The sequence below is a fragment of the Phoca vitulina genome, unplaced genomic scaffold (assembly GCF_004348235.1).
Source record: "Phoca vitulina isolate PV1807 unplaced genomic scaffold, GSC_HSeal_1.0 scaffold16, whole genome shotgun sequence".
NCBI classification, from domain to species: domain Eukaryota; kingdom Metazoa; phylum Chordata; class Mammalia; order Carnivora; family Phocidae; genus Phoca; species Phoca vitulina.
The window spans coordinates 30,990,875-31,051,822 of record NW_022589719.1 but is presented as its reverse complement, the minus strand read 5'-3'; the positions used below and the strand labels follow the sequence as shown (position 1 = coordinate 31,051,822).

Sequence of the window (60,948 nt, the reverse complement as noted above, 5' to 3'; positions counted from 1 at the left end):
TTGGCAGGGAGCCTGCTTCTCCCTCTCCCTCTGCCTGCCGCTCCCTCTGCTTGTGCTCGCTCTCTCTGACAAAATCTTAAAGGGGGGGGAGGAAAAGCTCACTGTGTCCCCAAAGTCTGTGCTAAAGACTCAGGTTTGAGAACCCCACACTGAAGGTCCAACGAGGTCACTCCAGCCCAGGGCCTTGAAGGCTTGGGACAGCCCTCAATTTCCAGGGGTCACCCAAGAGGTAGAGCGTGCTTGTTCAAGCTGTTAGAGAAAGAAAACACAACTTCTGAGTTCTTACGGAATGTGGGTGAGAGGCGCTGCTGGCCTGTGCTGCCCCAGGAAACCTCAGCACGGGGGTGCTGCCCCAGGAAATGGCTGCCCATCTGAGGCTTGAAGGAGGGGCCCTCAGCAGGTGTCTGCCCCCCTGCTGCTTCAGAGCTCCTGTCCTTGGTCTGTGTTTTATAGTTGGGGGGGGGTCTTCTAGGTTCAGATGTGGCCACCCTCCTGAGGGCCAGCCCCCCATCCCTTCCTCCTCCCTGCCTCCCTAGCTGGCCAGAATCCTGGGCAAAAGGCCCCTCTTCAGAGACTAGTCTGGGGCACAGGGGGCTGTTTGCACCCGGCCCCCAGAGCTCCTGGAATGAGGTGCGTTGGGGGCCATCTTCCCGTGTAGCATCTCAGAGTCCAGCACCCAGGGGGCACTGGGGCCCACCCCCTGTGTAGGCCCCAGTCGACAGCTCTGTTTTAAGATTTTATTTTTTTTGAGAGAGAGAGTGCGCATGAGCAGGGGGAGGGGCAGAGGGAGAGGGAGAAGCAGACTCTCCGCTGACCAAGGAGCCCAACGAGGGGCTCGATCCCAGGACCCCAGGATCATGACTCGAGCCAAGGGCAGACCCTTAACCGGCTGAGTCACCCAGGTGCCCTGGCAGCTCTGTTTTACCCATTGACATCCCACGTGAGAACACATCAGAATGAACATTCCTTCTACTTCTTAGTAAACAAAAAAGTAAACCATTGAATCCAACCCGGTGTCCTGTTCTTATCTCAGACGGGCTGGTTACAGGACTTGCCCAAAGCCACCACTCCTGCCCCTCTGCATTCAGAACACCCCAGCCGAGAAAGTACACAGAAGGCAGGCCTCGGGCCAGGCAGGGGCAGTTAGAATCCCAGCTCGGCCTCTTGTTAGGACTTAGCCTCTCCCTTCCCGAGGCTGTTTCTTCAGGTGCCAAATGCAGGGACCCCAGCTTCACAGAGGGAAGGCCCCTGGGGTGCCCAGCTCCGGAGGCGCACCGTGGTTGGTCAGAGGGGCGGTAAGGATTGGTGCAGGGAGCCCAGCACCGCACCCAACTCCCAGAACAAAGCAGGCAGGACCCACCCTTCCCTGAAGCAGCTCGCAGACCGGGTGGCGCCCATGGGCCAGAGGGGTGGTGGCCAAGGGGGCTCAGGGCCTGGCTTCCTGTGCACCCAGAGGGATTGGTAATTATAAAACCACGTGGGGCTGCAGCCGCTGTGTGGAGCGTGGGAGCCCCTATAGTGTGCTGGAGCAGCACAGAGAAGGGTTTTGGAAGAAAAACCAGGATGATGAAATCACCATATGTCCACCCATTTGGAGCTTTGGACTTTTCAAAGGACACACCCCTGGTGTGTTGGGGAGGGCGGGGGAGCGGGCATGTGGGGCTGCCAAGACTAGCTTGGGGAGTGGGGGCCCTCAACCCCACCATCTCTATCAGTCCTTCCCCGAAAAGCCACCCCAGTAGACAGACAGGGAGATAAAACCCGAGTGCCTGAGCAGCAGGACACAGGGAACCCCCCCGACTTACCATCCCCCCCAACCGCACACTCTAACTAGACAAACAAGCTCCAGCAACCGTTGGTGGCCATCCTGCGGACCATTTGCCTCTCACGCCTGAGCTGGGCAGTTCTCCCTTGTGCACAGAGACAGCGGCCCAGAGAGAGAGGAAGTGACTTGCCCAAGGCCAATGCCTGGTCCACAGTAGGCAGGGCAGGATGAGGCCGCAGCCAGCCTCTCGGTTTTCCCTGGCTCTCTGGGGCAGGAGTGGGTCACTGCTTCTGCTGTGGCCAAGGGCAAGGGCAGTCTGGCACCCTAGTTAGCCCTGCAGGACCATCTGCTGAGAGTGGCTTCCCGAGCAGGGCTGGGAGGGGCTCAGCCTCAGCCACTGGGGCTGCATCTTGCTCGACCTTGGGGGAAAGGGGAGCCACAGACCAGGCTGGGGAGGCTTAAGACGTGGCCGTGGATGCAAGAGACCCTGGAGCCTGGCTTGTTTCTGATCCCCTCGCAGACCCAGAGGGCTATGGTCTGGGGGCGGGAGAAGCTGAGTGCCCTGTCACTCACTTGGGGCCCCCTTATCTGGGCTGGCCTCTCTCCCCTGCTAGGCCTGGGTCTCGCCATCTGAGGACCTTGGCAGAAGTCTATGTCAAGTCCACTGTGGACTATGTCCTCGAGGACTATGTCCTCGCCCCTGTCCCCAGCAGCTGGGCACGACACGCTGCCCTCCTGCTGCCAGGTACTGGTGGACCCCTGCAGCCTGGGTCAGGAGGCAAGCTGGCACCGCCCACCTCCCACCTCCCCAGCCTCAAGGTATTACTCTATTAAGAGAAGGAAGTAATAACCCCCTCCTCCTGAAGATAACAGATCTGCAGTCACTTTGAAATGCTCAGAAGCACAGTAGGAATGGAATGTAAGGTGTTATCCAGGTGATCTGCTCCCCACAGGGCTGGATGAGAGATGGTGCCGACACCTCAATACCAAAGGGACTCAGAGCGGGGAAGAGGTTATGAGGGGAGCAGGTGTCCCTGCAGCTGGGTGGGCCTCCCACAAGCAGTCACCAAGAGGGCAGTGGGGAAGAGGGAGGTGGTGGGGGTCTCCTGCTCAGACTCACCCGCTGAGCACCCACCGGCCTGGACCAGGATCCTCGTCCCACACAGGGCGCCCTGGGGCAAGGACCTGTGGCCCTAGAGGTCTGGCTCACACAAGCTCAGAGAACAGATCTACTGAGGCAAAGCAGCGCTGCGTGCAAGAACTTTCTGCCGTCAGGGCTGGAGGACCGGCGGCTTGTGGAGGCTGGAGCAGGAGTTCAGGCACTGACTGAGTCCTGAGGGGCTTCCTGACCTTGAGGCCGCACAGGAGTGGGCAGGGTGCCCAACCCCCTTTACAGACAAGGAAACTGAGGCTTGGAACAAGGATGTGACAAAAACGAATACAGGGGGCACCTGGGTGGCTCAGTCATTAAGCGTCTGCCTTCGGCTCGGGTCATGATCCCAGGGTCCTGGGATTGAGCCCCGCGTCGGGCTCCCTGCTCCGCGGGAAGCCTGCTTCTCCCTCTCCCACTCCCCCTGCTTGTGTTCCCTCTCCTGCTGTCTCTCTCTCTCTCTGTGTCAAATAAATAAACTAAAAATCTTTAATAAAAAAAAAAAACCCAAAACAAATACAGGACCAAATAGAATCAAGTACCAGATGGGCAGGGAGTGCCAAGCGCCAGTCCCTTCTGAGCCCAAGCAGACCTCAGCAGTACTCAGCTTTTGCTGCCTGTGACCCAGTTTCCTTTCTCCGTCCTATGTGGAGATGGCATCTTTTTTTTTTTTTAAGATTTTATTCATTTTTGTGAGAGAGAGAGAGAGAGAGAGAGAGGGCGAGAACACAAGAGGGGGAGGGAGGGGCAGAGGGAGAAGCAGACTCTCCACTGAGCAAGGAGCCTGATGTGGGACTCGATCCCAGGACCCTGAGATCACGACCTGAGCCGAAGGCAGACGCTTAACCAACTGAGCCACCCAAGCGCCCGGAATCTTTTTTTCTTTTTAAGATTTTTAATTTTCTTAAATAACCTCTATACCCTGGGGCTTGAACTTAAAACCCCAAGATCAAGAGACCCAGGCTCTATGGACTGATTCAGCCAGGGGCTTGTGTTGTGATGGTTTTTAGAGGGAGCCCCCAGTAAAAGGCAGGAATTGAGCCAGCCAGGCCCCCCTGTGGGGATGGAGTCTTCTCAGCAAGAGGATAGCCTTGTCTGAGAATGGCATTCAGAGAGGCTAGGGACTTGCCAGAGGTCGCACTTGGAGTGATCCAGGACCCAGAGGCCTCACTGGTTGGCCCGTGACTGCTGACCCCTGGGGGCTGTGGCGGGCTGGGGGGCAGGGAATCAGGGTGGCCAAGAGGGGCAGTGAGGAATGGCCCATCTTCCCACCCAGGACACCTTCCCTACCCTAGAGTTCCTTAGGAGATGGGCACTTGGACTTGGCCTGAGCACCTGGCCCTCCTCTGGTCTCTGGCGCCCCCCTGTGGCCTGTAGTGGGGGGAATCTTCCTGTGGGCCCCACCCCAGCCCTGCCCCATTAGGAGGACCCAGAATGCTTCAGGTGAGAGCGCACCAGAACTCCTGCCCCCACTCCCTGCCAGGAGTGAGTGAGACAGCCTGACTCCATTTCCCCACTTGGCTGACGGTGGGCACAGGGAAGCCACAGGGCAGGGCTCAGAGGACAGCACATTGGAGGCCTGACAGAAAGTCCCCTGCGTACTGCCAGGGAGGCTCAGCTCAGCTCCGCAGACATTCACAGAGCGCCTCCTCCGCCAACGCTGGCAATGACCCTGTCCGGACTCAGGGAGGTCCCCGTCTGAGGGGGCAGGCAAAACCCCAAAGAGATCTTTTAATGGAAGAATTTGTTGTCTAAAGCCACTAAAATGCCCCACCCTTTGTTCCCTCCTCTTGGACAGACCCACAGTCCCATGGCGTCCGGTCCAGCCCAGCTGTCTCCAGCTGGGCAGAAATCAGAAATGCCACTGGATAGAATCAGTCCCTCCCCTCGCCCACCTCCTCCAGCCCAGCTTCCACCTCTCCTTGGTTCTTATGTCCCAGGTCGGCTGCAGGCCTTGCTGCCGCCTAGGCTTGAAAAGCCTGTGGTGGAGTTGCCAGCCCAGCCCCACTCCAGGGTCTAGCTGCGGGGCCTCCTCACCCTCAGCCTCTCCATTCATCTTCGTCCTTCTCAAGCGTCAGTGTGTCCATCTGCCAAATGGGTGTAACCATCCCCGCCTCACCTACCTGTCTCCCAAGTCGACTGTAACGATACAAATAAAATGAAATCTGAAACTACCGAGGTTCTCCCCCCAGCCCTTGGGAGTGTGTGTGGGGGGGGGGGTGCCAAGCGCTGCGGGCATCCCGGGGAGAGAGGGGACTACAACTCCCATCCGGCTCCGGGGCCGCGGGCGTCTCCAGCCCCCTCTCCCTGACCTGAGGGAGAGGCAGTCGCTGTCCCAGGGCGGGCGAGGGAAGCCGAACTGCCCCGGGCATCCCCTACCTAGGTTAGGGGCCGGCGAAGGGCCGGGTACGGCTGGGTCTGGGGCTGCGCGGAAACCCAGGCAGCCTTCCCGGGCCCCTACGGGAAGACCCCCTTGTCCAGCCCAGCCAGGAGTTTACTGTTCGGGGCCCGCCCCCCCACTTCCTGGCCGAGGGTTGTCCCCGCCCCCGCGCGCCTCCGCCCTCCCACCTTCACCTCCAGTCGCGTCTCCCATTGGCCGGCGCTCACCTGCCCGTCCGTCGAGGGGCGGGGCAGAGGGCGGGGCGCGGCGCCCAGGTGTGGGCGCGCAGGCGGCAGCGGAGGAAGGTGACAGCGGGGAGGGCGGGAGGGGTGGGGGGAGGACTCGCGGACGACCCGCGGACCGACAGACGGACGGGCCGACGGGCGGGCATGCGGGAGGCCCGGCTCTAGCCCGGGCGCGGGGCTCCGGCCGCAGCCATGGAGCGGCGGCTGCGCGCGCTGGAGCGGCTGGCGCGGGGCGAGGCCGGCGGTGGCCCCGGGCTCGACGGCCTCCTGGATCTGCTGCTGGGGCTGCACCACGAGCTCAGCAGCGCCCCCCTCCGGCGGGAGCGCAACGTGGCGCAGTTCCTGAGCTGGGGTGAGTGACCCGGGCGGGACCGAGGTGGGGCCGAGGTGGGGCGGCCCGAGGGACACCGCGCCGGGACCCTCTCCCCCCCGCGCCCTGCGCCCACAGACCCTCCCGCAGGGAGCGGCACCCCCACGGGCTCCCCGCGCGGAGCCCGCACCGGCCCTGATTCGTGCCGCCCGACCCCTCGGGCCCTCTCAGCTGCACACCTTATCCTGCCTCAGACTCACGCACACACACTCCTTCCCGCGCACAGAAGCTGGCGCGTGTACACAACACACAGCTTCCACAGACACACAAGCTTGGTCCCAAGCATAGACTTCAGACTCAGGTACACAATACACGGGCTACAGAGTCACCTCAGGGATTCCTCACTCACACATCATACTTCATGACCCTGGAGAACAAACAGGCACACACGCAGACCCCTGTGTGTCTCCCACACTGACACACGCGCTTTCTGTCTCCCCCATACCACACGGACACGCTGAGATACTCACAGCTCAAGGAGAGATCCGGGGAGCCCCACACTTCACCCTGAACACCACCCCAACCGCACTGGCTCTTACACACTTGCCTACTTCCACGCACAGATCCACAGGGATCGCACACTTGCAGACATTCACACACAGACACTTCCATCTCTCGGCATACAAGGCCACCCCAAACTGGACACAGGAACCAACCTCAGCCCCTTTCCCTGTGCAGGTCGCTGGCCAGGCTTCCTGAGGTCTGTTCCCCAGGGCCGCAGAGGGGGGCTTGGCTGGAGGTGGGTCTGCACCCCTTCCTGGTTGACTCCTCTGAGTCACCGGAAGTGGCTGACCTGGGGCAACCCTCAACCCAGTGCGGACACCGGCCTGGCACCAGCCCCAGGCCTCCTGGTTAGGTCTGGCCAGGCCATAGGGGGAGGGCACAGGGGCCCGGCCCGGAGGGTGGGGCGAGGCCGGTGTTTGCCCAGTGGGTGACTAGCGTTCCTGGCACTCCTTAGCTCTGGGCCGGCACGAGGCCTGGCCTGGCCCGGTTGGGGGCCTGCAAGACATTCCAGTGAGCTAGCCCCCAGCCCAGCCCTGTCCTCCAGGGTGAGGGCAGCCAGGAAGCCCCAGCCTCCGGTGCCTGCCACTCTCCCTGGCACTTCTGCACCTTATTCATGTGTATCTGACCATGTTGTCATCACCCGCTGTGACGCCCACGCACACGTGTGTGTGTGTGTGTGTGTGTGTGTGTGTTTGCACACACATGTGCTCCTCCCTGCCAGCCTCTGGCGTCTCCGCCTGGGACCCCAGCATGGGGGCCTGTCTGTTGACATCTCCCGAGGTAACCGGCAGGGCAGTGACTCACTCAGCTCCTGCTCCAACTCGTCCCCGCTCCTGCCCAGAGCCCCCGTCCCCTGCGGCAAGGCCAGAGGACTGGGCAGCCTGTCCTGGGGACCGTGATCCTCCTGACTATGGCCCCTGGCTTTGGCTCCTGTCCGGCTGATGGGTAGCCACCTGGCCTCGGTTCCCCCTTGGAGGCCTTGGGCTGCTCCTCCCAGCCGCACACACAGGCCTGGGAAGGAGACAATTAATTTCTGTAATGAAGTTTCCACACCACCCTTGCTGCGGGGGTTCTGCCCGATAAACCTGTGGAGCAGCTCTCTGTCCCACCCACAGACCCGCCCAGCTGGCAGGGAGTTTACCTGCTGGCAGGGGGAAACTGAGGCAGGGAGCCAGACTGCAGCTGCCCCCAACCTCCCACCCGTCATTCTTGCCTCCCTGAGTTTCCAGGCTCCAATTCCCTCCCCAGGCCTGTGGCTTCTCCGGGCCTGGAAAAGGCCTGGGAGTGGCTGGAGATGCCCCTCAAGGGAGTATCAGGGACTGGGAGAAGAGGAGGCTCTTGCTCAGATAAAAGCCAAGTCCAGAGAGGGAGGCAGGGCCTAGAGTTGTAGGGCTGGTCAGGCCTGGAGAAGATCTTGAGTGTTTGCTCCCTCAGGTGCCAGCATCGGGCGCCAGGGAAAGGTTTTCTGGCTCCGTTTTTAAGTCTTGTGAGAATGTGGGCAGACCTATTTATGCCTGCAGACAGAGAAGGCCCCACATGGGGAGCACAAAGCCTGTCCTCCCGGAGCCCAGCGGAACCACTGTGTGACTTGTCCTCCGGGGCTGCCTCAGGCCTTACTCCCAGCCAGGTACCTCTGTGCCTGTAGGGTCCCAAGACCAGGGCTCACAGCTCCCAGTGGCAGGAAAGCCTCTCTGGGGACAAGGAATGTTGTCCGTCCAGTTTCCCAAGACAGGCCCAGGCCTGGTCCTGCTAGGCGCCAAGAACTGTGAGCTGAGGGTGGGAACGGTATCCCCTTCCTCCTCAGGGTGACCTGGTCAGCCAGGGTCAACCCCAGACTGGGAAGGACTACAAGTTCCATCAGCCCCTGGGACTGAGACCGCCTCGAGTCTGGGGACACGGGTCCAGGGAACCATGGATTTCAGAAGGTCTGGGGGTCAGGTGGTCAGCAAAGCCCAGACCCCACCTTCCGTGCTTCCTACTCTTAGCAACTTGACCAGAGGCCGCCCCTGGGGAGGCCATCCCTGCTCTGGCCTCCTGGGGGTTGCAGGTTCTACTTTCCTCAGGCAAGAGAGGGAGCCAGGGCCCTCCCTGTGGGTTCCCTGAGCCCTACTCTGTGCCCCTCAGCCAGCCCCTTCGTAGCGAAGGTGAAAGAGCTGAGGCTGCAGAGAGATGACTTCGAGATCTTGAAGGTGATCGGCCGAGGGGCCTTCGGGGAGGTGAGCAAAAGGCATGGGGTAGGTGGGAAGACGGGGTTCGCACCTGGGCAGAGCTGACCCCGGTGCTCCCTATGGCCTCAGGTCACCGTGGTGAGGCAGAGGGACAGTGGGCAGATTTTTGCCATGAAAATGCTGCACAAGTGGGAGATGCTCAAGAGGGCTGAGGTCAGTTTGGGGTCCGATGGGACTTGGGCACCCTACCAAGGGGCAGGGGGCGGGTGTGCTGCCACTGGGGCATACAGGGCATTCTGGGGAAGGGGCAGGAGAGGCTGCTGAGCCCGCAGAGGACCCACCCCAACAACTGCCAACCTCCCCCGTTGCTTCCCCATGATAAGCCTTTCTTAGAAGCTAGCGTAGTTCCCATTTTCCTTATGATAACACTGAGGCCCAGAGCCAGAGAGCACAGGCTCTGGCTTACACAGGCAACCTCAGTCCCAGCTCCTGGATTTACTTATTCTTCATCCCGTGAGCTGGGGAGGAGGGTTTTCTGGGCCCTGATCCCACCCTTCCCCCTCCTCCCCAAACCTGCTGCAGACTGCCTGTTTCCGGGAGGAGCGGGACGTTCTGGTGAAGGGGGACAGCCGCTGGGTGACTGCTCTGCATTATGCCTTCCAAGATGACGAGTACCTGGTGAGGAGACTCGGCAAGGTTGGAGGGTGTTGCCTGGGGACAAAGGAGATGCTGGGTCTGCGGAGAGAGAGACCCCTCCTATGGGAACCACGAGGCTTCCACTCCCCACCAGCTGCTGGGCCTGGAGCCCTTGCCTGAGCTCTGGCTGGAAGCTGGCCACCCTAGAGCTGCTGGGAGACACTCTCGCCTTCCCAGAACCCCTCAGAACCATGGGGAGGTGGGCAGGAGGCAGGGCCCTGGGACAGGTACCCCCCTACCTTCCCCGTCTGATTCTTGCCCACCCCCCCTTCCACCACCTTCCAGTACCTGGTGATGGACTACTATGCTGGTGGGGACCTCCTCACTCTGCTGAGCCGCTTTGAGGACCGCCTCCCACCCGAGCTGGCTCAGTTCTACCTGGCTGAGATGGTGCTGGCCATCCACTCTTTGCACCAGCTGGGCTACGTCCACAGGTAGGGCCCCCAGCCCACCTGCTGACTGCCCTGGGGACAGCTGACAGTTGCTGAGCACCCACCACATGCCAAGCCCTATGCTGGGTGCTTCGTACACACGATGCCTTTGAATCCTCACGCTAAAAACCTTATGTGATGGGGGCTGCCCTTGTCCCCACTTTACAGGTGAGAAAGTCAGGGCTTAGCCTAGGTAAGCACCTGGCTTGAGGTGACTCAGCTAGTGGTTTGCACCCGGGAAGTCTGACTCCTGCGTACCCCCCAGCATGCCCTGCTGCCTCCAAAGATCATCCTTACGGGTCACTTTTCCCAATTTAACCACCTTCTTCCTTCTTGAGAGCCAGGAGGCCTTGCCCCCCCACCGGCCCCCCGCCGTATGCATGCAATGCATGCACACACATTGTTCTTGTGTGCTCACGGGAATATGTGTGAGCAGATACATGCTGGTGTTTGCGTGTGCCCATGTACTCACATCCAGGCATGTGCCTGAACACACACCTACACACGCGGGTCAAGCCCCTCTTCCCCTGCGCTCCTCCAGGGATGTCAAGCCAGACAATGTCCTGCTGGACATGAACGGTCACATCCGCTTGGCTGACTTTGGCTCATGCCTCCGTCTCAACAACAGTGGTATGGTAAGGCCCCAGGGTGAGGGCAGGGGCACCCGGCCCGGAGAGCTCCCAGGGGAAGGAGGGACTGAGTCGAGGCCCCAGGTGGGGTCAGCAGGCCGGCTAAGCCTGAGGGAGGGGGGGTGTCAGGGCCAGACCGGGGGCTCTGGTGAGGGGCCATCAGGCCTAGCCAAGCCCAAGGCTGTCCTCATGGCATCCTCACCGCCCCCGCCCCCCCCAACCAGGTGGATTCGTCAGTGGCAGTAGGGACACCGGACTACATCTCCCCCGAGATCCTGCAGGCCATGGAGGAAGGCAAAGGCCACTACGGCCCACAGTGTGACTGGTGGTCCCTGGGCGTCTGTGCCTACGAGCTGCTCTTCGGGGAGACGCCCTTCTATGCTGAATCCCTGGTGGAAACCTACGGCAAGATCATGAACCATGAGGTCTGGCTGCCAGGCTCCGGGGCTCTGGGAGGGCAGCAGGAGTCCTGAGCCCCCTCGGCTGGGACACCCGCAGGTGGGGGTGGGGTCCTGGGTGCCCACCTGCACCTCTCCCTCCCCCTGGCCTGCAGGACCATCTGCAGTTCCCCTCAGACGTGCCTGACGTGCCGGCCACTGCCCGGGACCTGATCCGCCAGCTGCTGTGCCGCCAGGAGGGGCGGCTGGGTCGTGGGGGGCTGGACGACTTCCGGAACCACCCCTTCTTTGAAGGCGTGGACTGGGAGCGACTGGCAACCAGCACCGCCCCCTACATCCCTGAGCTTCGTGGGCCCATGGACACCTCCAACTTCGATGTGGACGACGACACCCTCAACCATCCGGTGAGTAGTGGGTCCCACTGCCTTGACCCTTGCTGGCTGTGGGAAGCCCCCAGAAGTTCTCCAGAGCAGCTGCTGGGTGGAGGATGAGGCCCTCGCACTCCAGAGGCTCACGGCGTTGTGGTTCACCTGAGCGGGCTCACCTATACCACAGTGGGTTGTAACGGGTGGAGGTCCTCGGACCTCAAGTATCATCCTGTTAACCAGAGGTCTTGTAAGGAAGAAGACCCTAGCAGCGCCTGGGAGGCCATGGCCATAAGGACTTGTGGGAGTCATGGTCTGTTTAGGTGGGGGCCACGTCACCCTCCTCGGTACCCTCTGAGCAGGAGGAGGTCGGCACTCCCAGTCCCAGGGGAGTCTCTTGGGTCTTGAGCCTCAGCCTGGAGCCAGGCCTGCCTGTTGAGAGTGACACTCCTTCCCCTCCTTCTGCAGGGGACCCTCCCACCACCCTCCCATGGAGCCTTCTCCGGCCACCACCTGCCATTCGTGGGCTTCACCTACACCTCGGGCAGGTGAGTCTCGTCCTCACATACCTAGAGGGAGGCCTGGCCTGGAGGACACTGGGCACGTGGCCTGCTGGGACCCCGGGAAAGAGGCTGAACGGCCTACCAGGTGCCTGCCTGTGACAGGTGGTCCGGGAGTGTGCTCGGAGCCCTCGGGAAGACACTTCCCGTGTCCTCAGATTCTGGTGGAGCCCTGTCTATGCCCCCTATGGGTCCTATCCCAGCATCTGGCCCTTAGAGGACCCTCCACGCAGGCTGAGAATGTCCTGGACTTAGAACCAGAGGCCTAGAGTTAGACAGGCCCCTCCAAGTCCCTGAGCTGCGCTTTATGCCTCTTTATGCCGATTTTACACTGGGTCGGGTGATCTAGTTCCTTCGAGGGGCTGGCCTGAGACTGCGCTGAGGAGGCACTCTGATGTGCAAGCAAAGGCGTCTGACCCGCACTCCGAGCACCACTGTGTGCTGGGCATGGGGCCAGATGGCCCAAATCTCCCCGTCCTCGTGCCAGTCCCTGGAAGAGGGCCTGTGAGGAAACTGAGGTGTTCCTCAGATATGTTAGGTGACTGTTCAAAAGTGCCAGGGCTGGGGCTTGAACCTGGGTCTGGGGGACCTTGGGGCGCAGCCCTGGGCTGGGGTCTGGTCCAGGCTGGTCTGTTTCTGCCGGCACGGAGCCCAGGGCTGGGTACAGAGCTGGCGGACAGAGGCTGTTTCTTGGGTGAATGGACGACTGGATGCGGGAAGATGGCGGGCTCTGCGGGGGAGGGTTTTCTGCCAGCATGGGTCGCCCTGCTGTCCCCAGTCCGGGCCCTGAGAGCAGCTCTGAGCAGCTGGCTGGCCTCGAGCAGCAGCTCCATTGTCTGGAGCAGGAGAAGATGGAGCTGAGCCGGAAGCTCCAAGGTACGGGCTCCCCAGCCGGGCCGGGGTGGGTCTGACCCGGGAGCTACTGCCGGACTAGCTACTCACCGACGGGTGCCCCCGCTCCGCAGAGGCCCTGCAGGTCTCCTCAGACCACCGGGAGCTGGAGCGCCTACGGAAGGAAGTGCAGACCCTGCAGGGCAGGCTGTCAGGTATCCCGCCCCCCCGACGCCCCCCATCTCTTTCCCCCACGCTCGCCCCAGAGGCTGAGCAGCTTTCCCCAGCACACCTGAGTCCAACCTGGATTCTAGTCCCGCCCCGACTCTGTATATGAGGTGTGATCTCAGGGAAGTATTTTAAACTTTCTGAGCCTACGTGTAGAAAAATGGGCCAAGGAGACCCACTTCCGGGGCTGTGGTGGCGGTTCTGTGAGCTGCTGCACGCGGCGTGTCTGGCTGAGGCCGTCAGTACGTGTGGGCCTCAGTGACGATTTCTGGCAGAGACGCCGAGGGACAGCAAGGCCCAGACGGAGGGTGGTAGCCTGGGCCAGGACTGCGACCTACGGCAGGAGCGAGACCGGCTCGTCCGGGTGAGGGCCTGGTGAGGTGGGGGGCGCGGCCCAGGGCTCCATGCTAAGGGGGTCCGTGCCCTGACTCCAGGCCTTGCCCTCCCCCCCTTCTCGGGCCGCCCAGGAGCTGGCCGAGGCTCAGGCAGGGCTGCGGGGGCAGGCACAGGAGCTCCGCAGAGCCCGGGAGCGGCAGGAGGACCTGCTCCAGAGGCTGCAGGAGGCCCAGGAGAGAGAGGCGGCCACAGCCAGCCAGACCCAGGCCCTGAGCTCCCAGCTGGAGGAAGCCCAGGACAGCAGCAGAAGGGTGAGTGATGGGGGCGGGTGGGGACAGCGGCAGAGCCCTGCCCCTGTGGCCCCCCAGGGTGGTTGGAGGAAGCCTAGGGAGCTCAGGCCTCGGGGCTGGCAACACCATGCGCCTCTGCGGCCCCACTGTGGCTGACCGAGGCCCGAGCCAGGGGATGCATTTTGGCGGGGGCGGGGGGGCGCGGCTGGAGGTTCACTGTCTGCATTCCTGCTGTGGCTAGCGGCCCCAGAGTCTGTGGCAAGGCGGGGGAGTGGCTCAGGGTGGACACGGTCAGCAGTGGCTGCCCCCACGCCTCGTCACAGTTGCAGGCCCAGGTGGCCACCCTCTGCCGGGAGGTGACACAGCTCCAGAGACAGAGGGAGCGAAGTCTCGAGAAGGAATCTTTCCAGGTCAAGGTAGTGAGGTCTTACCCTCTTCCAAGGGGCACTTCCCTTGGCCCGACCTACTCAGGGCCCTGAAGGCCCCACCTGGGTCCCTGGGGGGAGTGGGCCATAGCTCCTTAGGCCCCTGCCCTGACCCCTCTCTGTGTCCTCAAGACCATCCACACAGCCTCTGAGACCAATGGCACGGGGCTGCCTGAGGGCGGGCCTCAGGAAGCGCAGCTGAGGAAGGAGGTGGCTGCCCTGCGCGTGCAGCTGGAGCAGGCCTGGGGCCGCGGGTGAGTTGGGCTGCCGGGGTGGGGGACTGGAGGGGGGCCTGTGCTGGGAGTCATCGAGTCATCCTCTCTTCCCCAGGCTGAGTGGGAAGGAGGAGGCTCTGTGCCGGCTACAGGAAGAGAACCGGCGGCTGAGCCTGGAGCAGGAGCGGGTGAGCACGGCGGATGGAGGGCGGACAGACCGACAGGCAGTGGGGCAGGGGTGGGGAGCTGGCCGGGTGGATGGTCCGAGCTGCCAGGGTCCCAGAGCAGGCGGTCTCCCCAGCCCGGTAGCACCCACAGCTGGCAGGTGAGCTACGGTGGGTAAACTAGGGTGGACACAGATGGGGCTCCGGGGCGTGCAGGGGCCCCTGGGGACTGACCCCTCTTCCCGCCTGGCCCCCAGCTGGTGGAAGAGCTGGAGCGGGAGCAACAGAGCAAGCAGCAGCTGGAGGGCGAACGGCGGGAGACGGAGAGCAACTGGGAGGCCCAGATCGCAGACATCCTCAGCTGGTGGGGGCCGAGGGGCTAGTGGGGGAGGGGCTGGGCCCAGGCGGGGCCGAGGGTCCAGGCCAGGACCCTGAGCCCCCTTCCCAATCAGGGTGAATGATGAGAAGAGCTCAAGAGGCTACCTGCAGGCCCTGGCCACCAAGATGGCCGAGGAGCTGGAGTCCTTGCGGAACGTGGGCACCCAGACGCTCCCTCCCCGGCCGCTGGTGAGCCCCTGCAAACACCCTGGGGGGTGGGCGTGCTAGGAGCCTCACTCGGCAGGCGGGGACACCGAGCTCATGGAAGATCAGTGACTTGCGTGAGCTCACAGCAGGTCAGTGGCCAGTCTAGGGCTTTGAGTCTGGCCAGGTGGCATGGACGGCAGTGCGCTAGGGTGGAAGGGGCCTCTGAGGCAGCCCAGGTCCTGGGGGGCGTCTTACCTGGGCGCCCCCTGGCCCCCAGGACCACCAGTGGAAGGCCCGGCGGCTGCAGAAGATGGAGGCCTCTGCCAGGCTGGAGCTGCAGTCGGCCCTGGAGGCCGAGATCCGGGCGAAGCAGAGCCTGCAGGAGCGGTTGACACAGATGCAGGAGGCCCAGCTGCAGGCCGAGAGGTGAGAGCACGGGCAGGCCCTGCAAAGGGGGCTCCGGACCTCTGCGGGGGGCTCTGACGAGCTCTCCCTCCCCCAGCCGCCTGCAGGAGGCCGAGAAGCAGAACCAGGGCCTGCAGCAGGAACTGGCTGCGCTGCGGGAGGGACTGGCGGCCCGCGGCCCGGGGGGTAAGTGCTCGTCTGCCTGCCTGTCTGGGAGCGAGGCCCCCGCTCGAGCTTCATGGGGACCAAGGGGGGCCCACGACGGCCTTGCAGGACTGTGGAGACAAGAGCTTGTTCCAGACTCTGCTGCTTACCCCACTGTTACCCGGCACTTACGGAGCCCACCACAGCCTGCAGTCATTGCTCCATTTCACCAAGGTGGAAACTGAGGCTCCCGCTGGCCCCCAGTTCCTCAGGAACGAGTGTTAGGGCTGGGCCAGGGACCCACCCCCAGTGACCTGTGCTCTCTGTTTGCAGACACTAAGCCCTCGAACTCCCTGATTCCCTTCCTGTCCCTCCGGAGCTCAGAGGTAAGAACTGTGCGCGGGCTGGTTGGGAGGAGTCCTGAGGAGAAGCACAGGGGCCTTGACTCCCCCCACCCCGCCCCATCTCGCTCCCCAGAAGGATTCCGCCAAGGACCCTGGCCTCTCAGGGGAGGCCCTGAGGCCTGGTGTGGAGCCAGAGCTGAGGCCAGAGGGCCGCCGCAGCCTGCGCCTGGGGGTGAGGACAGGCGGGAGTCCCGCGTCTGGGGGGCTGGGCCCCACCGGCTGCCTGTGCCCTCCTCACCTGTTTGCTTGCCTACCCCCAGGCCGTGCTCCCCAAAGCACCTGCTGCTCCCGCCGCCCCTGCAGAAGGTCCTCCTGTAAAGGTTAGCACCTGGAGGGGTGGAGCAGGCTGGGGGCACCAAGCCATTCTGCCAGGCCTCCAAGGACCTGCTTGGGTCCCTCCACGGGCATGATGGCTGGCAGAGCCCACGGGGGATGGTGGCAGTGAGTTTGAGCGCTGTGACAGACTCACTGGGGTTGGGTTCACAACGCCACGGGCCCATTCCCCCATCCCACCTGACCCCTCAGGCTGGCCTCGGGGGTGGGATGCAGGGCGCTGGGAGGCCACGGTCAGGCGAAGGTAACGGGCGTGTCCCGCCTCCCCAGCCTGGCTCACACGCGCTGCGGCCCCGGAGCTTCCCATCCCCTACCAAGTGTCTCCGCTGCACCTCGCTGATGCTGGGCCTGGGCCGCCAGGGCCTAGGCTGTGACGGTGAGGCCCCCACCCCACCTTCATGCCCCCCTCCCGTCCCTGGGTGGAAGGAATGAGACAGCCCTGATCTTGACACACCTCGACTTTCTGCGGCTCGTTTCCCGCTGCTCCATTTTGCTCTCTTGTTTTGTTTCTTCTCACGTGATGGGGGAATTGGTGAGAGTTCAGAGTCCTGGTTCCGGGCTGTCCCCACCCAGCCTCACACCACCGGCTTCTCCTGCTTTCCCCACAGCCTGTGGCTACTTCTGTCACTCAGCATGTGCCCCCCAGGCCCCGCCCTGCCCTGTGCCCCCTGACCTCCTCCGCGCAGCCCTGGGAGTGCACCCCGAAACGGGCACGGGCACAGCCTACGAGGGCTTCCTGTCGGTGAGTGGTGGCTGGCCGGGGAGGAGGCGGGGGTGGCCAGCGCGGGCGGGGCCCAGAGCCCGGCGGGCCCTCCCATGCTTGCCTTACCCCCTGCCCCCCCGCAGGTGCCGCGGCCCTCGGGTGTCCGGCGCGGCTGGCAGCGCGTGTTCGCGGCCCTCAGCGACTCCCGCCTGCTCCTGTTTGACGCCCCTGACCCACGGCTCAGCCCGGCCAGCGGGGCCCTGCTGCAGGCCCTGGATCTGAGGTGGGTGCCCGGCAGGGGCGAAGGGCTGCAGCGGTGGGGGGAGGCGGCCAGGGGCCCTGTGACCTCTGACCAACTCCATGGACCTCTCCAGGGACCCCCAGTTCTCAGCCACCCCCGTCCTGGCCTCTGATGTTATCCACGCCCAGTCCAGGGACCTGCCCCGCATCTTCAGGGTGAGTGCCAGGCAGGCTGGGCCGGGCCACCTTCTGCCTCCACGCAGCCCTGCTCCAGCCACCCTTCTCTATGTCCTTCTCCGTGGCTGCCCTCTCCACGCCCCACCCCACCCCTGCGCCACCTCCACAAGGACAGCTATGGTAGCCTCCATCCCACAGTGCGGTTTGCTTTCCGTTTGTGAAGCTGGCCGTGTTCTGCTCGTTTAGAACCCTTCTGTGGCTTCCCATCACCCTCAGGGTGCTCCTGACCGTGGCCTTGAGGCTTCACATTTCTGACCCTGTGGGCCTCCCCGGCCTCCCTCTGGAGCCTCTCTCTGCTTGGAACACGGCTCGCTTTCTCCAGTTCCAAAAGTGCCCTGTAACCACGGACCCTTCCCATCCTGTTTGCTCTGCTCGGCTCAGGCCGCCCCCGAGCCTCTCCCCAGCCTGGACCATCATTCCTGGTTACTCCACTCACCCCCTGGGCTCCAGCAGAAATGTCTCTTCCCCGGGGAGGTCATCTTTCACTGTCAGCCTGGGGCTGTGTGTTTCCATGATGCCCCGTCCCTCCCCGACCACGGCACTGGCTCTGGGCTCTGGCCTTGTTGGTGTGACAGTCTGACCGTCCTGTCTGGCGAATCACCTGCTGTAAGACAGCTTCTGGCCCTGCACTTGGCCGCTCACCTGGTGCTAAGAGGCATCGACCGGGGTGGAGGGAGGGGATGGCCGACTGTCGGCCCACAGCCCTGCAGCCTGGGTCCCTGCCCACAGGTGACAGCCTCCCAGCTGACCGTGCCCCCCACCATGTGCACCGTGCTGCTGCTGGCCGAGAGTGAGGCCGAGCGGGAGCGCTGGCTGCAGGTGCTGGGCGAGCTGCAGCGGCTGCTGCTGGACACGCGGCCAAGGCCAAGGCCGGTGTACACACTGAAGGAAGCCTATGACAATGCGCTGCCACTGCTGCCCCACGCGCTCTGCGCCGCCATCATCGGTGAGCCGCACGCTGAGGAGCATTGCCCTGGGCGGGCTCTGGGGAGGAGTCTAGGCCTGTTGGGAGGGTCCCTGCCCAGTCCCTACAGCCACGAGCTGCGGACGCTCCGCATTACGGACGTCACCCTCCCCTGGGCATGGCTATGTGGGCAGCCTGAGCCGGGGGGCCGGGGGCTTGGCTCCTGCCACTCCATTTCTCTGTGCCTCAGTTTTTGCTCTTTCTCAAAGAATCTTAAGTGAGTGAAAAGAGCAAAGGCTTTTAGCAAGAGATGAACGAGGGCTCCCGTGCTGGCTTTCTTACTGGCAGCAGGGAGACCACAGGGGAGCCTCACACCACCTCCTGTGGGGCTGCTGTGGTCGTCCAGGAGCCTGGCGCTCAGCGGGACCTCCATGAGGAAGTGAGGGAGCAGTGCCTCCTGGCTTCCCCGGGCAGCTGGCCGCAGCCCTGAGCCAGCCCCTGCCCTGGAGAGCTGGGATCGCCATCCCCATGTCCTCAGGAGAAACTGAGGCTCAGCAAGGACAGGCAAGCTGCCTCGTCTCTGGCTGCCAGATGGGCTCCCTGACCCCTGATTCTCTTCCTCCCTCTACTAGACCAGGACCGGCTTGCTCTGGGCACCGAGGACGGGCTGTTTGTGATCCACCTGCATAGGAATGGTACATGCCAGGGTGGAGCTGGGTGGGGGCCAGCCCCAGGGGCCAGAGGAGGATGGGCATGGGGCTGTTCTTCACCTACCTGCTGGTGACACTCACCTTTGCCAACCCCGAAGACATCTTCCAGGTGGGCGAGTGCCGGCGGGTGCAGCGGCTGGCTGTGAGCCCCGCGGCAGGCCTTCTGGTCGTGCTGTGTGGCCGTGGCCCCAGCGTGCGCCTCTTCGCCCTGGCCAAGCTGGAGAGCGCGGAGGTGGTGGGTGCCAAGATCCCCGAGTCTCGAGGCTGCCAGGTGCTGGCAGCCGGGCGCATCCTGCAGGCCCGCACCCCCGTGCTCTGTGTAGCCGTCAAGCGCCAGGTGCTCTGCTACCAGCTGGGCCCAGGCCCGGGGCCCTGGCAGCGCCGCATCCGAGAGCTGCAGGCACCCGCACCTGTGCAGAGCCTGGGGCTGCTGGGCGACCGGCTGTGCGTGGGAGCCGCCGGTGCCTTCGCCCTCTACCCGCTGCTCAACGAGGCTGCGCCCTTAGCGCTAGGGGCCGGTCTGGTGCCCGAGGAGCTGCCACCGTCCCGCGGGGGCCTGGGCGAGGCGCTGGGCGCCGTGGAGCTCAGCCTTAGTGAGTTCCTGCTGCTCTTCACCACTGCGGGGGTCTATGTGGACAGCGCCGGCCGCAAGTCTCGCATCCACGAGTTGCTGTGGCCAGCAGTGCCCACGGGCTGGGGTAAGGCCTGCAGAGGGCCGGGCTGCAGAGGGTCCTCCTGCCTGACCAGCCCCTGCTCTGCCCTCAGTGGACTGCACCGGATCTTCCTCTCCCAGGCCTTTGCTCATGCTCTTCCTCCCCGCCTAAACTGTTCTTCCTGTACCAGGCAAACTCTTAACCAAGTCCAGCCGCAGTGCCAGCTCAGGGCCTGGAGCTGGTAGGCTCTCCGCAAATGACCACCATGATTTCTGCCATTGTCATTACTGCTTTCATGCTCCCTGCCCTGCCTTTCCCCATTGCTGGTCCTTTGTTCCTTTTTGCTCCCCCACCTCTGTGTGCAGACCTCTGCCCTACTGCTCTTCGCACCTTCTTCTAATGACTGGTTTGGTACAGTGGGGGCCTACAGAATGGGCTGGGGCTGGTTTCTTCGTCCCATCCTGCACCCAGCCCAGGGAAGCACACCTTAGGGGCTATGAATGTTTGGAGGAATGAATGACTGAATGAATGAATGAACAAGGCAGTGGAGGAGGTAACTGTGAGATGGCATCCAGGCTAGAAGACAGGGACAGAGCTCCCTTCATAAGCAGTGGCTCTTCTGGGGTTGGGCCTGTGGGTTGGGTGTAGCAGAGACTTCGTCTGTAGGAGTTGGAATCAGACTGCCCAGGGGTAATTCCCAGCTCTCACTCACCACTGGGTGACCTTGGCCATTACTTAGCTCTGGGGTTCCATTCTGTCATCTGTAAGTTAGGGGTGATAATACGACCTGCCCAGAGTTGTTTAAGAAGTGAAGGAGAAAACGTCTGCCAAGTGGTTGGAACTTTGCCTGGCATGCCAGATAGTGAGCGAGTGCTCCATGGCTGTGATCTCTGATTCCTTATGGACCTTGGGTGGGGCAACCTGGAGTCTTCAGAAGGACCTTCGGCTGGGCGTGGAAGTTACTGTAGGGAGGAGGACACGCGGGGGGGGGGGGGGGGGGGGGGGTGTTCCCAACAAGCCCACAGAGGTGCCTGACGTGCGGGTCTCCTGCCCCGCAGGTTATGCAGCCCCCTACCTGACAGTGTTCAGCGAGAACTCCATCGATGTGTTTGATGTAAGGAAAGCAGAATGGGTCCAGACGGTGCCACTCAAGAAGGTGAGGGCCTGCGCAGACCCCGGGCCCTGCACCGGGGTGCAGTCGGGGAGCACGGCTGACCTCTGTGCCTGCTGCCTCAGGTGCGACCCCTAAACCCGGAGGGCTCCCTGTTCCTCTTTGGCACGGAGAAGGTCCGCCTGACCTACCTCAGGAACCGGCTGGCAGGTGAGGACGTGCGTGTGCAAGCGAGTACGGAGTGTGTGCGTTCACGTGTGGATGTGTGACCCTGAGCTCCAGCGGACGGGCCCTGGGGACTTGGGAGCACCGTCCGGCTCTCTGCTGCTCCCACAGAGAAGGACGAGTTCGACATCCCCGACCTCACTGACAACAGCCGGCGCCAGCTATTCCGCACCAAGAGCAAGCGCCACTTCTTCTTCCGCGTGTCTGAGGAGCAGCGGCAGCAGCGGCGCAGGTGCGCGTGCGCGATGCGGCAGCTGGGCGGGGCCTCCCAGGCTTGGGGGCGGGGCGGGGGCGTTTCGGGAGGGAGCCGAGGAGGTCTCTTGCGCCGCCCCTCCCCCCAATATTCCCTCCACCCGCAGGGAGATGCTGAAGGACCCCTTTGTGCGCTCCAAGCTCATCTCACCGCCCACCAACTTCAACCACCTGGTGCACGTGGGCCCCGCGGACGGGAAGCCCGGCGCCAGGGACCTGCCTCGGGTGAGTTCTCTGGGGCCAATCACAAGCCTCCCTAGTAAGGCTCAGCCAATCACCGGTCTTCCTGACGCGCTTGAGCCGATCGCAGCCCTCTGCTTACCTCGGACCCGGGACCCCAGCACGTCCAGGCTGGGGGCCCCCCTGCGGTTCATTTGCCCTGGGATGGTGCGCCGCACGGTCGCAGCCCTTCTGCATTGTCCCCCAACAGGCTCCAGAAGGGAAGGGCCGAGGTACCCGCGGCTCCGGCCCCCAGCGTCCCCATAGCTTCTCGGAGGCTTCGCGCCGCCCAGCCTCCGTGGGCAGTGACGGGCTCGCTGGAGACGCGGACGCCGGTAAGGACAACCCGGCTGCTTCCACGGCCTCCATTTCCCTCCCCAAAGTTTCCACCCCCTTTGGGCCCCTCATATTTGACCTTGGATTTTTGTGTCTCCCCCCCTCCCCCCCATCCTGCTCCTGGAGCAGTGAAGAGGAAGCCTTGGACATCTCTGTCCAGCGAGTCCGTGTCCTGCCCCCAGGGATCTCTGAGCCCCGCAGACTCCCTGATACAGGTGAGCTGATGGGGGTTTTCCCCTCCCGTGTAAAAGCACAGGTAGTTCTGTTCTGTGCTAGACCCTGTGCTGGGACCTGAAGCCAGAGAACAAGCTGAGCCCATCCCTGCCCTGGATCCTAAGAGAAGCAGACTTGTCCCCACAGTGGGCCCCAACAGAGGCCTGGAGGCAGGTCGGCCTAGGTGGGAATCTTGGCCCTGACTGTCCCAGGAGTGTGGCCCTGGGCGAGATGTCCAGCTTCTTTCACTTATAAATGAGGTTATTATTTGAGATTATTCTAGAAGTGGTAACCGTATGAGGTGATGATGACTTCAGCAGGGTACCTGACACATGGGGAGAGTGCCACAGAAGAGCAACTCTTTAGAGGCCCAACCTGAGGTGGAAGGATCAGAGGAGAGTCCACTCTGGCTGGGGACGGGGAAGACATAAGAGGAGCTGGGAAGGCTCCCATTCACCCTCAGGCCACTTCTCCATTGCCACCCCCAGTGGAGCCGCACCAGGCCACTCAGAGCCCTGGGACTTGCCATATTCTTTCACACCTTCAGGCTCTTGCCCCTGACGTACCCCCTGCTTTGCATGCCCTTTCATTAACATCCAGGCCACCTTCAAACTCTGCACTAATATCACCTTTTCCAAAGATCACCTGGTTGCCTGGCAGCCACCAGCCTCCCTAGGGCCCGTGCCCTTCCCTCCACCCCTCCTTGTCAGTCCTTCTGTGCTATGGTCTTCCTCCAATGCCAGTCCTCCTCCCTCAACTGTGGGCTCCCTGATAGCGAGGGTCAAGTTTGTCTTCTGCCTGCCTAGAGTAAAGCATGTCTATTGATCGAGGAAGAATAGAGTAAATGAACAAAGGGACTTTGATTTGGGCTCCAGAGTTGAGTAGGAGTTCCCAGGGTTTTTCTCCTATAGCTCCACCCCCACCTCACATCTGGCCTCCTCCAAGGGCCTGGATGCAGGAGGTGATGGGTCCTGGGAAGGCCTCTGGGGGGCACTGGTCTGGTAAGGAAAGAGTCCTTCCTTCTGTTTCCCCTCCAGGTGTCAGAACGGCCCCGGAGCCTCCCCCCAGCCCCTGAGTCAGAGGGGTCCCCTTGACACCCTTTGGCAGGGCCCACCCCGATCCCAGGACCGAGAGACAGAAACGAGCAAAGAGCTTGAGGAATGCCATGCTCCGGCTGGCCCGGGATGTGTGGAAATTCGGACTCAGGGAGGGCCTGGGTTGGAGAGCGACTCGGAGGCTGGTCTGGGTACCCAGGACCTGGGGGCCCTGACTCCCAGCCCTTATCCTGCCTTTCCCCTCTGCTCCCAGCCCCTATCTGTGCTAGCTACTGGGAATAGAATGGCCCCCTTTCTGCGCTGGGGGCCCATCTGCCCTGGAGTCCAGGGGCGATTGTGCCAAAGCTCTCCTTTCCAGTGCCAAGCCTCAGAAGGCCTGCAAGCAAGAGTTGGGATGAGGGATGGAGAAGGACTGGGTCCCTGGGAACAATGTGGGGTCTCTTGGCTGTGGACTGTGTAGCCTCTAGGTGAGGCCAAGTTGGGGCGTATCGCGGTCTCTGCTCAGGGTCAAGGTAGGAAAGACAGAGTCTGATCCAAAGGAAAGGAGAATGGGGCGCCTGGCTGGCTCAGTCAGTAGAGCATGTGACTCTTGGTCTCAGGGTTGTGAGTTCAAGCCCCACGTTGGGTGTAGAGATTACTTAAAAAATAAGAAAATATATATTTTTTTTTTTCAAAGGAAAGGAGGATAGACAAGGAGCAGGGAGGCTGTAAGTGAAGGAGGATGTGGGTGAAGGAAGTAGGAGAGGGAAGGGGAAGGAAAGGAAGTGGAAGAGGCAGGAGGGAAGAGGCATCCAGAGGAGGAGAGGGATAAAGGAGGAGCAGTGAAGAGGAGCAGAGAGCCGAGGGGGGCCGGGAGGAGAGCACTACTGATAGGGGCCTTTCTCTCTGGGGAGGAGCTTGGCAGGGTTGGGAACAGAGAGGGGCCCTGAGAACCAACTGACCTTGCATCTAATCCGCCCAGGGGGGAGATCATTCCTAGACAGGGACGGGATGGGGAGGGTATTTATAAAGGCTACTTGGTGGGAGATGGCACCTGATGGGGGCCGCTGGAGGGTCTCCAGGCACACTCTGGCCCCTCCCAGAAAGGGGGGTGGTCCTTTTTCTCAAAGCTTCAACCACCTGTGTATTAGGGGATCATAGGGGGCGTTTTATTATTGGTCATAGTCATTATTATTGTTATTATATTACTATTTTTATTAAACTTCCCTCTACTGACAAGTTGGGGGCAAAATATCTCTTCAAATGCCATATTCCCAGGAGGGATTGACCCTGATGCTCTGTGAGGCAGTAAGAAACCAATAAAGATGACTTTTTAAGCTGCTGGCCTCCCTGCCTGGATCTGTCCTCCTGGGGCTCAGAAAATGGGGGGGCGGAGACCAGAGATGGAGGGAGGAACAGGGATGTCAGGGACAGTTACAGACTGAGTTGTCATCCCCATACTTTCAGGAATCATATGACACATGCAGATGGGGGTGAGGGCAGTTCAACAGCAAAGGGACGATTTACAAAAGTTGGGCAGTGGTCATAGAGCCCACCAAGGAGAGGCGGTGCTCCTGAGCCCTAGCGGGTGGGAAGCTGTTAGCCCCCACAGGCAGGAAGAGGCAGTGGTGTCCCCTGACAGTCGCTGTGGCTCTCAGTAGGATTTGGCTGTGGTTGAGCAGAAAGGCAGCCAGCCCAGGAATAAATTCCTCATACCTCCCTCAACTCCCTCCCTCCACCTCCTGCCTCCCTTCGTCCAAACACAAGCAGCAGCCAAAGGACACTAGAGCCTGGTCACTGCAGCTCCGGGAACAGCAGGAACAGCGCAGCCTTGGGGGCACCGAGCTGGGTGGAGCAAGGTAGAACGGGATCTGTAGGGCACACCAAGGGTGCCAGCACCCTGTTGCCCCACCCAGGCTGGTAGGCGTGGGAGGACCCTCACTGGTTCTTAGCTCAAGGGTCCCTGACTGAGCAGGACCCAAGAGGTGCGTGAGGAAGGAGGGTACAGCCTGTGACTCTGGGATCAGGGCAGGCCTGGGGAGCTGAGGGCTATGCCCTGAGACTCATGGCCAGCCCTAAACTGGGGAAAGTACCGAGAAGGGGCCCCAGTGTCACATCTGCTTGGGGATGGGAGTTGGAGGGTGCCCAGGGAATTCCAGCCTTGAGGGTTGAAATCCAACCTGATTTCTAGTCTAGCTGTGCAGTCATGAACAAGTTATCTGACCTCTCTAAGCCTCCGTTTTCTCATCTGTAAATGCGGGATCCTAAAACCCACTTCATGGGAGGTTCTGGCGAGACTTTGGTGCACTGAGTGTAAAATGCCTTCAGCCCACTCTGGAAATGTTTGCTTCTGCCCACTGAGATGCAGAACCCCAGAGAGGGGGCAGGGACGCCGAGACCTCTTGCAAGCTAAGGCCCGCAGCCATCCTCTCCAAATTGGGGAAATGCTGCTTCCCAGATACCCAGCAATGATTTATCCAAAAGATTTCCACATTTTTAAAAAATTAATTTTCTCCCAGGGCACCTGGTTCGCTCAGTCAGTGGCGCGGGCGACTCTTGATCTCGGGGTTGTGAGTTCAAGCCCCACGCTGGGCGGAGAGGTTACTTAAAAATAAAATCTTAAAAATAAATAAATATAATTAATTTTCTCCCAGTGTTTTATGTGGACAAATTTCAAACCTACAGAAAGATCGAGAAAATAAGAACTCCATGGATTCTCCACCTGTACTCACCAACTGTTAACATTTTGCTGCCTCCGCCTTGCCTCCATATCTGTCAATACCTGCCTGTGTATATAGCATGTATCCTGCTACCATTTGAAAGTAAGTTGCAGACGTCTTGAACTGAGCACCTAAATACTTCACTGGGCATCCCTTAAGAATAAGGAGCGACCGTGCAGCACCTGGGTGGCTCGGTTAGTTAAGTGTCCGACTCTTAATTTCGGCTTGGGTCATGATCTCGGGGTGCTGGGCTCGAGCATAGGGTCTAGCTCCATGCTCAGCAGGGAGTCTGCTTGAGATTCTCTCTCTCCCTCTGCCCCCCCCATCGCACTCTCTCTCTAAATAAATAGATCCAAGAAAAGGGGGGGGGGGGCGCCTGGGTGACTCAGTCGGTTAAGCCTCTGCCTTTGGCTCAGGTCATGATCCCAGGGCCCCAGTCCCTCCTCAGGCTCCTTGCTCAGCGGGGAGCCTGCTTCTCCCACTGCCTGCCACTCCCCCTCCTTGTGCTCTCTCACTCTCTCTCTCTGGCAAAAAAAAAGAATAAGGAGCCACCAGAAGTTACTGTTACTGTCTCAAGAGATTTAACACTGATACAACAATATTATCTAATGATAATCTTTTATGGGATATACTGTGATCCCCCCAAATTTGTTTGTTGAAGTCCTAACCCCAAATAGCTCAGTACATAACCTTACTAAGAAAGAGAACCATTGCAGAAATAGTTAAAATGAGTTCATTAAGGTGGGCCCTGATCCAATATGACCGGTTCCTTTTACAAAGGGGAAACTTGGGGGCGCCTGGCTGGCTCAGTCAATAGAACGTGTGATTCTTGATCTTGGGGTCGTGAGTTCATGCCTCACATTGGGGTTAGAGTTTACTTTAAAAACTCTTTTTTTTTTTTAAGATTTTATTTATTTGAGAGACAGAGTACAAACAGGGAGGGGCAGAGGGACAAGCAGACTCTGTGCTGAGTTCGGAGCCTGACGCGGGGCTCGATCCCAGGACCCTGAGATCAGGGCCCGAGCCGAAGTCAGATGCTTAACCAACTGAGCCACCCAGGCCCCCCCCCCAATTTTTTTTTAATTAAAGAAGGGGGAAACTTGGACGCAGAGACACACACGGGGAGAAGACCATGTGAAGCTTTAGGCAGAGATCGGGGTGATGCTTCTACAAGCCATGGACCACCAAAGATTGTCAGCAAACCCCCAGCAGCTGGGAAGAGGTCTGGACCAGATTCTTCCTCGTGACCTCAGAGGGAATCAGTCCCACTGACACCCTGACCTCAGCCTTCCAAATGCCAGATGGGGAGACAAGACATTTCAATTTTTTTCTGTTGTTTAAGCTGCCCAGTTCATGGTACAACTATGTCCAAAATGTTCTTTATACCATTTTTTAAAAATCGGGTATCTAATTATGGATCAAATGTTGCATTTGGTCTAGGCTCTCTAGTCTCCATTAACCTGGAACAATTCTATTGGCCTCCCGTTTTTGTTGCCTCCATGATATTAACATTTTTTAAGGGTCCAGGCCTGTTATTTTGTTGAATGGACTGCAATTTACATTTTTCTGATGGTTTCCCCAATAACTTTTTTGTCAAGAATATTATGTAGCTGGGGCACCTGGGTGGCTCAGTTGGTAATCATCTGCCTTGGGCTCAGGTCATGATCTCAGGGTCCTGGGATGGGGCCCCACAGTGGGCTCCCTGCTCAGTAGGGAGTCTACTTCTCCTCTCTCTCTGCACCCCACTACCTCTGCTCATGTGTGCATGCTCAGTCTCTCTCTCAAATAAATAAATAAAATCTTTTCTTTTGGTCTTTTTTCCCTATTGTTTATTTATTTGAGAGGGAGAAAGAGAGAGAGCAGAGTGAACGAGAACTTGAGTAGGGGGGAGAGGCAATTAGAGGAGAGGTAAATTAGAGGGTGAATTCCCCTGTGACTCTCTTCCCTCCCCCCATAAGATGAGTTTATGTCTATGTGTTGCCATATAAGCCAGACATCAAGGGACCACCCTCCCGCAGCCTCCTTGCTTCCATCAGTGGAAATCAAGTCAGAGCTTCAAGGCCTTCCCTACTCTTGGCAGGTTCCCTCACCCTCGGCTTCACGGCAAGGGACTCAGGCCTCCAAGGTTCTCCACACTCTGGCCGTCCCCTTTTCTGACCTCATCTCTATGCTCGGCTCTTAATAGCTATCCACGGTGCCCTCCGGGCTCCTGGTCTGTCTTCAGCAAAATCACCCATGTCCTTATCCCCTTCTGTAGATGGTCCCTAACCCACTGCTCTAGCAGGAACCCTGAGGTCACTACTGCCCCCCCACCTTCTATCACTGGCCTGGAGGTGGGGTAGGCGCTCTCCATTATTCTCATTGATGCTTACAGACATCCTCCTCCCTCCTTTCAAAAACTCAAGTTGGCGTGCACTCAAGTTTGTTTCTGACATCTCCCAACCCACGGATCGCTCCTTTTTTGACCATTTCTAGCTCCTGGCTTCCCGTCACTCTCTCCCTCCCGCTCCGGTTTTAATTCTTAGAGACTGTGCTATAACACACAGATGATCCAGCGCTGGGTCCCGTGACCGTGTCTTCCACTCTGCCCAAGCCACACACTCCCGTAGCCATCCTGGAAAGCTGCTCCAGCCTGCATGAGAGCCACCAATTACATGGGCTGTGGAGCCGCTGACAGGTGACTAGCCTGAAATGAGATGTGCTCTGCGTATAAAATACATAGCAGATTTCAAAAACTTAGTGTGGAAATATATATAAATTATCACTAATTTTTATACCGATTACAAGTTGAAATAACATTTCGGATGTTATTTTTTTTTTAAGATTTTATTTATTTGCCAGAGATAGAGCAAGAGAGAGAGAGAGCTCACAAGCAGGAAGAGTAGCAGGCAGAGGGAGAAGCAGGCTTCCTGCTGAGCAAGGAGCCCGATGTGGGGACTCGATCCCAGGACCCTGGGATCATGACCTGAGCCGAAGGCAGACGCCCAACTGACTGAGCCACCCAGGTGTCCCAACATTTCAGACGTTATTAAAATTAATCTTACTTAAGTCTTTTACTTTTTTAAATGTAGCTACTAGGAATTTTAAAGTTATATATATAGCTCATGTTACATTTCTACTGGAAGCACTGGGCTAGGTCTTTTCATTGCCAATAACAACAGCTCTCTCCCAGTAATCTCAGTCCCAAGCATCCCTATCTCAAACATCTCTAACCAACACCCCTATCTTTCCAGCTCTCTCTATCACCCCAGCTCCAGTAAACTTTTGACCCTACCGGAACCGACAATCCACGGATTTTGCCACACTTTTGCTGTCCCTCATCCCTCATGTGTCCTTACGTCTCTCCTCACACAGCATAAATTCCATGTCAATCACTATAGTTACTCTTTTGCATAATGCATCTATTTATTCAGCAAATCTTTGCTGAAGACCAATTATATGCCAGACTCTATTCTGGGCATATGGGACACATCAATAAACAAAACAGACAATATCTTGTCCTTGTGGAGCTTATATTTTGGTGGGAGGAGACAAACAATAAACAAATAAGTAAGTTATATAATATGCTGGAATGGTTATATAATATGCTCAATTGGGGGTAATTTTGTTCCCCCTCCCCCTCAGGGGACATTTGGCAATGTCTGGAGACATTACTAGTTGTCACAACGGGGGAAGAAGTGCTACTGGCCTCTAGTTGGTAGAAGCCAAGGATGCTGCTAAACATCTTACAGCACAGAGGGCGGTCCCCAACTACAAAGAATTATCCAGCCCCAGATGTCAATAGTAACATGGTTGAGAAACTCTTTTCTAGAAGGTGTTAGTAATTTAGGGGGGAGAAAAGTAGAGCAGGGTGGAGGGATTGAAAGAGAAATTTGTGTTGGAGAGTATGATCTTTTTTTTTTTAAGATTTATTTGAGAGGGAAAGAGCATGGGGGGAGGGGCAGAGGACAAGCAGACTCCCTCCTGAGTGCAGAGCCCAAGGGAGGAGGGCGGGGCTCAATCTCAGGACCCTGAGATCATGACCTGAGCCAAAATCAAAAGTCAGATGCTTGGGGCGCCTGGGTGGCTCATTCGTTAAGCGTCTGCCTTTGGCTCGGGTCATGATCCTAGGGTCCTGGGATGGAGCCCCGCATCAGGCTCCCTGCTCTGCGGGAAGCCTGCTTCTCCCTCACCCACTCCCCCTGCTTGTGTTCCCTCTCTTGCTGTGTCTCTCTCTGTCAAATAAATAAAAAATCTTTTAAAAAAAGAAAGAGATGCTTAACTGACTGAGCTACCCAGGCGCCCCAGAGAGTGTGATCTCAAGTAAGCCGGTCAGGTCTGGGTCAGCCTCATTGAGAAGGTGGCATTTGAGCAAAGGTGTGGAGGAAAAGAGACAACCAACTGGGTTTCCTGTTTTCATTGAAAAAGTTAAAGTACCAGGACATGTTCCCATGTATTCTGCCTTCTCTCCAATTATTGCAGAGAGACTGTTCATGCTCCTAGCAAAGGCCAAACCTGCCACTCAGGAACTCCCATTCCCTCCACCCATTCAAGGCCATCAGTCCTGCAATTCTCTCCTATTAAACACCACCACAACCTCCTTTGACCTTCTTTCCCCCTCCCCGCCCCACCCACCAGCTGCCATCTTATTTTTCTCCTGTCTTTGCTGCAAAGCTCCCTGAAAGAGTTGAGTATTAGCACTGTCTCCAATTTCTTTCCTCTCATTTTTCTTGAGCCAAGGAACAGGCTTTTGCTCCCAAACTGCTCTTAATGTGGTCACCAGGCATTCCCTCTGAACCAAATCCAGTCAGTCTTCCATGCTCAGTTTGCTGACCTATGAACAGCGCCTGACACGGTCATTAACACCCCTGTCTCGGTGGTCCATCTTCTTCTGCACAAATGCTCGTCTGGTTCTCTTACTATCTCTCTGGCCAGTCTCATTTGCTCGTTCCTCCTGGTCTCCTAATCTCTATGCGAAGAAGTACCCCACAACTCGGTCATTGGTGATCTCATCCCCATATACTCTTCGCCCAGGTTCCCCTTAATGTTAACATCTGACAAAATAGTGATACATTTATCAAACCTAACTGATGAAAACTATGAACGAAGCTACAGACTTTATTTGAATTTCACAAGGAGGGTTCCCAGGTGCCCTGATTAGTTTGGTTTTAAGACTAAAATCCCATACTCCCAAAGTCCCCTCAGTCCTGGGCAAACTACGACGGTCAGCCACCCTATTGACCATTTTTTTTCCCACTAATGTCCTTTTTCTGTCCCAGAATTCAACCCAGAACACCACGTTGCATTTAGTTGTCCCGTCTTCTTACTCTGTTCTAACCTGCAAAAGTTTCTGTCTTTCCTCATCTTTTATGACCTTGACACTTTTGAAGAGTACTGGTCAAGTGTTTGGTAGAATGTTCCTCAGTTTGGGCTTGCCAGATGTTTTCTCATGATTAGACTAGGCTTATGGATTTGGGGGAAAATACCCACAGACGTGAAGAAGGGCAGAAATTTGATGTTTTATTTACTGCTATATATCTAGTGCCTAGGACTGAGTGCCTGGCCCACAGGCATCAAAAATCTGTTGAATGAATAAGGAAGGTGAATGGATGATTCTGTAGAAATTATTGTATTATTTTGAAGTTTTGAAATGTTCTTAATAGGGGTGCCTGGGTGGCTCAGTCGGTTAAGCATCTGCCTTCAGCTCAGGTCATGATCCCAGGGTCCTGGGATAGAGCCCCACATCAGGCTCCCCACTGAGTGGGGAGCCTGCTTCTCCCTCTGCCTGCAACTCCCCTGCTTGTATTCTCTCTGGCAAATAAATAAATAAAATCTTTTTTTTTTAAAGCCTCTTTAAAAAAAAAAATGTTCTTGGGGCGCCTGGGTGGCTCAGTTGGTTAAGCGACTGCCTTCGGCTCAGGTCATGATCCTGGAGTCCCTGGATCGAGTCCCGCATCGGGCTCCCTGCTCGGCGGGGAGTTTGCTTCTCCCTCTGACCCTCCCCCCTCTCATGTACTCGCTCTCTCATTCTCTCTCTCTCAAATAAATAAATAAAATCTTTAAAAAAAAAAAATAAAATAAAAAATAAAAATAAAAAATAAAAAAAAAATGTTCTTAATATAGATAGTATCTTATCATACATACCGTTCTGAAGCTTTTTTCCCTCAACAATATGCTCTTACCCTATTACAAATAACTATGATTCTTCAGATGTTCATCTTTTTTTTTTTTTTTTTTTAAGATTTTATTTATTTATTTGACAGAGAGAGACGCAGCGAGAAAGGGAACACAAGCAGGGGGGAGTGGGAGAGGGGAAGCAGGCTTCCTGCCGAGCAGGGAGCCTGATGCGGGGCTCGATCTCAGGACCCTGGGTCATGACCTGAGCCGAAGGCAGACGCTTAACGACTGAGCCACCCAGGCGCCCCACAGATGTTCATCTTTGTACATATATTAAATTTTCTCAAGAGCAGAACTAGGGAAGAACTGCCAGACATACAGTAGACACATTTACATGTTAACGGATACTGATAAATATCCAACTCAAGTGTTTGAACGCACTAACAGTACTCTGGCAGTGTTTGAAAGTACCCGTTTTCCTCACATCTTTTTTTTTTTTTTAAGATTTTATTTATTTATTTGACAGAGACACAGCGAGAAAGGGAACACAGCAGGGGCAGAGGGAGAGGGAGAAACAGGCTTCCCCAGGAGCAGGCAGCCCTACGTGGGGCTCAATCCCAAGACCCTGGGATCATGTCCTCAGCCAAGGCAGACGCTTAACAACTGAGGCACCCAGGCGCCCCAGTTTTCCTCACATCTTGACGTCACGTGACAGCCTAAGCTTAGCGACCGCCTGAGGAATGCCTGGGTCACTCCCCGGACTACATCTCCCAGAATGCACCGCGGTCCACGGCCTACCTGGAGGGCGTGAAATGGAGTGACCAATCCCCGAGGATCTCAGGAAGGTGGCGCAGCCTCCACTCCTCACCTACCGCTGGGGAGCCCAGAGCAGCGGACTACCACTCCCATCAGCCACCGCGGACCGTCGGCCCGGCCACCATTTCAAGACACGGCAAGGGCAGGAGAGGGCCCGGGACTGCACTTCCCGGCAGGCAGTGCGGCCCAAGGGGCGGAACTCCATTTCCCAGCAGGCTCCAGGCGGCGGGCGCCGTGGTGCCTTGTGTGGGATGTAAGCGCGGAGGTGGGCGCGGGGGACCCAGGCCAGGACTCTCCTTGGGATTTGGGGGGCATGGCCTAGGGGCGCCTTCCGGACGGACTCTAGGTGTCCGGGGGTACGGTCGTAGAGAGGGGTAGGAGCGGCCATGGAGAGTTCCCCAGCGGGATCCTAGAGGCGCACCCCCATCGGGGCCGCGGCTCCTGGGGTTGTGGGGGACGAGGAGGCCCTTCCAGCCTCGGCTAAGGGGTCTCCGACGGAAGAGGGGGAACAGATGAGCGGAGGGCCAGGGGGGCGGGGAAGCAAGAGAATGTAGGGAATAGGCGTGTAGAACCTTAGCTGAGCCTGGGAGGGGGCTCCCTGGTCGTGCCCTCCCGACCCTCCCTCCTCCGGCTCGCCCGCAGGCCGAGGCCCGCCGCCATGGGGCTGAAGGCCGCCCAGAAGACGCTGTTCCCGCTGCGCTCCATCGACGACGTGGTGCGCCTGTTCGCTGCCGAGCTGGGCCGAGAGGAACCGGACCTGGTGCTTCTATCCTTGGTACTGGGCTTCGTGGAGCATTTCCTAGCTGTCAACCGCGTCATCCCCACCAATGTGCCCGAGCTCACCTTCCAGCCCAGCCCTGCGCCCGATCCACCCGGCGGGCTTACCTACTTCCCTGTGGCCGACCTATCCATCATCGCCGCGCTGTATGCCCGCTTCACCGCCCAGATCCGTGGCGCCGTCGACCTGTCTCTCTACCCGCGAGAGGGGGGTGTCTCCAGCCGAGAACTGGTGAAGAAGGTCTCCGATGTCATCTGGAACAGCCTCAGCCGCTCCTACTTCAAGGATCGGGCCCACATCCAATCCCTCTTCAGCTTCATCACAGGTTGGAGCCTGACAGGTGGCAAAGGGGGAGAATCCTGTCTCACCTGGGAACCTTGGCCGACCTCTTCACAACACTGTATGGTTTGCAGAGCCCTTTAAGACCTGTAAGCCTTGTGAAGTGGGGCAAGTGTTATTACCCTCTTTGCAGCTAGGGAAACTGAAGCACAGAGAAGGGAAGTGATATGCCAAAGGCACGGAATGGCAGGGCTGGGCCTGCACCTCAGTCACTTGACTCTGCCTCCTCAGCAGCCCCATCCCTGCCATTGAGCAGCTAGAGGAGACCCTCAGCCCAGTATGAGGCACTAAAGGCAGGAGCGAATCTGGGGAGTGAGGTGCCAAAATCTGGCTACATTTGAGACACTTAAATGAAAGTGAACAGATGAGGGAGGGGCTTCGTGTCAAGGAGCTTAAGACTCAGGGCTTGCAAAGAACTTTCTACTTTGCTCCAAGCCCAGTTGACTGGCAGTCAGGTCCTGGAGAGCCACGTTGAGAAGGAATCGGGCTGCTTCTGCGCCTAGCAGGAAAAGTACGGAGATAAATTAGGAGTATCTACCAGTGGGTGTGTGAAGAAAGAGTGTTGGCCAGAGGGTCCCATTTTTGCTGTCCCTGTTATAATCTAATAGGCACAATAAAACATAATACGGTTGCAGAGAAAGAGAAGGGACAGGGTCAAAGGGTGGGTGGAGCTGTGGAAGAGCCAAGAAGGTCTCTTGCTGCAGCACGTCAAGGGGGAGGGAGAGGCTTCGAACACATAGGGGGAAAGGGATTGAGAGTTGATGGGCAGGAGCATCTAAGGTTTGGGCACAGGCTTGGAGGTGAGGGTGGAAGGGAGCATGGCCCATCACCACCTGGCCCCTTTCCCCAGGTCAGAGCTCAGAGGACCCTCTTCCATGCCCTTCCCTTCCACAGGCACTAAACTGGACAGCTCTGGTGTGGCCTTTGCCGTGGTGGGGGCCTGCCAGGCTCTGGGTCTCCGGGATGTCCACCTGGCCCTGTCTGAGGACCACGCCTGGGTAGTGTTTGGGCCCAACGGAGAACAGACAGCTGAGGTCACTTGGCATGGCAAGGGCAACGAAGATCGCAGGGGCCAGACAGTCAACGCGGGTGTGGCTGAGCGGGTATGCCCCCTCCCCCCACCTTGTCCATTTCACACTCTCCTCTCCTAGCCCAAGCCACCTCCCCTCTTCCTGGCATCACCTTCATATGCTGAGAAGGGGGAGTGCCCCTTTTCTGGCTGTCATTCCCTGGAGCAGGCACAGGTGGGGCCATCCTGAGACATCTGGTCTTGTCCTCTCCCAAGAGCTGGCTGTACCTGAAAGGATCATACATGCGCTGTGACCGAAAGATGGAGGTGGCATTTATGGTGTGTGCCATCAACCCTTCCATTGACCTGCACACCGACTCCCTGGAGCTGCTGCAGCTGCAGCAGGTGAGAGGTGCCTGTGGGACCATGGGCGGGGGCACTTTCCCTTCCTGAGCTTCAGCTTCCCCTTTGGTAACAGGGGTTACTCATTCTTGGCCTGGCCTTTCCCAGGGTTCTTGGGAAAGTAGAATTGAGATGTGAAAGGGCTTTGACTCCCATAAGGGGCTGGTTCCTGAATTTTGGCCCCACCCACCTGGTGGGAGGTCCCTGCTGGTATGCCACTCACATCTGCCTGGTAGACTGAGACCCTCCTCACCTCCCCTCAGCTCATACCTCTCTCCTTCGGCCCCCCCTAGAAGCTGCTCTGGCTGCTCTACGACCTGGGACATCTGGAAAGGTCAGTAGGGGGAAGTGGCCAGGCTGGGCCTCAGGGGGCTGGGAGGCAGCCTGGACTCATGACCCTTTCCCAGGTACCCCATGGCACTGGGGAACCTGGCAGATCTGGAGGAACTGGAGCCCACCCCTGGCCGGCCAGACCCACTCACCCTCTACCACAAGGTGGGGACATCTCAGGAGGGTACAGAAGGGAGGCCCAACAGTGGCTGGGGTCCCCTTCTACCTGGGGACTGGGAGGGGGCAGGTGAGGAGAAAGGAACTTTATATGTATTGGGGGGTATCGCCCTTCTATTTCCCATTTTGTATTTACCATGCACATATTCAGTGTAGTCAGGACTGTCTGAGGGATATCCGTTCTGGGTTTCCCAGCCTGGGAGGGGTGGGGCCTGAATTTGTTCTCTCAGCCCTGCTTTTTCTGCTGCCTCTTATTGTCCTAGAGTATAACAGAGGTCACATGTGGCGGGAGCACTGAGGAGGGGTTGTTAACTTTGTGGGGGTGGGGGGGCAGGATGGACATTGCGCTGGGCTTAGAAGGCTTTGGTGTTTGTGTAGGAGTGTGTCAGAAAGCCAGGGAAATGGATATGCCCTGAGCTTGGAGGATGGGTCCTTTCCCTTTCCTAGCCCTTGTTCTCTGGGGGTCCCTGCCCCCTGCAGCATGGCCCAGGCCTCAGCAGGTAGTCCTGCAGACCCTGGGGAGGAGCACCTGGCAGAGAGGATAGAAGGGGGTGGAGGTGAGACTGGAGGCGGGACCCTCTGGGATCTGCCTACTGTGCCTCATGGGTGTGACCCAATTGGATTTGTGCCATCCAGGGCCACTGGGGCTGCTCCCTGAGGTCCCTCCACTCTATCCCCAGGGCATTGCCTCAGCCAAGACCTACTACCGGGATGAGCACATCTACCCCTACATGTACCTGGCTGGCTACCACTGTCGCAACCGCAATGTGCGCGAAGCCCTCCAGGCCTGGGCTGACACAGCCACTGTCATCCAGGAGTGAGGATCCCCCGACTAGGGCCTCAGGCCAGCCTTTCTTCCCATTCTACCTAATTTCCAACCACCCTCATCCAGGCTTGAGGCCTGGGTCCCCAGCCCTATCCCCTTTCCATCCAGTCCCTAGGCAGCCAAGGCCACCATCACGCAGGAGGTTGGGACCCCTTGATGAGGGCCTCACACCTTTCCCTGGCTCCCCTGGCCTCCCAGTTTCCAACCACTGACATCCAGCAGTAGAATCCACATGCCCTGCCCCCCGCCCCCCCCCCCCCCCGGCCCCTTGCTCAGACGCATCATTTCCAAGTGAAGACCCCAACCGCTCACCAGGTCCCCTGGGGTCCCTGCCATGGCCCAGACCTCACAGTGCCCTACTGCTCTCACAGCTACAACTACTGCCGTGAAGACGAGGAGATCTACAAGGAGTTCTTTGAAGTAGCCAATGATGTCATCCCCAACTTGCTGAAGGAGGCAGCTAGCCTGCTGGAGGCTGGCGAGGAGCGGCCAGGGGAGCAGACCCAGGTGAAGAGCTGGAGCTGCAGCCTGTGTTCACCTTCCCCCTCTCCCCCAGCAAGGCTCCCCATCCCAGGACACAGGGACTGCTGTGTAGGACGGGGGGCTACGGTGCAGGACTGGGGCCTGCCGGGGGAAGGTGGTCCTGCGCGGAGAGCTACATTCTCTGCTGCAGTAGGGGGTCCCCGGCCTGGCTCTGAGGGAGCTGAGGGTATTTTAGGGGTTTCTACCCTGTGCCTTCAGGTAAAGGGGGTGGAAGCCCATCTCTCTCATGGTCTGTACCCCTCATTCAGTTGAGGGTGTGGGGTGTAGGTAAGAGATGGCTTCTGTTTTCCCCCCCAAGTCCTGGCTAAGGACTGGTTTTATAAAAGGAAAGAGGTTCTAAGCGATCTTTTCCCCTGTGCTCACCTCTTTTGAAGCCAGGGCTCTCTGCCTAGGCGAGGGGCTTGGACTGTGCCCTGTGATAGGGGGTGCCTAAGGCGGGGGTCTAACATGCGCCCTCATTTCCCCTTGCCCAGGGGACCCAGAGCCAGGGTTCTGCCCTCCAGGACCCAGAGTGCTTCGCCCACCTGCTGCGGTTCTATGACGGCATCTGCAAGTGGGAAGAGGGCAGCCCCACGCCCGTGCTGCACGTGGGCTGGGCCACCTTCCTCGTGCAGTCCCTAGGCCGCTTCGAGGGACAGGTGAGGGGTAGCTGTGCAGGGTGGCTTGGGGGCGCCAGGGGGTGATGGCAGCTGCTGAGGCAGGACCTTTGTGGTTCTGAAGAGGGTTGGCTTGTCCCCTTTGGGTGCAGCTAAGACAGGCCCTGGGACGCAGCGGCCGAGGCGGGTCTTGGGGTTCCAGCCGCTGGCCTGCAGCCTCTCCTCCACTTTTCCTCCCTGTCCAGGTGCGGCAGAAGGTGCGCATCGTGAGCCGCGAGGCCGAGGCGGCCGAGGCCGAGGAGCTGTGGGGCGAGGAAGCCCGGGAGGGACGGCGGCGAGGCCCGCGGCGTGAGTCCAAGCCCGAGGAGCCGCCGCCGCCTAAGAAGCCGGCGCTGGACAAGGGCCCGGGCGGAGGCCAGGGGGCGATGTCGGGACCCCCTCGGAAGCCCCCAGGGACAGTCCCCGGCACTGCGCGCGGCCCTGAAGGAGGCAGCACGGCTCCGGCGCCTGCACCCGCAGCGTCGCCGCCACCGGAGGGTCCGGTGCTCACTTTCCAGAGCGAGAAGATGAAGGGCATGAAGGAGCTGCTGGTGGCCACCAAGATCAACTCAAGCGCCATCAAGTTGCAGCTCACGGCGCAGTCTCAAGTGCAGATGAAGAAGCAGAAGGTGTCCACACCTAGCGACTACACTCTTTCCTTTCTCAAGCGCCAGCGCAAGGGCCTCTGAACTACCTGTCAGCCCTTGCGGTGCGGGGAGGAGGGCGCCACCCCAGTCACCCCCACTCCCCCGCCCGCCCCTTGAGCCTAAGCCCCTCCCCCGGGCCAAGGGGGCCTAAGCCCCTCCTCCAGGCCCCACCCCCACCCGGAATCCAGGCTGCAAGTTGCTGGAGTACAGGCTACTCCAGGGCTCTGCAGATCCCATCCCCCAGAATCCCAGCCGGCCAATGGAAACCTCACTTTGAGCACCATCATTAATCTTTAAAGGTCCAAGCACTGGAAACAGGGCCCCACCTCAGAACCGAAGCTCTAACCTTGGGCCAGACCAGGGCTGCTCACGGTTGCTCCCGGGCCCGTGGGGCTGAGGTTTTGCCCTACACCCCAGAAGCACAGGTCCCGTCTCCAACCCGGGAACCTGGGACTCCGCTCAGCCCCTAGGAGTACATTTCCGCACTTCAGAATTCCATCCCTTGGGAATCCAACCCCCCTACCCCAAAGAACTTAAACTTTCAGAGTTTGGAAATCCTAGCTTCTTCCCTTCTCTGTCCTGCGAGTCTGGGACACGAAACGCATTCTCCGGCCTGTGAATCCTGAGCCCCGCCCCCTTCCTGACCAAACTGGCCCCAGATCAGAGCAGACCTCTTTCCGACCCTCTGGGAACCTCCCCGAGGTCCAGCCCGTCTCAGGGGACTCCGGAGGAAATCTGCAGGGGTTTGCGAGTGGGTGAGGGGAGCCTGATCTCTTCCTGTTTTGTACATAGATTTATTTTTCAGTTCCAAGGAAGATGAATACATTTTGTAAAAAAAAAAAAAAATACCCGTCCGTGTTTCATCGAGGAAATTGCGGGAGGGGCGGGCGGGACGAGGGAGAGGGGTCCCCTCTTCCCCCTGCCTTCTGGCCTTCGGGCTCCCCACCTGTAGGGCGCAGGCAACGGGTGGCTGGCCGAAGGGCCTCTGCCGGTCGGCTCCGCCCGGCCTCGGGGCTTCCCCTCCCCGCCGAGGGCCTGTCCCGCGGGCGCCTCCTCCCGGCCGGGCGGCGGGGCATCCCCCTCCTGGCCCCGCCCCGGGCCCCGGCCCCGCCTCCGCGGCCTCGGAGCCACCCGCGCCCGCCCCGGCGATCCTGCCCCGCCCCACCCCGCCCCGCGCCGCCCCGCGCCGGCTCCGCGGCTCCGCAGCTCACGACCGCCCGCCCGCCGGCCCGCCCGGCGCCGGGCAATGGCGCTGCTGCGGGACGTGTCGCTGCAGGATCCGCGCGACCGCTTCGAGCTGCTGCAGCGTGTGGGGGCCGGGACCTATGGCGACGTCTACAAGGTGCGCCAGGCGGCCGGACGCGCGGGAGAGCGGCGGGGAGGGTGCCGGCTCTGCGCTCTACCGCGCATCCAGCCCCCAGCCCCGCCCCCTCCTCATTCCGCTTCACCTCCTCCGCCCCTGCAGGCCCGCGACACGGTCACGTCCGAACTGGCCGCGGTCAAGATAGTCAAGCTAGACCCAGGTGAGGGCCCGGGGCCAGGGCCTCTGCGCTGGAGGGAGGGCAGAGCGCCGGCGGGCGCTGAGAGTTGGCCCCCTGAGAGGCAGGCCCCAGGGTACTGTCACTTGGGATCTTTCTGGCCTGGATGTGCCCATTTTGCAGATGGGGGCACTGAGTTAGAGCAATCCGTATGCGCCCCCCCCCCATGATTCCCTGTGCTTCCCAGGGGACGACACCAGCTCCCTCCAGCAGGAAATCACCATCCTGCGTGAGTGCCGTCACCCCAATGTGGTGGCCTACATTGGCAGCTACCTCAGGTGAGGCTGCTTCATCCCCTTGCCTACCCCCAGGCAGCCCCCATGTGGCCCTGCCATGTGCCCACCCCAGTTCTGTGCCCCCCCCCCACCAGGAATGACCGATTGTGGATCTGCATGGAGTTCTGCGGAGGGGGGTCCCTGCAGGAGATTTACCACGGTGAGGGCCAGGACTCCAGGCCCCAGAGGGCCACAGCCTTTTCCCAACCCACCCTTCCCCAGCATGGGGCAGGAGAGGAGAGCTGAGGTCCTGGGCTTGGGCCCTTCTCCACTCCTCACTGGCTGTGTGACCTTGAGACACTGGTGTCCTTCTCTGGGCTCTGTATCCCAGGCTGTGCAGGGAGGGGATGTGGCCAACACCTCTTCCACCTAGGAGTGCCTGCTGCTTCCCCCCACACAGGGTGGCCTGGGAAGGTCAGCATATCCTCCCGACCTCCATGCCAGTCTTCACCCCTTCCATTTCAGCCACCGGGCCCCTAGAGGAACGGCAGATTGCCTATGTCTGCCGAGAGGCACTGAAGGTAACTGGGCCCTTACGGCTGTTCACACCCCCAGGCCCCAGGAGCTGTGGTCAGGGAGCCCAGCTGGCCTGGCCAGTGCGTGCCTCTGTGTGTGTGTGTGTGTGTGTGTGTGTGTGTGTGTGTGTTGGGGGGGGTGGAGTGCCTCAGGCAGAGCTGGCCTGAGGGGCTGTGGGTCCTGGGGGGGAAGGGGCCCCAGCCCTGTTGCCGGAAGCAGCACATTTCCCTCTTGGCTCAGTCACTTCCTGTTTGGGGAGAGGGGAGGAGGAAGCTGCTTGGGTGGGGGGCCCCAGTTGCGAGAGGGGGCTCAGGAAAGGGGAGATAGTCCTGGGTGGCTGTTCTCAGGAGCTCCTCTTTGTCCCCAGGGGCTGCACCACTTACATTCTCAGGGGAAGATCCACAGAGACATCAAGGTAGGGGTCTGGCCAAGGACATCCTGGGAGGGAGGAGGAGGCTCTTGGGGACACCAGATGGGATTCTCTCTCCTCCATTCCCACAGGGAGCCAATCTTCTCCTCACCCTCCAGGGAGATGTCAAGCTGGGTCAGTACCCCGGGGACACAATCAGGGTGAGGGTTCTGTGGGAGCTTATGGAGTCTTAGGGTCTGCATTTAAGTGCTGGGTGTCCTTGAGCAAGTCACTTTACCACTTAACCCTCAGTTTCCCCATCGAGAAAGCGTTACCGTCCTCCTTCCCTGCTAGAAGTTGGTGTGGTTGGGGCTGTATGGAGTCTAACCCGGGACTACGTACTGGGTCAGGGAGAGAAGGTAGTTGACCCCTCCCGGAGGGGGCCCTGGCCTTCCCTTCACCGTGTGGCGGTTGTGGCTGAACCTGGGCCGCCTGCTCTCTGAACCCTTCAGGTGCATTCCGAGCCTCAGCCCTGGAGGTGGGTGGGGGGTGGTAGCCAGAGGGCGGGTGGGAGCAGCTCTTTCTCCCTGCAGCTGACTTTGGGGTGTCAGGTGAGCTGACGGCATCTGTGGCTAAGAGGAGGTCTTTCATTGGGACTCCGTACTGGTGAGGCTGTGCCTTGGGCTGAGGGGGTGGGGGGGGCACAGGTCGGGCACCTGGCCATCCCACCTGTGACCCCCTCTCTAGGATGGCCCCAGAGGTGGCCGCTGTGGAACGCAAAGGAGGCTACAACGAGCTCTGTGACGTCTGGGCCCTGGGCATCACCGCCATCGAGCTGGGCGAGCTGCAGCCCCCTCTATTCCACCTGCACCCCATGAGGTCCGCTGAACACTTACTTGCCCCTTGCCTGACCTCCAGGGCACTGCTGCCCTTGTCCCCTGACCTCGTGCTCTGTTCCACAGGGCCTTGATGCTCATGTCGAAGAGTAGCTTCCAGCCGCCCAGGCTGAGAGACAAGACTCGCTGGTGAGGGCCTACATCCCCCACTGGGGCCTCCTTTCCAGCAGTCTCCACGGGGGCGGAGAACCTGCCAACTCCCAGGGTGCAACCTGAGGAGCCCCGCACTCTCAGCCTTTGTGGACCATCTGTGGGAGGGGCCTGAGCTCTGCCCCTGGGCCGGGGGACTGGTGTGGGCAGGGAGGAAGGACAGATGGTTATGATAGAGGAGCTGCTGTGCCCCAACAGCAGGATTGCTTAGGCCAGCTGCCCTTGGCTTCGGTCTGGCTCCTTCCTGAAGCAGACTCCCTCCTCTGGAGCTCGCAGGATGCCCCACATGAGGGCTAACCTGGGTCTGGGGGCGGGGGCTCTTGTGCCCACTAGGACCCAGCATTTCCACCACTTCCTCAAGCTGGCCTTGACCAAGAACCCCAAGAAGAGGCCGACAGCAGAGAAGCTTCTGCAGGTGGGAGATGGGGGCAGGGCAGGAGCCTAGGTGTTTGCAAGCAGAGGCCTGGAGGCCAGGAACCAACCTGTGCCCCTCCCCCCCCAATCCTCCAGCATCCATTCACAACCCAGCACCTCCCTCGGGCTCTCCTCACACAGCTGTTGGACAAAGCCAATGACCCCCACCTGGGAACCCCCTCCCCAGAGGACTGTGACCTGGAGGTAAGTGAGGGGAGCTGAGGAATGGATCTTGGCCTGGCCAGGTGGTAAGGAATGCAGAGGTGATATGGATCAGGTCTCTTTAACTTGCGAATTTCCAGCACTGGGAGCTTTCCTCCAGGCGAGCCCACCCATTAGAAATTTTCCCTGGGCCCATCTTGCCCCCAGTACCCCTCACTTGATAAATTCCTGTGCTTGGCTTAAGCTAACCTGACCCTAGCTTAGCTCTCTTCTGGTTTCTGTGTGTTCTTTGGCCAGTTATCTTCTTCTCTGTGCTGGTTTTCTCATCTTTAATCTTACAATAATCTCAGAAAGTTGTTGTAAAAACAAAGTGTGGGTAAAGCACTTCCAGTGATACCTGGCGGAAGGCGAGTGCCGAGTGCGTGTCAGCCGTTTGTGTTTGTTTTCTTTCCTAGACTTATGACATGTTTCCAGACACCATTCACTCCCGCGGGCAGCACGGCCCGGCCGAGAGGACCCCCTCGGAGATCCAGTGTGAGTTTGCTCTGGAGGTTATGTGGGTGTGTAGGGGGGGAGCTATGTGAGTGTATCTGGTGGGGGACAGTGCATGTGGATCTGGTGGGGGGCTGTGTATATGGATTTGGCTGGGGAGGGTGTGTGTGTGTGGATCCGGTGGGGGGGCTGTGTGTGTGGATTTGGTGGGGGGGGCTTGTGTATATGGACTTGGCTGGGGAGGCCGTGTGTGTGGATCTGGTGGGGGTGCTGTGTGTGTGGATTTGGGGGGGGCTGTGTATATGGACTTGGCTGGGGGGGGCTGTGTGTGTGGATTTGGTGGAGGGGGCTGTGTGTGTGGATTTGGGAGGAGCTGCGTGTATGGATTTGATGGGGGGCTGTGTGCGTGGATTTGGATTTGGTGGGGGCTTGTGTGTTTGGTTATGGTTGGGGGCTGTGTATATGAATTTGGTGGGGGGGGTGTGGACTTGATGGGGGTGCTGAGTGTGGATTTGGGGAGAGGCTGTATGTAGAGTCGGGGGCTGGTATTTGGATTTGGTGGGGGGTTGTGTGTGGATTTGGTAGGGTAGCTGTGTGGACTTGGGGGGCTATGTGTGGATTTGGGGGGCTGTGTATGTGGATTTGGTGGGGGGTGCTGTGGTGGTGGGGATCTGGGGGGTGACTATGGCGGAGGCTGTGTGTGTCTGAATCTGGTGGAAGGGGCTAGGTGTGGGGATCTGGTGTGAGTATGGGGGTCAGTCGGAAGACCGCCTTGCTAACTCGTGTACCCTGGGCCCCCCAGTTCACCAGGTGAAATTTGGCGCCCCACGCAGGAAGGAAACAGACCCACTAAATGAGCTGGTGAGGGGGCTGGTGGTGTCGGCGGGGCGGTGTGCAAGGGCGGCCTAGGGAGCTGGGCTAGAGGTGGAGCGCCTCAGATCCCTGAGGCCCGTGACATTGATGGGGGGGCTCCTTCCTGGGCATGGTGACCTCACCTTTCTAAAAAATGGGCCTATCACGGACTTGAGCCCCCATCCCACCCGCTCAGCATGGTTCTCTCTGCCAGTTCTGTGTCTTCGCCCAGTTGTCCAACCCACCAGCTCTGGCTCTTGCTGCCCGTCTGTCCCCTCTCGCCGTTTGTCTGTCCTCCTCTTTCATAGTTTCTTTGCCTTTCCTTGTCTCTCTCACAATTTTCTCGCCTGTTACCATGTCATTTTTCATCTGTTTGTTCTTTCTCTCCCACAGTCTCTCGATCATCCTCTTATGTCGTTTCTCTTCTCTCTGCTTCTCTTTTGGTTTTTCTGATTTGGTTTTCCTGCAGTGGGAGGAGGAGTGGACACTGCTGGGAAAGGAGGAGCTGAGTGGGTGAGTGAGGCAGAGGGAAGCTACAGGGGAGGGGTGAGTGAGGCAGAGGGAAGCTATAGGGGAGGGGTGAGGGAGGGAGAAGGAAGCTACAGGGGAGGGGTGAGGGAGGGAGAGGGAAGCTACAGGGGAATGGTGAGGGAGGGAGAAGGAAGCTACAGGGGAGGGTGGGGGCGGCAGAAAAGGCTGACCTCTGACCTCATGCCCTCCTGCCCAGGAGCCTGCTACAGTCTGTTGAGGAGGCCCTAGAGGAAAGGTGAGGGGCTGGGCCTGAAGGTGGGGGGCGGGCAGCTGGACCTGGGGCCCGGTCACATCTCACACCTCATGTTCCTCTGGTTTGTCCCCCACAGGAGCCTGACCATCCGGCCAGCCTCAGAACTCCAGGTATGGAGTGCAGGGAATTTGGAGCAGGGGATGGGAGAGGGCTGTAGAGGCCGCAGTTGGGGTAGGGCCAGGTTATGGGGTCTTGCTGACAGCCACGCTCGGTCCCCTGACTCTCCTGCCAGGAGCTGGACTCCCCAGACGATACCATAGGAACCATCAAGCGGGCCCCATTCTTGGGGCCATCCCCCCCTGAGCCTCCAGCTGAAGACCCTCTATCCAGCCCCCTAGGTGAGTCCAGGCTTGGGGGACCAGGAGGCAGGAGTGGGTGGGGCTAGAGCTGGAATTCACAGCCAGTCTGTGCCTGCAGGAACCCCACCTCCACCTCCCCCAGGCCCTAACAGCCCCCCACTGCTCCCCACTGCCTGGGCCACCATGAAGCACAGGGAGGATCCTGAGGTGAGGGGGTGCTCCAGAGGGGCTGGGAAGATGGGAGACTGGGGGTGCCACCTCGGCCCTGACTCTTTCCCACCCTTCCAGAGATCGTCCTGCCATGGGCTTCCCCCAACCCCCAAAGTGCATGTAAGTGTTTGTCCCTCAGCCCTGTCCCCCTGCTGCCCCTACCACCTACTGCCTCCCCCCACCTCTGTCTTCCTCACCGGCCTCTTGCCTTCTCCCCAGATGGGCGCCTGCTTCTCCAAGGTCTTCAATGGCTGCCCCCTGCGGATCCACGCTGCTGTCACCTGGATTCACCCTGTCACCCGGGGTAGGCGGGGCAGGGAGGAAGCAGGAGCCCGGGAATCCCCAGCTTGGGCCAGGGGGTGTGACTGACCTCTGACCCCGTAACCGCCCCCCCTCCCCGCAGACCAGTTCCTGGTGGTGGGGGCCGAGGAAGGCATCTACACCCTCAACCTGCATGAACTGCATGAAGATACACTGGAGAAGGTGAGGCCCGGCTGGCTTTGGAGGGGGGAGGGTCCTGGGGGGCTTGGAGTGCTGACTCCCTGTCCATCAACCACTCTGTGGCCTCCAGCTGATTTCACACCGCTGCACCTGGCTCTACTGCGTGAATAATGTGCTGCTGTCGCTCTCAGGTACAGGTTGGGGCAGGCGGGGGGCCGGGGCCTGCACCCCGCCGGCCCACACTCTCTGAGCCCCTCTCTCCCTCCCTGGCAGGGAAATCCACGCACATCTGGGCCCATGACCTCCCAGGCCTGTTTGAACAGCGAAGACTCCAGCAACAGGTTCCCCTCTCCCTCCCCACCAACCGCCTCACGCAGCGCATCATCCCCAGGTCGGGGACCCTAGGGGAGCCTGGACGTGCAGCAGGGTGGGAAGGGGGAGGCAGAGGGGCCAAGCCGGGGTTGGAATATGGCCTTGCCTGTGACTGGGCTTGTGATCTCAGACGTGGCTTTGCCTCTCTGAGCCTACGTTCCTCATCTGTCAGAGCCTTGGTAGCCCCCGCCCCGGGCCGCTGGGCCCATAGGGAAGCAAGGAGACCGTAGTGAGGCAGTTGTGGTTGTGAGGGTACGGGGCCAGCGTTTACCGAGCACTAGCTGTAGGCCTGGTCCTAAGCTGGGCTGGGAGACAGCAGATCAAATGCATCCTTGACAGTTAGGACCTGGCCCTGAAGTGAGCCTGGGGGAGAGCAGGGGGTTGGGGGGGGGGGGCCCAGAGGCCTCTGAGAGGCTGGCCGCCTGAGGGCGTGGGGTTGGCAAGTGCATAGTGGGTTTCCGGGCAGATGAATTGGGGAATGGCATTCCAGGCAGGGGAAGAGCACCAGCGAATTCTTGTGGGTGATCTGGGGAGATGTAAGGCGTTTGGCCTGGGGGAGGAGGGCGGAGCAGCCTGAGGGGAAGACGCATGGGTGGCAGAGCCCTTCCTTTGATGCCAGGCCCGGGATCTGGGTTTTGTTCAACTGGCAGCAGTGCTGGGTTATTTGACAGAGAAAGACGCAGCGAGAGAGGGAACACAAGCAGGGGGAGTGGGAGAGGGAGAAGCAGGCTTCCCGCGGAGCAGGGAGCCCGATGCGGGGCTCGATCCCAGGACGCTGGGATCATGACCTGAGCCGAAGGCAGACGCTTAACGACTGAGCCACCCAGGCGCCCCAGTGCTGGGAGCATTTTAGAAGGATCCCTCAGTATGTCAATCGGGACTCTTCCTACTGCAGGCGATGCAAGTGATTGACTAGCAGAAAAGGGAATTCAGTGGTTCATGTAACTGCAAGTTCAGGAGTAGGGTTAGCTTTAGGCCCAGCTGGATCCAGGCTTAAATGGCTTTATCAGGAATCTCTTGGCTCTGCTTTCCCCTATCACCTTCGTTCTCAGGTAGGCTTTCCTGTCCAGGGAGGGAGGGCCGTGGTTCCAGGCCAGCATTCCATTAGCTAACAGGCTTGTGGTACTAGAACCTCTGCTTCCAAGTAATTCCCACAAAGTCCGGGGGCCAATTCTCATGGGTCTAGCTTAAGTCCCTGTGCACTCTGAGCCTGTCACTGTGGCCATGGCATGAGGAGCTTGGTGGGGGCGGGGGGCAGGCCTGGGTCACGTGCCTTCTCCTAGAGCTGGGGGGTCAAGAGAGACACATGAAGACTAGAGGCATCTGCTGGCTGGCTGTGCTGAGAGTGGTCACAATGACTTGGAGGGGGAGGCTGGTGAGAGGGCACCTGGGAAGGAGGCCAGTGTAGTGACCTGAGGCGGTGGGTGTTAGGCTACAGGGTGGTGAGAGATGAACGGACTTGAGCCATATTCAGGAAGTGGGGTTGAGAAGATCTGGGGCCTGATCGGAGTGAGCAGGAGGGAGAAGGGAGGGACTGGGAGACCTTGGGGGAGCAGATCGTGTCGTGTGTTTTATGAGGCGTCGGCGGGGTGGGGGGAGTTGTCCAGATAGAGTCCCTTGTTCAGTCATTCAGAGAGTATCTCCTCAGTACCTAGTACGTGCCTGGGGGCCTCTGTGAACTAAAGAGTCCCTCATAGTCTCCAGACTTTCTTGTCACAAGAGACGGACAACAACCAACCAACATAAAAAGGGTATTCTGTGGTGATGTGCAGAGGGGAAAGTGGTACGTAAATTAAAGCATGGGGAGAAGGAGGACCAGGAGGGGTGGGGCCTGGACGGTGGTCTTAAACAAGGTGGTCAGGAAGGACATTTCTGAGACGGTGCTGTTTGAATAAAGACTTAGAGCAAGGCTTGTTGATATCCAGGGGGAAAGTGACATGGACTGAGGTTTTGAGGGGATCATCCCTGTAGCCGCTGTGTTGAAAATAGACTGAAAGGGTGAAGGGAAAGCAGGGAAACCTGTCAGGAGGTTCTTGTACCCATCAGGTGGGAGGTGATGGTGGCGTGGGCCAGGGTAGTAGTGAAGGAGATGAAAAGCGGCTGAATTGTGGTTTTCTTTTGAAAGTTGAATCAGCAGGATTTCCTGATAGTTGGTAGATGGAAAAGAAAGAGGAGTCGATGACTCCAGGGTTTTTGGCCTGGGCAGCAGGAAGGATAGAGCTGTCATCAGGTGTGGGTGGAGCAGAATTCAGTGTTGTCACATTGAGTCTGAGATGTGCAAGTGGGACCTCCATCGACCGTGGGCTAGGTGTGGCTGAATTCGAGGAGGGGTCCCGGCGGTAGGCTTAGATGTTGCCCTGCCCAGGGGCGTGGTGGGAGCTGGTAGGGGCGGTGGGAGAGGTCAGGCCAGTGGCTACCCCAGCTGGGGAGCTGCGGGCCCAGGCCCTTCCTGCGGCGGGCTCGCTCGTGTACATCTGGAGCCCTGCAGCCCTGGGGCTTCCTGAGCTCAGTGCCCGAGCAAGCCTCTGCTTTGTCCCGGGACCTGCAGGAAACAGGCCCGTCAGAGCCCCAGCTCGGGTGTGTGTTTGGAAAGTCACGGAGTCAACGCTGTCCACCTTGCACATAAAAAGCAGAGAGCCAGAATTGTTTGGAGAAAAAACAGATACAAAAATATCTGCCTCTGTCCCGTCCAGAAGCCAGTTGGGGGAGAGAGGAGACAGCAAAGGGAGAGAGGAGACAGAGGGGCAGACGGCCCGGGTCGCTGGGAGGAGGTGGCAGGCCTCCGGACATGTAACCCTGTTCCCCAGAGGAGGAAACAGGCTCAGGAGGTCCCCTGAGGGCTTGGGGGACAGCCAGTAACAGAAGCAAGGACGCTACCTACTTTCCCCCTGCCACCAAAGCCAGCCACCAGCCGGCTCCCTGTGGTGTCACTTCAGCGAGGGCAGGCCAGGCCGATTGTTTGTGGTTTTTTTGCAAGTGTTAATCTTCTTGGGCCCCGCCTGCCCTTCTGTGACGTGTGCCATGTGGCAGGCGGAGGGGGGACCGCCATGAGTGCTCGCAGGGCTGGAGCCGCGCCTGCCCCCTCCGTGCCCTTGTTTCTTCATTCCCGTCTGCTTTTAGACCTTGCCTTCGCCTCAGAAGGGTTTCCAGTGATGGGCAGTAGGCGGGCAAGTAATCATTCGGAATGGGAAAAGCTAGCCCTGCGTGAGTGCACGCAGCGTGCCGGGCTCTGCTGGAAGCCCTTCTCCTCACTACGGGGTCGGTGCCATGGTAACCCCCATTCCCCGGATGAGCAAATTGAGGCAGGGGCAGGTTAAGTGAGCTGCCCAAAGGGGCACAGGTAAAGGTGCTTCTGTGCCCGCACCCCTGGGCCGCAGGCTGTGGAGGTGGGTGTTGGAGCCTCAGGCTCTCCCCCGTGAGGCAGGGAAGGGGATAGTGCCCATCTCAGGGCTCTGTGGGGCCTTGGCCATGGACGGCACCCATGACACGTGCCCCGGTCGTCACCCCTGCAGGCGCTTTGCCCTGTCCGCCAAGATTCCAGACACCAAAGGCTGCCTGCAGTGTCGTGTGGGTAAGAGCCGGGCGTCGGGGGGCTGGGGGCACGGGCGCGGCCGGGTCCCCACCGCCTGCCTCTGTTGCAGTGCGGAACCCCTACACGGGCAGCACCTTCCTGCTGGCTGCCCTGCCCACCAGCCTGCTCCTGCTGCAGTGGTATGAGCCGCTGCAGAAGTTCCTGCTGCTGAAGGTGCGGGGCGGTCGGGGGCGGGGGGGGGGGGGAGGGCGGTGGCCTGGATGGTGGCAGTGGGCCTGGGGGGAGAAATGGAGGCCTGAGCACCCCTGCTGCCCCCAGAACTTCTCCAGCCCCTTGCCCAGCCCCGCGGGGATGCTGGAGCCCCTGGTGCTGGATGGGAAGGAGCTGCCGCAGGTGTGTGTGGGGGCGGAGGGCCCCGAGGGGCCGGGCTGCCGAGTCCTGTTCCACGTCCTGCCCCTGGAGGCTGGTCTGACGCCTGACGTCCTCATACCGCCTGGTGAGCCAGAGGGCTGTGTGTGTGTGTGTGTGTGTCAGAGAGAGGGGGCGGGCAGGGAACTGGGTTCACCACAGCTGTCGGCTCCCAGCCCCCCTTCAGCGGGGCTTCTCTAAAAGATTTCATTAGGGGGCCGCAGGGACAGAACCAAACCAGGCAGGGTGGGCCTGGGGGCCTTCATTCTGAGCAGGGAAGCAGGACACTGGGTCGGGACGGCTCAGGGGAGCAGAGGGAGTGGCCGTCGGTCAAGAAGGACGGGCGCACTGGACTAAGGCCCAGCTGTGCCCCAGGCCCCGAGCCAGGGGCCTCCCACACAAGCCTTCATTCTTACTCCTCACGGCAGCCCCGCAAGGTCGGCATCGTCCTGCCTGGGTTACACGTGAGGGAACTGAGGCTCAGAGACTTGTGGTCACACGGTGGTGGAGTCGCACACGGTGCTTCTCCCAGCTCCAGAAACCCTGCCCTCCCACGGCTCCCTGGGACTCACCTCTGCCTCTCTACGGCGCCTGCAGGCGGCTCACTCAGCCGCTCTGAGCCTCAGTTGCCCCAGCTGCGCTGTGCGGGAATCAGTCGGACTGCTATGGGGCTGAAAGGCGCTTGTGGGGACAGCTGGCTGTAGCCGTCCCCCCGGGTCTTCCTTGCGGGGCTCAGCCAGGCCGTGTCTCCCTTGTCTGCCTGCAGAGGGGCTCCCGGGCACCGCCCAGCAGGTGATCCAGGTGGACAGGGACACAGTCCTAGTCTGCTTTGACCGTGAGTGCCCCTGAGGTCAGGGCTCGGGGCAGTGGAGGGGCTGAGGGGAGGCTGAGGGAAGCCAGGTGCCTGTGGGTCTGCCTCCCCAGAAGGGAACCACCCCGTTCGCACCCACCAGCCCTCTCCCTGTGCAGGCTGCGTGAGGATGGTCAACCTGCTGGGTGAGCCCACGGCCACACTGGCGCCCGTGCTGACCTTTGACTTCCCCATTGAGACTGTGGGTGAGTGAGCTGGATGGGGGTGGGGCGGGAAGATCCCCAGCCTAGAGCATGTGATGTGGCCCGGGGCGGGGCGGGCAGTGGGACAAGGAGGCAGGTGCCCCAGCCCCTCTCGAGAGCTACACCTGTCACCTGCGGTCTGTGAGGACCTCGGTGGCCCAGACCTGGGGCCAGAGTGTGGCGGGGGGCGCCAGCGTCCTCAGGGCAGGTGCAGGGCTGAGGCAGCCTGCTGCCTCCTAGTGTGTCTGCAAGACAGTGTGCTGGCCTTCTGGAGCCATGGGATGCAAGGCCGTAGCTTGGACACCAATGAGGTGAGTGGAACTCTGGACCCTCGCTGCCCCTGGCCTGGTGGGCACTGCCTCTTAGGAGAGGAGCCACTGGGGTGGCCTCAGTGCCCCTTTTCTTCCCAGGTGACCCAGGAGATCACAGACGAGACAAGGATCTTCCGAGTGCTTGGGGCCCACAGGTAGGACGTGGTGCCCCGACCTCCCCTTCAGAAGCCCCTGAGGCCATATGGATGTGCCACAGGTCTTCCCTGCCCTGCTCACCTCCGGTTCTCTCTCCCCTCCAGGGATATCATCCTCGAGAGCATTCCCACTGACAACCCAGGGGCTCACAGCAACCTCTACATCCTCACGGGCCACCAGAGCAGTTACTGAGAGGGCCGGGCATGGCCGGGGGCATCCCCCCTACCCTGCTCCCAGGCCTTAGCTGCATTCCCTTTTAGGCAAAAGGGGCCCCTCCCAGGTCAGAGGAGCCCAGGCTCTGCTGGTCTGAAGGGCAGAAATAATCCTGAGAAGAGTTTTGCGGGCTGGGGATGGGGGGAAGCCCACCCCAGGCCCCCCCACAAAACTGGACCAGAGGAAGCTGCTGTTACCTCCCCCTCCCCTGTGGGCAGCTCAGGGCCTGTGGCAAGGGTCCCCGGGCAGGGTGGGGGCAGGCCCAGGTGACCCATTCCATTTTGTTCCACATTTCCTTTCCATTCTTCCTGCCAAGAGCCTGCCCCTGCACCCTGTCCTGGGGAACATGGTATTTAAAAGAGAGACTATATTGGTATTAAAGCTGGTTTGATTTTACTCCACTGATCCCTCTTTGTCTGGGGGAGCTGAGCCCACTGTCTCATCTCCCTCCTTCTTCCCTCCCTCCCTCCAGCACATTTCTCTGTGGCACCAGGGAAGGGGGGCCCCCAGTGTTCTGGTGACTCCCTAATGGGGGAGCCCGGCAGAGCTGATGGAGAGGCCAGTGGCCCCCAAAAGGCATCTCAGGGGCACTGTCTTCCCGGGCTCTCCTGCTCAGGAGGAGCCCTCAGCTTTGAAGTGTGAGGCCTCTTTTGTGGCCGAGGAACCATGCAGATGGGGGGGGAGGCCAAGCTGAACAAAGGGACTCTCATCCAGGGCACCCCTGCCCCGTTCAGGGTCTCACCAGGCAGCCAGGGCCCAGGAAGGGCCGGCCACTGGCTACGCCACCCAGTGCCAGCGAGGCTTTGGTCTGTGGACACAGCCTGCTATGACCTGTGTCCCCTGCCCAAGCCTGGGGCTGCATCCCTGCCTCCCAGCTGCTGCCTAGGTATCAGCGTGCTCCATCAGGCCAAGACTGCAGAGTATGGGCTCCGTCATCAGGCTAGACTCTGGGAAGATTAGCCTGTGTCCATTTAACAAGTATTCCCAGACAGCCTCCTCAGTGCCAGACCCTGGGCTCACAGAGAGGTCAGTACCAAGATGTGGACCAGCCCCCAGTGAAGGCAGCGATCCCTGCTGGAGCCTGCATCTCGAGGGTACGTCTGTCTGCCCGTGGCTGACCTTTTGCTTTGCATTGTCATTCTTGCACTTTTCCCTCTTAGAGGGCTCCATATCCTCAGGCCAGGAAGCCCCCCCCCCCATTGCCCCAGGCCCTGACCAGGCTGCTCTGGACCGGAGCCTTTGGGCAGGTGAGGCCAAAGAGGTAGGATGACCGCTAGCCTTGAAGGAGAGGTCAGGTGCACACACACGGCTGCATAGGGTGGGAAGGCCCTGGGTCTGGGGGAAGAGCTTGAGCAAAGGCCCAGGGGTCAGGTCTCGAATGTGGCCCAGTTATCTTTCTTCTGATATTCAAGGCAACTGTTTGAATTAAGAATTTCTCTCCACCTGGTGGGTTGCTGGTATTTGATAAATGGATGCAAGTGGGTGGGTGGGTGGTGGACAGATGGCAGCGTAGGTGAAGAGCCTGCAGCGGCTCAGTCCCTACTGCCCCTGCCAGGGGCCCCGGCCATCCCAGGTTCTTCTGTTGTCCCCTTGTCCACCCTCCCCACCCCTCCCCACCCCCCCGCAGAGCCCTGACTGCTCTGACTCCTAGGGTTTTTTGGCTGAAATAGATTGTCAGACGGGGAGGGAGACAGAGCTGTACATTGGCAGTCACACCTGCCCTCTCCCTGAGACCCAGAGGAGGGTGGCAGGCACCTCCCAAGTTCTCAAAGTCTGCACCTGCCTGGAGGACGTTGGATGGACCAAATGGTGGAGTGACATGATATGATTCCCAACTTCCCATTTTCCAGATTTCCTGGTGGAGGTGTAGGACTAAGTTGAGGCGTGCCGGGGGCGGGGAGGTGAGCTCCCACTCAGAAGAGGCCCCTGACCCTCACCCCAGGTGCCCGGGAGAGGACGACCTTCCCGCCTACAAAGCAGCGGCCCGCAAAGAGCGCCACCTTGTGGCAGGTTGCCCTAGCCCGTGGCTGCCACCCGGGTCGGCAAAGGGGCTTTGGGGGAGTTGAGAATGTAACATGCCAAAAAGTGGGAGGTCGGGGGGAAAAGCAAGGGCTTCTGATAAAATATTCACTGGCAGCACAGGCCGGCCACAAGCCAAAGAAAGACCAGGAAGCTGGGAATTTGCACTGAAAAGACTGAAAGTGTTATTTTATTTATGTATTTTTAAATAGGTAGCCCTTGTCCGTGGCCTGCTATTTTTTAAAAGAATACAAAATGGATACAATGAAAAGTCTGAACCTTTTGGTTCAATGAAAACTTCTGAACCCTTCTGGAAGTATTTAAGCAGTTCCGTATGATTTATTCTTCTCCCCTTTTTAAATGTGCGGTGACACATTCCACACACTGTTCTGCTCTTACCCTTTTAAAATCTGTTCTGGAGAGCTTTCCATCATCAGTGCTCCCCTCCCCTTGTTGTTTTCACAGTTAGTGGTGTTCCGTTGTATAGCTTTCCCACAACTCCTGTTCACTCACTGCGATTAGATCCCTTACTGATGTAACTGTGTTTCTACGACTTTGATATTACGAGGCACACTGCAATAAATATCCTTGTGCAATAAATACCACGCCCATGCCACTCTGGCCATTCAAGTGTCCTGTACGGTGACTTTCTGGAAGCGACATTGCTGCGTCAGAGTGGCCGTGTTTGTTCTTGTGAGAGCTACTGTCAAATGCTGAGCTGTGTTTTCCCCATAGAGCAAATCCTAAATCGGCCTGCAGGGCCATGGGGAGGATTGAAAATCCTATAATATACAAAATGCAACAACACGGGGGAGCCTCAGAGATCGAATACTGAACTCAAACAGCAAATCGCATGAAACTACACACAGTACGGTCGCATTTTCAAAAGCTCAAAAAAACCAGCAAAAGGAAACCATTTATTGTCTGGTGGGACAGGCACATGTGATAAAACCCTATTCGATCAGGGGAAGAAAAAGTACAAAATTCAAGATGATGGTCTCGGAGAGGAGAGTAGAGGAGCGATGAGGAAGGACCCCAGGAGTGTGCAAGGGTTTTGGTCAAATCTTGGTTCTCAGGTTGGGTGGTGGGTTCGTGGGCATTCAATGTGTGTCAGTCCCTAACTCAGACAAGATGCCACACATCCTTTTGTATGTATCAAATACTATGTAATAAAATGTAAGTTTAAATATAATCCCTCAAAAAATAAAACCTTGTAATGGGTTAAAAAAACAAAAAAAAAGCCAAGATAATCCTTTCCTAGATTATGAAATCAGCATTGTGAGTAGAACTACGGGCAGATCTCTCTCTCTCTAGTTTCTTCTATTGTTTTTTAAGACAGCTTTATTGAGGGGGACTGGCTGGCTCAGTCAGAGGAGTATGCAACTCTTGATTTCAGGGTTGTGAGTTTGAGCCCCACGTTGGGCGTAGAGATTACTTAAAAATAAAAACTGAGGGGCATCTGGGTGGCTCAGTCGGTTGGGCGGTTGCCTTCGACTTGGATCATGGTCCCAGGATCCTGGGATCGAGCCCCGCATCGGGCTCCCTGCTCAGCAGAGCCTGCTTCTCCCTCTCCCTCTGCCTGCCTCTCTCTGCCTGCTTGTGCTATCTCTCTGTCAAATGAATAAAAATCTTTTTTAAAAAAATGAAAATAATAAAAACTGAGGGGCGCCTGGGTGGCTCAGTCAGTTAAGCATCTGCCTTCGGCTCAGGTCATGATCCCGGGGTCCTTGCTCAGGGGGGAGCCTGCTTCTCCCTCTGCCTGCCGCTCCCCCTGCTTGTGTGCTCTCTCTCTCTCTCTGGCAAATAAATCAATCTTAAAAAAAAGATGATATTAGAAAAAAAATATCTTAAAGGGGCACCTGGGTGGCATAGTTGGTTAAGCGTCGACTCTTGGTTTTGGCTCAGGTTGTGATCTCAGGGTCATGAGACTGAGCCCTGGGTCGGGTCAGGCTCTGTGCTCAGCAGGGACTCCGCTTGAGTTTCTCTCTCTTCCTCTCTGCTCCTCCCCCCGCATGCGCGTGCACACACTCTCTTTCTCTCTCATGGAAATAAATTTTTAATAAAAATGAAATCTTAAAAAAACAGCTTTATTGAAGGAAAATTGGCATCCAATACACTGCATGTATTGAAAATGTACTATCTGATGATGACACATGTATAAACCTGGGAAACCACCCCCACGCCGTTTCCCCTGCCCCTTTGTAATCATCCCTCCTGCTCCTCATAGTACCCACTGAACTGCTTTCCATCACTATAGAAGAATTTGCATTTTTCAGAACTTAACATAAATAGAATCGTACAGTATGCACTTTTTTCTCTGCCTCTTTCACTGAGCAGATTATCTGAGATTCACCCATGTTGTTGCATGTGTTCATAGCCGTTCTTTTTCATTTCCAAGTACTATTCCATTTCATAGATGTACCACAGTTTGTTTGGCTAGTCACCTGTTGGACATTTGGGCTATTTCCAGTTTTGGACTATTACAAATAAAACTGCTATGAACATTCACGTATGTGTGTCTTGTGTGTGGACATATACTTTCATTTCTCTTGGATAAATACTTCGGAGTATAAGGCCTGGATCGTGTGGCGAGTGTTGTTGAACTTTTTAAGAACCTGTGAAACTGGGGTGCCTGGGTGGCTCCGTTGTTAAGCGTCTGCCTTCAGCTCAGGTCATGATCCCAGGGTCCTGGGATCGAGCCCCACATTGAGCCCCGTATCGGGCTCCTGCATCGGGCTCCCTGCTCTGCAGGAAGCCTGCTTCTCCCTCTTCCACTCCCCCTGCTTGTGTTCCCTCTCTCCCTGTCTCTCGTCTCTCTCTGTGAAATAAGTAAAATCTTTAAAAAAGAAAAAAAGAAACTGCGAAACTGTTCCAGAGTGGTTGTACCGTTTTTTTTTTTTTTTAAGATTTTATTTATTTATTTGACAGAGTGAGAGAGAGCAGGAACCACTGAGCCACTCAGGCGCCTGTACCATTTTCATTTTGCATTCCCAGCAGCAAGATAGGAGAGTTCTAACCTCTCCACTTCCGCGGCAACACTCAGTATGGTCGGTCTTGGTTCGTTTTAGCCCCTCAAACAGATGTGTAGTAGAATCTCATGGTGGTTTTCATTTGCATTTCATTCATGACTGACGTTGAGCATCTTTTCCTGTGCTATTTACCATCTATACGACTTCTTTGGAAAAGAGTCTGTTCAGGGGCACCTGGCTGGCTCAGTTGGCAGAGCATGTGACTCTTGATCTCAGGGTTGTGAGTCTGAGCCCCACGTTGGGTGTAGAGATTACTTAAAAATAAAGTCTTCTTAAAAAAATGAAGAAAAAAAAGAGTCTGTTCAAATCTTTGGCTCCTTTTAAAGAAGTAAGGTTGTCTTCTTATTTTTGAGAGTCTGGATACAAGTCCTTTATCAGATATGTGATTTGCATGTACCTATTATGCTGTTATTTCTAATCTGTGCCTAAGTCACAAATTCCACTACCTATCCCCCCGGTTCAAATTACCTTTAATAATAGGAAGTGGTAAAGAAACATCATTTTCCAGGAAAGACAAAATTATGAAAAGTTCTTAGTGCACAGTGAATCCCTCACTCCATGGTAGATATTATTCCTAATTCAGGTAATGGAATCGCAGGTGGGGCTCTCCAAAGGGTGGACACAGAGGCAAACAGCCATGGACTTGCTCTTCTATGGTGTCAGCTAGCTACATGATACTACCAATCAATCTCACCAAGGGCTGGGGTTTCTGAACTATAGGATACAGAGTTAAAAGACCGAAAATATCAAAGGTTAGTACGAAGGGCTGGAACTTTGTACCTTTTACTTTTCAGTGACAATTCTCTGACACCAACCGGATGTCCTACAATTCAATTCTGGCATGAACTACCCCGAGTTGGTGAAGACCCCACAGGTTAAGGAGTTCAGCCGTAAGTCCTGGGTCTCCAGGTTACCCACACCTCTGTCCAACCTGGTTGCAAATTCAGGGTTCCCACAACCCCCCTTCAGGTTCAAATATTTGCCAGGAGGACACACAGAACTCAGGAAAGCACTACATTTATGATTACTGTTTTATTACAGAGAACACAAATGACTGGCTAGATGAAGAAATGCAGTAAGGTGTGGAAGGGTCCTGAGCCCAAGAGCTTATTAGGACCCTGCGGAGTCAGGGTATGTACCACCTCCTGTTACGTCAGTATGTTCACCAACCCAGAAGCTCTTCAAACCTCATTGCTCAGTTTTATTTTTTTTTAAAGATTTTATTTTTTTATTTGAAAGGGAGAGCACGAGTGGGGGTAAGCGGCAGAGGGAAGGAGAGAAGCAGACTCTTCCGCTGAGTAGGGAGCCCAATGTGGGGCTTGATCCCAGGACCCTAAGATCATGACCTGAGCTAAAGGCAGATGCTTAACTGAGCCACCCCAGCGCCCCTGTTCAGAGTTTTATTTTTTTAAATTTTATTTATTTGACAGAGAGACAGACAGAGAGAGCACGAACACAAGCAGTGGAGTGGGAGAGGGAGAAGCGGGCTTCCTGCCAAGCAGGGAGCCTAATGCAGGGCTCGATCCCAGGACCCTGGGATCACGACCTGAGCCGAAGGCAGACGCCTAATGACTGAGCCACCGAGGCGCCCCCTGTTCAGAGTTAATAAATTGAGGTTTTATTACACAGGCATGGTTGATGAAATCACTGGCCATGTGATTGAATGCCATCTCCAGCCCCCTTCCCCTCCCCAGAGGTGGGGCTGAAAGTTGGGTGGTTTTTCTGATCAGCCAGCATCCTGAAGCTATCCCAGGGCTCTCAGAGATGGCAATGAGTCACCTGTTAGCTTCAAGTCTGGTATGGTCCAAAGGGGCCTGTTATGAATAAGGAAGGACAGTCTTTTTTTTTTTTTTTTTTAATATTTTATTTATTTGACAGAGAGATAGAGAGAGCACAAGTAGGCAGAGTGGCAGGCAGAGGGAGAAGCAGACTCCCTGCTGAGCGGGGAGCCGGACGCAGGACTCGATCCCAAGACCCTGAGATCATGACCTGAGCCGAAGGCAGACACTTAACCGACTAAGCCACCCAGGCACCCAAGGAAGGACAGTCTTATCACTCAGGAAATCCCAAGGGTTTTTGAAGCTCTGTGCCAGGATCTTGGGACAAAGCAATATATATTATTTTTTATTGTACTGCAGCCTTGTAGAAAATCTGGAGGCATCTGTGTCTGAAATCTGTGTGTAGTTCTTGCCCCTGCAACTCAAGAGGTATCCTATTCAAACCAACGGTGCTCTCTGATCTCCATGAAGGAGCACAGTACCCTGTAGGGCTAGTGTCAATGTCTGCACTCTGCAGACAAGGAAACTAAGGCATGGAGAGATTAAATTACTTCCCTAGTTGCCAGCTGGTGGATGGCTGGCCTGGGTCTGTAAGGCTCCAGCTTGCCTCAAAACCGGGAAGAGTTAGCCTGATGGTCCTCAGCCAGAAAGTGGCATGGACTGTATTCCAATCCCGTTCTGACCAAACAGGAGTCTGGGACTGGTAGACTATACTGGTAGACTGGGTGACCTTGGGCTGGTTGACTTAACCTCTCTGCGCCTCCGTTTTCTCATCTATAAGTTAGAGACAATAAGCATCTCTGAAGGTGGTTGTGAAGATGAAATGAACTACTACTCTATGTAGAAAACCCAAAACAGTGCCTGGAGTAGCCAACATCCAAACTCTTAGGTCTTAAATGTGCCCTTGGAACACATAAAAATTGATCACGGGGCGCCCGGGTGGCTTAGGTGTTAAGCGTCTGCCTTTGGCTCAAGTAATGATCCCAGGGTCCTGGGATCAGGCCCCACATCAGGCTCCCTGCTCAGTGGGAGAGTCTGTTTCTCCCTCTCTCTCTTCCCCTCCCCCCTGCTTGTGCTCTCTCTTGCTCTCTCTCTCAAATAATTAAAATCTTAAAAAAAATAAAAGACAAAATGCAACTGAAATGACTAGAGAGCAGTGAGAAGGACTGGCCCAGCAGACGTCAGACGGAGTTGTAGCCTTTACCAAGGTCAGTATGGTAGCATCATCATTATTATTTTTTAAGATTTTATTTATTTGACAGAGAGAGACACAGCGAGAGAGGGAACACAAGCAGGGGGAGTGGGAGAGGGAGAAGCAGGCTTCCCGCAGAGCAGTGAGCCTGATACGGGGCTGGATCCCAGGACCCTGGGATCATGACCTGAGCCCAAGGCAGACACTTAACGACTGAGCCACCCAGGCGCCCCGGGGAGCATCATTATAATGCTGGCTTAGCCAGTAGAGCATGCGACTCTTGACCTTGGGGTTGTAGGTTTGAGCCCCATGAGGGTTGTAGAGATTACTTAAAAAAATAATCTTGAAAAAAATAGTACATTTTCGGGGCGTCTGGGTGGCTCAGTTGGTTAAGCGACTGCCTTTGGCTCAGGTAATGATCCCAGAGTCCTGGGATCGAGTTCCACATCGGGCTCCCCCTTCTCTGTGGGGAGCCTGCTTCTCCCTCTGCCTCTGCCTGCCACTCCCCCTGCTTGTGCTCACTCTCTCTCTCTGCGTCAAATAAATGAAATCTTAAAAAAAAAAATAGTACATTTTCATTTGTGCATTTGTTTTTCTCCTTTATTAGACTGTGATTTTCTGGAAGGCAGGAACTGTGTTTCATTTACTCTGGTATCCACCAACCTGTCTTGCACTCAACAGCTGCTCACACATTTAATGACTCTTTTCTCTTTTCCTCCAGAGAATTTGTATTTACTGAATAAATTAACTTTCCCTCATTTTCAAACAGATGATTTAAACAGCTTATATTTTGGGGCGCCTGGGTGGCTCAGTCGTTAAGCGTCTGCCTTCAGCTCAGGTCATGATCCCAGGGTCCTGGGATCGAGCCCCGCATTGGGCTCCCTGCTCCGCGGGAGGCCTGCTTCTCCCTCTCCCACTCCTCCTGCTTGTGTTCCCTCTCTCGCTGTGTCTCTCTCTGTCAAATAAATAAATAAAATCTGTAAAAAAAAAAAAATAAACAGCTTATATTTTTCCTTTCTTGTCCATATTAGCTTTTTTTATTATACAAATAATACTTTCTCAGTATAAAAAAATTAAAGTAGAATATAGAACATACAGAAATAGAAAAAAAAAGTAAAAAATTAGCTGAGATCCCACCACCATTAGAAATTTGGTGATTTTTCTGGGGCACCAGGGTGGTGCAGTCGTTAAGCATCCGACTCTTGATTTCGGCTCAGGTCATGATCCCAGGGTCCTGGGATCACTATGTCGGGCTCCATACTATGCGGAGAGTCTGCTTCAGGATTCTATCTCTCCCTCTGCTCACTCTTTTTTTTTTTTTTTTTTTTAAAGATTTTATTTATTTGAGAGAGAGAGCATGAGAGGTGGGAGGGTCAGAGGGAGAAGCAGAC

The 60,948-nt window shown here is 58.0% G+C and overlaps 3 protein-coding genes across 8 annotated transcripts; all 3 read left to right on the top strand.

Moving 5' to 3' along the window:
* Positions 1-5,732: 5,732 nt before the first annotated feature.
* On the top strand, positions 5,733-23,412 carry CDC42BPG (CDC42 binding protein kinase gamma). Its single transcript, XM_032414374.1, has 37 exons — positions 5,733-5,892; positions 8,539-8,630; positions 8,712-8,795; positions 9,165-9,260; positions 9,564-9,712; positions 10,251-10,344; positions 10,563-10,763; positions 10,892-11,140; positions 11,570-11,649; positions 12,440-12,537; positions 12,627-12,707; positions 12,996-13,084; positions 13,188-13,367; positions 13,670-13,762; positions 13,904-14,025; positions 14,102-14,174; positions 14,408-14,514; positions 14,603-14,717; positions 14,953-15,101; positions 15,178-15,266; positions 15,558-15,610; positions 15,702-15,800; positions 15,889-15,948; positions 16,232-16,337; positions 16,570-16,703; positions 16,808-16,947; positions 17,039-17,120; positions 17,871-18,087; positions 18,678-18,740; positions 18,854-19,453; positions 20,467-20,564; positions 20,645-20,729; positions 20,856-20,976; positions 21,104-21,221; positions 21,427-21,550; positions 21,681-21,766; positions 22,802-23,412. The coding sequence occupies exons 1-37, from the start codon at positions 5,733-5,735 to the stop codon at positions 22,856-22,858; spliced, it is 4,644 nt and encodes a 1,547-aa protein (XP_032270265.1). The 3' UTR covers positions 22,859-23,412.
* Positions 23,413-32,370: 8,958 nt separating this feature from the next.
* On the top strand, positions 32,371-38,257 carry MEN1 (menin 1). Of its 3 annotated transcripts, none has more exons than XM_032414924.1 (10): positions 32,371-32,683; positions 33,073-33,533; positions 34,442-34,650; positions 34,833-34,961; positions 35,252-35,292; positions 35,366-35,453; positions 36,146-36,282; positions 36,663-36,798; positions 37,308-37,472; positions 37,676-38,257. In XM_032414924.1, coding segments are annotated over exons 1-10 (1,851 nt in total). In that variant the 5' UTR covers positions 32,371-32,681; the 3' UTR covers positions 38,159-38,257. The 3 variants fall into 3 exon arrangements, with proteins under 3 accessions (XP_032270815.1, XP_032270816.1, XP_032270817.1); XM_032414925.1 differs by having other exon boundaries at positions 32,372-32,695; XM_032414926.1 differs by lacking the exon at positions 32,371-32,683 and adding an exon at positions 32,715-32,786.
* Positions 38,258-39,304: 1,047 nt separating this feature from the next.
* On the top strand, positions 39,305-54,928 carry MAP4K2 (mitogen-activated protein kinase kinase kinase kinase 2). 4 transcript variants are annotated; one of them, XR_004300708.1, is made up of 33 exons: positions 39,305-39,458; positions 39,582-39,639; positions 39,842-39,932; positions 40,025-40,089; positions 40,395-40,450; positions 40,813-40,860; positions 40,947-40,989; positions 41,388-41,460; positions 41,542-41,673; positions 41,757-41,819; positions 42,174-42,255; positions 42,351-42,458; positions 42,872-42,950; positions 43,711-43,769; positions 44,230-44,273; positions 44,488-44,526; positions 44,621-44,654; positions 44,777-44,882; positions 44,962-45,050; positions 45,132-45,173; positions 45,273-45,357; positions 45,457-45,536; positions 45,625-45,685; positions 45,768-45,885; positions 49,379-49,437; positions 49,508-49,611; positions 49,717-49,894; positions 50,573-50,641; positions 50,776-50,862; positions 51,100-51,170; positions 51,270-51,325; positions 51,431-52,633; positions 53,390-54,928. XR_004300708.1 is itself a non-coding variant. In XM_032414654.1 (32 exons), the coding sequence occupies exons 1-32, from the start codon at positions 39,363-39,365 to the stop codon at positions 51,516-51,518; spliced, it is 2,463 nt and encodes an 820-aa protein (XP_032270545.1). In that variant the 5' UTR covers positions 39,305-39,362; the 3' UTR covers positions 51,519-54,928. The 4 variants fall into 4 exon arrangements, 3 of the variants coding, with proteins under 3 accessions (XP_032270545.1, XP_032270546.1, XP_032270547.1); XM_032414654.1 differs by having other exon boundaries at positions 51,431-54,928; XM_032414655.1 differs by lacking the exon at positions 40,025-40,089 and having other exon boundaries at positions 40,947-41,015; positions 51,431-54,928.
* Positions 54,929-60,948: the final 6,020 nt, after the last annotated feature.

Excerpts from the sequence above, each read along its gene's own strand:
- MAP4K2 (XM_032414654.1), top strand. The coding sequence starts at position 39,363 with ATGGCGCTGCTGCGGGACGTGTCGCTGCAGGATCCGCGCGACCGCTTC. Across the intron at positions 44,274-44,487 it reads GGAAAGGAGGAGCTGAGTGG|GAGCCTGCTACAGTCTGTTG; the intron begins GTGAGTGAGGCA and ends CCTCCTGCCCAG. Across the intron at positions 45,358-45,456 it reads GATTCACCCTGTCACCCGGG|ACCAGTTCCTGGTGGTGGGG; the intron begins GTAGGCGGGGCA and ends CCCTCCCCGCAG.
- CDC42BPG (XM_032414374.1), top strand. The coding sequence starts at position 5,733 with ATGGAGCGGCGGCTGCGCGCGCTGGAGCGGCTGGCGCGGGGCGAGGCC. Across the intron at positions 14,718-14,952 it reads CGCTCCCTCCCCGGCCGCTG|GACCACCAGTGGAAGGCCCG; the intron begins GTGAGCCCCTGC and ends CCTGGCCCCCAG. Across the intron at positions 19,454-20,466 it reads AGCAGTGCCCACGGGCTGGG|GTTATGCAGCCCCCTACCTG; the intron begins GTAAGGCCTGCA and ends CCTGCCCCGCAG.
- MEN1 (XM_032414924.1), top strand. Across the intron at positions 34,651-34,832 it reads ACGCGGGTGTGGCTGAGCGG|AGCTGGCTGTACCTGAAAGG; the intron begins GTATGCCCCCTC and ends TCCTCTCCCAAG. Across the intron at positions 37,473-37,675 it reads TAGGCCGCTTCGAGGGACAG|GTGCGGCAGAAGGTGCGCAT; the intron begins GTGAGGGGTAGC and ends CTCCCTGTCCAG.